General features: G+C 31.8%; 2 protein-coding genes across 6 annotated transcripts; one reads left to right on the forward strand and one right to left on the reverse strand.

Moving 5' to 3' along the window:
- Positions 1 to 2611: 2611 nt before the first annotated feature.
- LOC134694799 (uncharacterized) lies at positions 2612 to 8685 on the reverse strand. Of its 2 annotated transcripts, XM_063555860.1 has the most exons (3): positions 8619 to 8685; positions 7130 to 7174; positions 2612 to 5226 (listed from the first exon to the last, which is right to left on the reverse strand). In XM_063555860.1, the coding sequence occupies exons 1-3, from the start codon at positions 8622 to 8624 to the stop codon at positions 3634 to 3636; spliced, it is 1644 nt and encodes a 547-aa protein (XP_063411930.1). In that variant the 5' UTR covers positions 8625 to 8685; the 3' UTR covers positions 2612 to 3633. The 2 variants fall into 2 exon arrangements, with proteins under 2 accessions (XP_063411930.1, XP_063411931.1); XM_063555861.1 differs by lacking the exon at positions 7130 to 7174.
- A 17168-nt stretch (positions 8686 to 25853) lies between these two features.
- LOC134694651 (uncharacterized) lies at positions 25854 to 52108 on the forward strand. 4 transcript variants are annotated; one of them, XM_063555690.1, is made up of 2 exons: positions 25854 to 25956; positions 51421 to 52108. In XM_063555690.1, the coding sequence occupies exon 2, from the start codon at positions 51432 to 51434 to the stop codon at positions 51843 to 51845; it is 414 nt and encodes a 137-aa protein (XP_063411760.1). In that variant the 5' UTR covers positions 25854 to 25956; positions 51421 to 51431; the 3' UTR covers positions 51846 to 52108. The 4 variants fall into 4 exon arrangements, with proteins under 4 accessions (XP_063411760.1, XP_063411761.1, XP_063411764.1 ...); XM_063555691.1 differs by lacking the exon at positions 25854 to 25956 and adding an exon at positions 31330 to 31538; XM_063555694.1 differs by lacking the exon at positions 25854 to 25956 and adding an exon at positions 38577 to 38641.
- The last annotated feature ends 19981 nt before the right edge of the window (positions 52109 to 72089 follow it).

Genomic DNA, 72089 nt, shown 5'->3' on the forward strand with positions numbered 1-72089 from the left:
AAGTCACCCCTTATAATCTCATCTGTTACGTATACGTAAAAAAAAAGAGACTCTTGCCCTCGGCGGATATAAGACCTATAGGCTATTATAGCAATTATTTACGTCAGCGGTCATTACAGACAAATTATGTATTACAGTGCAACCAGTGGCGGATTAAGATTTTTTTTCACAATTGGGGGCTCATACATTGCATAAGAGGGGGCCTGAACCAGTCATGCTTCAGTGATTCACTAAATAAGCAACTTAGTTTTCCCCAGAAAAGTGTAGGTCGAGGCCCTGCACCTCTTAACCAGCCTCTTGCATCCTGAGTAAACAAATATTACATGTCTAAAATACAAACTAAGTAATCAGTTAGCTAAATAGGCTAATGATGAACTTTCGAATAGTTATCGTCTACCCAAAAGCATTTGATTCAACATTTTTATGATCAGAGTCAGTGTAAAACAATTGAAGGGGAATTGGATATTTTAGTATATCTATGTTTGTTTCTTCCTCAGAGTATTTAACTATATTTATGTTTGTCTCCTCCTCAGATTATTAACGTATATTCATATGCTTGACCTCCCCCCCCCCACCTCACTCCTTTGAAAATTTATTTAGAGGTCCAAAATGTGCATTTTATATGTAAAGGATGTCTTCAGTATATTTCACGCATTCAGCAACCAGACAGACACAATTATCCATAGAAGGATCACATAGTTCTGCTTGTTCTCGGGACGTGCACTTCGGGGAAGTAGTGAAGAATATAACCAGAAGAAGAGTGGCGGTATTAACTTTTACCAGCAAAGTGCTTTATATGAACTCTCGAATGACTTGAAATTAGTATTCCGTTTCCTAAACTAAATATATTTTTTCTCTTTCCTTCAACTACTCTATGTTATAATTTTAAACCAATACAAGAATGAGACAGGAGATACATGTACATACAATCAAAACTCAGTTTTAAGAAAAAGATAATTATATAGAAGACGATGTGATATGAGAGCCAATGAAATACACGTAACTCTCCGTTCATGTCATAGGTTACAAAAAGTAAACCATTATGGTCAAAGTGAGGCCTTCAACACGGATCTTTGGTTCACATCGAATAATAGGCTGTAAAGGGCCCTCATATGACTAGTGTAAAATTATTGAAACAGGAAAACAAACGGTTTAATCTATATGAAAGACGAGAAATGAGAAACACATTCATGTATGAACTACATCAACAATCAACAACCGCTGAAAAACAGGCTCCGGATTATAACCGCCATTTAATAAACGAGAGACGACGAATTTGCAAATGAAATCCACACATTGTGCAAACTGCTGAAAGGCACATAACTTGTATGGATGCATAACTGTATATGATTCAAGACTGTATCATGCACTGCATGTGTATATATCTAAGACCCCGTTTACACTGACAAAAAAGATCGATCTTAGCATCTAAAAAAGATCGATCTTTGGTCCAGTGTAAACTGGTAAGATCAATCTTCAATCAGACTTAAAAAGTCTACCTCCAGAGGTGGTTTTAAAAGGTTGATCTTATTTGAATCGATCTTGTTTTTGATGTAAACGCTTAGATCACTTGCGATTGATCTTTTTTCAGGTGTTTGTTGTATTTAGATAGGGAATTAAAGGTCAGACCGGTTCTTTTTATGTTGCAGTTTAAACGCACTGGATTAAATAAGATCGATTCAAATAAAGATCGATTCAAATAAAGATCGATTCAAATAAAGATCGATTCAATTTCGTAGCCAGTGTAAACGAAGTCTTAGACTGACAAAAAAGATCGATCGTTGCTAAGATCGATCTTTGGTCCAGTGTATCAAATGGGTAAGATCAATCTTTAATCGGACTTAAAAAATCTACCTCTAGAGGTGGTTTTAAAAAGATCGATCTAATTAAATCGATCTTTTTTTTTTGGTGTAAATGCTAAGATCGATCGCGATCGATCTTTTTTTCAGGTGAATATTATATTAAGATATGAAAAAAAAAGGTCAGACCGGTGCCCTATAGCCACTCACCCACGCTAAGTTTTCCGGGGGCGACCGAGACTGAATTGATATAACGAAACACTTTAATTTTCCAGCTACTACATTTTCTTTTTCGTTTTTTTATAATGCACTACATGGTAAACACAAAAAGTTGATCCGATTGTTCCTTTTTAAAAACGAGATGTGATCTTATATCAAGATCTTTATAGAAACTAAAATTTTAATATTTTTGAACTTCTGGTTTGGTTTTAGTTTTCTTTTGTATGTTTGGGGTTTTGTTCGTGGTAATTTGAGTTTTGATGTTATTTTTGCTGCTTTGATATTTTTAGGTGGATGGATTTGAGGAACTTCTGTAAACAATTTTCTATTTTCTTTGTAAGTGATGTAGTCTGAGACATTGTTTAAGGCACACCACTGTTGAAGATCACTGACACCTTTTCAGTCGTCTTAACCCGGTCGAAACAAATGGAAAAAAAATCATTAAGTAAACTTACCTCAACATATATCATAAATAATGTATATAATTATGCTTTATTCTGATAAAGTTTTATAGTTACAACAGTATATAAAAGAACATAGTCATAATATAACATACAAACTTATTTGAAGGTAAATATGTTGAGGTAGAGCAAAATGCAATAGCAACAAGCGCAACAGACACATTATAGAATAACACAAAAGCAAAAACAATAGTGCAATGATGAGGACTAAGACTTTGATCAATACAGATTATTTAATGTTGTTTCACACGATAAACGAGAAAGAGTTGATGAAATTGATTATCATAAACGCATTACTAGCAAAGAGAATAATCGCCATAACTACTTAAATTATGTGTACTATGCTTTATTAATTAATAAATGATTAAATGTTTTTCTTGACATTACTTTCCATAACAGATAAAGTAAGTGGTTTAAACAGACGAAAACAAAACTATGGTCAACAAAATAAAAACAAATATGGAGTTGATTATTCCCCTTTTTGCTTGACTACGAGGTCAAAAGTTAGTGAATCTAGTGTAATTCTTATACTAACAAAGTTTTTTAATTGACTTTAAAGATTTTATTTACCCAACCTAAGTCATATTCATGCGAAAATCCGTTTGATTTTCTATGGTATGTATGACATTTGAGGAGACCAGTTCGATGACTTGTTTGTCAAGTGTTTGTGAAAATTTACAACGACTGTCTTCTGAAAATCAAAATAAACGATCTATACTTATATATCAAAGGTGGATGTACCTTTTATTTTGTCACAAATCTAACACAATGTAATTTTGAGTATTAACTTTAAAATTTTGATTTCAAAGTACTAGGCAACATAGTTGTACTAAAATCTCATTAAGCGATTTGCGATATTGTGACACTGTGTAATTTATTAAGGAATAAAAATCCCAAAAAGTACCCTATCCCGAGGAAGATTCAAAACGGAAAGTCCCTAATCAAATGCCAAAATCAAAAGTTCAAAAACATCAAACGAATGGACAAAAAAAAGGTTTTGAAAATGGCTCTGCTTTAAAATATATACGTATAGGCTCTATACTTGAATAGGAAATGTATAAATTTCTAAAAGTTTGGTTCCGTTTTGAAGAAGCATAATTATACATGGTATATATAAATATATCACAAAGGCCTTTTCTTTTCTGTCGATAATATCAATAGTTCCTTCTGCAAATATTTCTTAATTCATGTCTTATTTCCGGTACTCTCCACGCATATATGAACGGATTGGTCAGTGCGTGTGCTAAGAATGGAATAGCCAGAATAGAATGTACCTGTTGTGATAATTGTTGTCCTGATATGACCTCTACCAAATAAAATATAACCATAGGCCCGGTCAGGATTAATGAATGGAGGGAAATGACAATACTAGTAGTGAATGCGCGCATCTCCCACGACTTCCGGTTTTTAGAAAACCAATTAGGTTTACCAATATCCGTTGAAATTCTATCATTGCTGACTTGTAAACCGTTGAAACCTGGTCTGACTTGATCTTTAATCTTTTTCGTAAAAGGGTTATTCTGGTCTTGACTGTTTGAACGACTTGTATTTTGTATATCGTTTGGAAAATTTATTTCAATGTTGTCTATGCACCTGGTTGCAGCTATCAAAAGATTTGGGCGTATTTTATTGTCGATGTTGGGTGTATTAGTCTTTGTACTAGGATAAGAATGCCTCTGACAAAGTTTTCTTTTTTTAAATGAATGTTCTTTACTTTTTGAAGTTGTGTTCATGTTTTCCTCTAAATATGCTAGCGACTTTTTCTTGGCATGCACTGTCATGTTATTTTTTTCATTAGAACTATGTACCTTTGTAAGATAATCGGCATTTTGTTGATCGGTTTTACTTTTCGATACCCTTCTATCGGTTCCATCGTGAGTAGGATCTTGATCGATACATATTTCGTTGTCAAACTGTGATTGAGAAAAAATTGTATTGTTTGTCTCCTCAGTCTTTCCGGTTTTGAATTCGAAATCTTCTCTTTTCTGTATAAATTCTTTGTGTGCATCGATGTCTGTGACTTTCGATCTAGAGTTGATAAACCAGATTGCATATGAAATGCTTTTAAATGTCTTGACTCTTCTGGTGTTAGTTTCTTTCTTATCCTCTTCAACAACAAATTCCTTCACCCGAGTTGTAGAATTTCTGGCTTTGAAGTAAATTTTCCAAAGCTTAAAGCTAGTGAGTATTGAAATATACATAACTAAAATTATAATTATAGCTATTGGTCCAAAAATTGTTCCAACAAAAATACCAACGTTATTGGCGTAGAGGGAATGACGATTACAGCTTAACAGGTTGCTGTTATGGGGAGTAAGCGTCATAGAACATAGTGTATACAGAAATACTAAAAGAACAGTTCCACCGATTACCTTGAATTTGTAATCATCAAACCGTATTCCATAGTTATACGATTTGACTGTTATGTATCTTTGTAGGCACAGTAGAAACATAAGACAATAACTAAGAACCATTCCAAAGCAACTTAAAAATATTTGAAAAATACACGCGCTTATGTGAATAGGAAGAAAATGGAAGATGCTGTCGAGAACAATCATAGTGACTGCAGAGCTGGTAAAGATGTCGCTGAAAAGTAAACCCAAAACAACCAGATGGTGAAATGTTTTCTTTAGAGCTTTCATGCAGACAGCAATGTATAATATGTTGATTATAACTACTCCTATTCCCATGGAGATCCATAACACCGTACCCCAACTAATCTCATCTGTGTTCTGCTCAACGGTCGTCTGAAATGGATAACACTTCCTAATTGCAAAATAAATATGTTAATGTGATTATACATGACTAATATTTGATGAGTCCAATGGTTGAGTTCAATATTGCTGACATATATATCGAGTTGGGCATGCGGGCAACAACTCACCGTTATGCTTGTGTCTGTTATATTTGTTTTTCGATTTTCTGAATTTAACACTCGATTTTGGATGTATACCAGACTATGCTATATTTGTCAAATATATTTTGCTTATGTTAGTGATAACTATTTATTTTCACTTTATAATCTTAATTTACACTTATTCTTTTAAAGAAGTTATATTTCTTGTTTTTTGTTATTTCTATGTTCTACAAACAATTGCCAGCTAAGAACTTTTTAAAGAGTTGTAGAATGCAGATTTGTACTAGTCAACGTTTTTGGCTTTGTTTTATCAATTATTAATCTGTTGGTTTCGTTTTTGCTGATTATGTATGCCAAATTTCATTTTTTTTTAATTTGTAACCGTTTTTGACTTTCTCATGGGAACTGTGTGACAAAAAATAAAATAATCCCCTGAAACTATTATAATTCATATTTTTTGTGTATTTTGTGTGGAACATTTTGTTTGAAAAATGCATGTTTTATAAACATGTATATTTTGTTTGTCTGCTTCAACATAATTATTCGTCTTTTATAATCTCTATGTTCTTGGCTTGAATGTCAAACAATTAAACCGGTGGAGACATTTTTGCATTCAAATATTAGGTTTAATTAGGGTTATTTGTATTAGGCCACTTGAGTGTGTCATTATCTGTTGATAGTTGTCTGGTGTCTTGTTTCAAAGTACAAAATTTTTATTATGTATTATAAATAGGGGTTGGAGTGTTCAACAATTTTAACATTTTTAAAAACTATCCAATAAAATTGAGAATGGAAATGGGGAATGTGTCAAAGAGACAACAACCCGAATGAATATTATACTGTAAAAATCTAAATAATACAAGTGAAAACAATTGTGTTTCTAATTGATGTTCCTAATAGAGATCGGTCATTTACAAACGTATCAACCGTATAGTATACGTTGACGTGTCAGCATCTGAAGATATATCAAAAAATATTATATGATTCCGAGCTTATTAATAAATTCATGCTTCATTTTAAAAAAAACTAATTGGAATCTCTTCGAAACAATCAAACATACATTTAATATAGATAGTGGTGGTTTTTTTTAGATAATAAGGGGTTCTATCAGCTACTTTTACATGCCCTTAAAAAGAAACCAATGTAGGAACGGTACACGAATATCGTACACGATCCTTGAATAATCTTGTTAAAAAAATATGTCAAGATCTTATGTGAATAAACACAAAAAAATCAAATGTACTACTTATATACATGTAAGGAACTTTGCATATTGTTCATTTTATCATAAAAGGTAATAGAAAAGTACTGAGTATCACTCTATTTGTCAAATACCAGTTTGGTTCTACGTTTTTACAAGTTCATACACAAACAAACGATTTTACCATTTGCACTCCTATCATACCTGTAAACTGTTCCAACAATCCGGAATAACTTTAAAGGTTTGGTTACATATTCCACAAAAACTCGATATTTCCTAATTGTGTTGTGAATTTCTGCATTAGAAATTAATTAGTCGCCCATTTGCATTTTTGAAAGTACATAGAATTAAAGCTCTGGATCACACACTGTTGTTTTTGGTATATCTGCAGATGCGGATACGTCAACTTATATGATACGGTTGATATTTTTGTATATGACCGACCGTTAATTGGAGGAATGTATTAAGGAGTAGAAGAAGAAGAATAAGAAGAATAAGAAGAAAACATGAAGGTATTTGAATATTTTAGTTTAAAAAATCATGCACTAAGTAATCAAATTAGTTCACACAAAAGAACTTCAAATAAACTCACGTTAGCCGTTCCCTTTTCTTCACTTGTATTATATGGTAGTGAGAACTAGAAAACAAATTAAATATAATGACATTAATATGAACTAGTAAAATACGTATCTAAATGAATGCGAAAGAAAGAAATAAAAACTATTTTGCACATTTCGTTATTGTACATATTGTCAAATCATCACAGTTAACAACAACTGTCATTTGATAAAGGACTATCTGTTTTGAATTTTCCTTGGAGTTAGGTATTTTTTTGTCATTTTACTTTTACACATGTTTAATGACTTATATTGAAGTATTCATTTATAACCAACCCTTCAGTTGGTTAGATATTTTAAGTTGTTTTCTTGATTCATTTTATTCCGCTTTTCAATTAGCAAATACAATTTATCATAACATATAATTACACGTGATTTTTTTTTCAGGTAAAATATAATGGCTGCATAATAAGTGAGTAAGTGAAGTGAACTACATCCTGTACATACTGTTACTTCATTATCACAATCAAATAATACTTAAATAGCGATTACAGGAAGGTGTAAAATTATTGACTTCATACAAAAATTAAATAGGTACGTGTATTATCACATGGTAATATTATATAGCGCTAATTAGTCTGATAATTGTACGATTAATTTATGTGGGATGTCGGTCATATTTGTCACGTTTTTGTAAATTGTACTTTATAGATTAATCCGTTGGTTTTAACTTTTCAGTTGTCAGCAAGTCTTAGAGTTATCTATCTTTACCCAGTATTTAGAGGATGAAAAGGATAATATCAAATAGACTTTTTTATTTTATTTATAAAAAGGAAGATGTGGTGTGATTTCCAATGAGACAACTCTTCACAAGAGACAAAAGTGGCACAGAAATTAACAACTAAAGGTCAGCGTACGGCCTTCAACAATGAGCAAATCCCATACCGCATAGTCAGCTATAAAAGGCCCCGAAATGACAATGTTAAACAATTCAAACGAAAACACTAACGGCCTCATTTATATAAAAGAAATGAAAGAAAAAATTATGTAACACATAAACAAACGAGAACGACCGTATTACAGGCTCCTGACCTTGGACAGGCACATATATCATAGTGTGGCGGGATTACCACCAATAAACTTAATTTTATTTCATTTTTTATTTTGCCACATCATAAAGCAACCAATCACAACCCTAATTGTTCATAGTTGAAAAGAATAAAGGAAATATTTTTGCAACGTGATGGGAAGTAATTATACACAGAAAGAAACATCTTTCTTAAATGATCTTAACTTGATTAATAGAGTATCCTAACTAACTCTTTGATCAGTTTTGGATTTTTTTTTATCCGAACGGTGATTCTGTAAACTTCAAGACAAATTGTTTCAGATGTAGATTTTGAAAGGCAAGGAAAGGCTAATATAATTCTAAAATATATTATTTTGGAAGTTTTATTTAAGTTTTGAAATTTTCAAAATTGTTCCTTGTTAGCTTATTGTTTGAAATATTAAATTTATACTTACATTCATCTTTTGGTGATTATGCAACGGTCATCTGCTATATGTAACTGCATGCAGCAATAATCTGTAATACGTTTGACAAAAAAATTAGCCAACATTGATATATGCACATATAAATAAATTTTCTTGTTACGTAACATTGAAATCAACTACGAAAAAAGTATCTCCAATAACTGATAAAATATGTTTCTAAGTCCATACATACCACTTGTTAAATATATATGTAACCATGTTAGGTTGGTCGGGAATAACATAAACACCTCTGCAGGATGAATGAATTCGTTTTATTGTGAAATAAGATATACATTTTGCCCCCGGGGGGCCTTTTATAGCTTGCTGTTCAATGTGAGCCAGGGCTCCGTGTTGAAGACCGTACTTTGACTATAATGGTTTACTTTTATAAATTTTGGATTGCGAGATGTCTCATAAGCACCCATACCTTATATCTATTATATATGAAATAACCTATTTATGAGGTACAAATGTCTTGAACCTATTATAATATAGTTGGTTCAAATATCTGATAATATGATTAAAAAATTTCCACAAATATGAATATAAATATATCAAGGCAACAGCACACAATAATTCAAATCAAAGTATATTTAAATTTTACAGTTTAATTTCCCACCAAAATGACCATATGACTAAATTAGCCTATTGTCACAAAGAATAGAATGTTTCACACTACAAACTAGTAAAAGCCAGAGAATACACATGAAATAACTTACATATCAAAACTTGCTGAGCCATGAATAGATCATAACACAATTAATGAACATAACCACTGAAGCCAGACTATAACTACTCAATACGTACTTTGAATAAAAAAGATATTACGCTCATCAGATATATAATATCACAATATCAAGTACAAAATTAAAATAATAAAATTAACACACCACCACGAATACTTCAATTCGGGAAACATAACATTCGTCCCTTGAATTGCTCCTTTAATTATTACCTATCTTTTGTAGACGAAACGCGCGTCTGGCGTATATACCTGGTATCTTATGATGAGTTATTTGCTCCTTTTATTTCATGCATATGGGGGGATTTGCTAAATTGTTGCAAATATAAAAACGACAAATTCGTATTAAAGATGTTAGGGCATTATTTGTGTGCAGCAACAATTTGAATTGTGTCGACTATTTAATATTCGCAGTAACAAATGAATGTGATAATATTTAAATTGACAGTTTTTAATCATATTCTGTTATTCTGATCGATGCATTTGTAGTTGCAATTCAATTTACCAAGCTTTGAACTAGAAAGTCCGTCTAGCAAATGTTAAGTGTATCATTTTGGTTGATGCAATTCACCACTCATTTTTGAAAACCATGGTCTTCCAATTCACCTCACATTTTAAGAAAAGGTTAAGCAGACATACACATAATATAAGTTGAAAACCACATACCTTTTTTAAAGTCTTCAACAAAACGCACTTCTATCAAATATGTTATATGTTCTACCTTTTATACAATTAGTTTGTCAAGTCCGAAAAATAAAACATTTTCATTGGTAAATATCTAACATTATCATATAATTCTCTAACTTATCACTTGTCTTATAATGATTACATGTGCTGTGACCTTTAGTGGCTAATTTCTATGTATTTGGTCTTTGAAACAAATTGGTATCATTTACAATCATGTATGGTAAATTACCACATCAAAACGTTTATATTTCCAAACTCGTTAACTCTGCTTGTTTATATAGGGAGATACGGTTGGAAACATACCTTATTCAGTATTTATCTGTCAGAATCCTGTGATTTTGTGGTTGTCAATGTTTTCTTTATACAATAATTTTGAATTTTATTTTGTACATAAATCAGGCTGTTTTCTAGAATGAATCGAAATTTTTGGTAATACTAGTCCGGCGGCTACAAGCCTATTTCAGACGAATTGTGCACATCCTGTTACAAGCATGAAATTTGGCATAGACCTTCCTCAACTATTACTCTTTTATTGCAGAAAGGGAGGCATTTGAAAAAAATGTCTCACTTCCGGTAAAATTCAAAATGGCGGACGTCATACTTAAATCAGCCCAATATTGAAGGCTAGCGTGTAAAAATGTGTTATTATCATGCTACTATCATAATATTTGGTACAGACCTTTGTTTTTTACTACTTTTGGATAAATTAAATAGATTAGATGTCTTCAGAAACCCCACTTCCGGTTAAAATCCAATATGGCTGACATTGTACTTAAATAAGCTTATTTTTTAGAGAGGGTAACTGAAATGTGTTTTAACATATTGCTACTATCATTACATTGTGTATGAACCTTTCTTTGGTGTATCGGATGGATACAATGCATAAGAAATATGTCTTTAAAACCATTCCTTCCGGTTATATCCAAAATGGCGGACAGAGAAATATCAATTTTTTATTCAAATTTTTTTTTTCTTTCAAAATGTAAAGAAATGATTTTATATTGTGCTGGTCATTAAACTTTTGGCTTTAAGTTATCCTCAAAACCACTTATTCTAGCATGTTGTAAATATTTAGATATAAAGTTGACACTTCCGGTTAAAAATATGACGTAAATTTCAAAGATGAGTCCTCAATCTATTTCTTCGATTTAGAGTTTTCGATAGATTGATTAAAACAAAATAAAATCACTATAGTACTAAAAATTATTTAAAATTATTACTTTTTGGCCAAGAATACATGTTTATTCACAGTCACCATGATATGCACACATGGCAGTGCACGGGATACCCGATTTTCCACATTAAAAATGACCGCGGAATCCTTCTTACATCCACAATGTATAAGCTTTTGACAAAATGATGAGGCCTCAAAAAGAGTTTTTCAAAAGTTATCCTCTTTGTCCCCGCCTGGAGTGGGTATCATAAGAGCCAATCCCAAGCTCGTCTCCCTAAACACCTGCCTAAGTATATTGCTTTATTTACATGCTGGAAAAGACTAGACCAAGTTGAGGGAATAGCCTTGAAAAGCCGTCCCTGTTGCGCAAATAGTTATTTTCTTGCTTCGTTAACCATGTTATACCCATCTGCTAAGTTTGTGCGATCTTACAGTAAAACCCCGATGATTTAGTCTGATTAATCATCATTCTTTTTGATAAAGTCACATCTTCAAATGCAATCAATGTCTCCCACATAGTCTTTTCCCCCCTTTCAAGCAAAGAGAGAACCATATCACAACAGGTAAAGACATGGATAACAATAAGTGTTTCAGATCACTCAGATCACTTATTGCCTAGTGCATTTGAAAGGCCATTGATAGATTTTAATCCAAAGTCTTTTGCCCTCCCAAACACAACGTCTACCCCTATGTCACGGAATAGCGAAACATAAGTGACAACATCATCATTAACGACTGTTCGAATCATGACTCGTTTAAGTGCGTGTTTCACTGCATCAGACACATGCACCATGATTTTAGTGTCTGCCTCTAAATGTGAACTTGGTGCTGAACTTGAAATACATTACGTGGTTGATAAGATAAAATATCCTGACCATTTTTTGCTATAACTACCATACGCATCCAAGACTTCATCCACTCGTATTTCAGTTTCAAGGTATTTTATTTAGGTAAGGACATAATACCCAATCAGCATACTCAGTAGGCTGCAATTCACAGTCGGAGAGCTGATTTCCAACATTTACAAAGACTGTGGTATTGTTTCTGACATCTTAATAAATTCTGCAAAAACATATTTTCTTGCCTTGTTAACCTAATCTGTTTCTTTTTTTTATCTTCCAACAAAACCACGTATCGTTTTCAATGACATTAAACATCAAATCCATATGGTGATGTTGGCTGGTCAATCATCATTCTAAATGCTATAGTCACATCTTCAAACTCCATTAATGTCACCAACGCAGTTCCTTTTCCAGCGAACGTGTTATCTTTTAATGCCTAGTGCATTTGAAAGGTCATTGATTGATATATATCTTATACTTTCCCCCTTCCAAATGCAAACCAAAGTTTGTCTGCCCTATGTCACGGAATAGCGAAACAGCAATGACATCAGTATCGACTGTTTGAGTCATGACTCAGTTAAGTCTATGTTTCACTGCATCAGACACATCTATCTTGATTATAGTGTCAGTCTCTTCGTGTAAACATGGTGCTAAACTTGAAGCATCATTTAATGGTGGATAACACTAAATATCCTGAGCATTTGTGGCTTCAACTACCTTATACTCAAAATTGTATTGAGCAAGCTCCTGTGAATGAAAACTTAAAAGTTATTTCTTACTGTCGTCATCTCTCAGAAAATTTTCCCATCTTTGAGGATGTTTTTAATCCTGGGTTCGTCTGTGTTTTCCCTTTCCCCTAAATGTTGCCCTTGCTTCTTTTAGCAGCTTTCAAACTACCAATATTTCGCTATTCCGTGACAAAGGGGCAGACGAACTATTGATTGTATTTGGGGAGGCAAAAATCTTTGGATTAATATCTATCAATGGCCTTTCAAATGCACTAGGCAATAAGTGATCACACACTTTTATTTCTGACCCATACCTTATGACGGGTTGTGATACTGTTCTCTCTTTGCTTGAAAAGAAAAAAAAAGACTGCGTGAGAGACATTAATGGTATTTGAAGATGTGACTTTAACATAAAGAATGATGATTGATCAGCCTAAATCACCGGGGTTGTACTGTAAGATCGCACAAACTTATCTGATCCAACATGATTAACGAACCAAGAAAGTCAATTTTTGCACAAAAAAGAAATCTCATTTTAAGTGAGGCTATTCCCACGACTTGTTCTAGTCTTTTCAAGCATGTAAAACGTGCAATATACTAATGCAGGTGTTTAGTGAGACGAGCTTTGGATTGACTCTTATGCTACCTAGTCTTGTCACTAATGGATTGCGAAGGGACAAAGAGGCTCCCTTTTAAAAAAAACTCTTTCTGAGACCTCTTCATTTTTTCAGAAGCTTGTACATTATGGATGTAAGAAAGGATGCCGCGGTTATTTTTAATGTGGAAAATCGGGTCTCCCGTGCACTGCCTTGTGTGCATGTGGTGGTGACTGTGAATAAGCATGTATTCTTGGCCAAATAGAAGTAGTTTTAAATATTTTTAGTACTATAGTGATTTTATTTTGTTTATATCAATCTATCCAAAACTCTACATCGAAGAAATAGATTGAGGACTCATCTTTGAAATTTACGTCATATTTTTATTGGAAGTGTCAACTTTATATCTTAGCATTTACAACATGCTAGAATAAGTGGTTTTGAGGATAACTTAAAGCCAAAAGTTTAATGACCAGCACAAAATAAAATCATTTTCTTTACATTTTGAAAAAAGTTGAAAATTTGAATAAAAAATTGATATTTCTCTGTCCGCCATTTTGGATACTTCCGGAAGTAAGGGTTTTTAAGACATATGTCTTATACATTGTCTCCACCAGAAGCACCAAAGAAAGGTTCATACACAATGTAATTATAGTAGCAATACGTTAAAACACATTTCAATTACCCTCCCTAAAAAATAAGCTTATTTAAGTACAATGTCCGCCATATTGGATTTTAACCGGAAGTGGGGTTTCTGAAGACATCTTATCTATTTAATTTATCCAAAAGTAGTAAAACACAAAGGTCTGTACCAAATATTATGCTAGTAGCATGGTAATAGGACATTTTTACACGGTAGCCTTTGATATTGGGCTGATTTAAGTATAACGTCCGCCATTTTGAATTTTCCCGGAAGTGAGACATTTTTTTCAAATGCCTCCCTATCTGAAATAAAAGAGTAATAGTTGAGGAAGGTCTATGCCAAATTTCATGCTTGTAACAGTATGTGCACAATTTTTCACAAAGCCGCCGGACTATACCGGAGACTTTTACAAATTGCTTTGCGTAATGCGTTAATGATAATTGTTGAAGGCCGTCAGATGAACTGTCCTGATGTGAAAGAAAGATTTCAACGACGGAATTGTATTTCATATAGTTTCACTGATTTATTACTATTAACAGATTAGAATTATTTTTTTAAATGCCCTAAATGCCAACGTATAACAAAGATTTCGTTTTAAGAAGGCATCAAAATGAAATCATACTTTTAAAAATTCTACACTGAGTAAATAAATAGTTCTCCAAAAATTAAGTCATCCTCACTATAAACCAAAGTTTAATCGACCATTTCCAACATAAGAAACCGCCTGTTCCAAGTCAAGAATATGACAGTGGTTATCGATTGGTTTTATGTATTTGAGCTTTTGATTTTGTCATTTGATTAGGACCCTTCAGAGCAAGGTATCTTTGTTATTTTACATTTGCATCACATTGATTTGTATCACATTGATATAAGATAGATTCATTTCCAAGAACATTAAAAAGAAAATAAGTTTATAAACTGCTTTCACGTACCACTAAAAATAATGTACTATAACAGGGAAAAAAGATAATACTTTGGGTTCTATGAGGTTTTATGTTGACCGCATTTTTCTCCTTGGACTAAAGGACACAATAGGTAAATACTCAATGTCATGTAAATAAACTCATCATAGATACCAGGATTGACATTTTGTAATTGCTCTAGACGCATGGTTCGTATACAAAAGACTCATCAGTAAGGCTTGAATAAAAGAAACGTTAAAATGGACAAATTAAGAAAGAAGTAGAAGGGCATTAAGGACCAAAACGTTCTTAAATTTGACCAAATTTTAGTACAGGCAAGGTAATCTATTCCTGAGGTAAAAAAAAACCTTAGTATTTAAAAAAATCAAAGTTTTGTATGACTGTTTCAATGATAATTCATGTCAAGACATTGAGTGCTGTCTACTACTAATAAAAATTCCACCAGCAGTTCCATCGATCCAGTGGTTGTTAAAACACTCATCAGGATAAGTCCAATGATATTGACATGGTCAGCGAGTGAACATAAAAAAAAATGTACAAATTATCGATAGCCTGTATCTTTGAAAAACGTAGTGATTTAATTTCTTCCAATTTTCAACTTCCCATTCCTCAGTAGAAACAGGAAAAAGAAACTCACTGGCGATATGTCCGACATGAGATCTTTAGACACCAGTATATTTTTCTGCTCTGTAAGTTTATCGTCTGTGTCATATTCCCGATTGTGATATTTTTACCTAGTGTAAAAAAAAGTCTGCGTTTCGTCTCCGAGGGTATCATCAGCTCAGTAATCAGCACTTCGGTGTTGACATGAGCGTCAATTTTATGGTCATTTTTATAAATTTCCAGTTACAAGGTTCTGAAATTTTCGAAAACCTACGGATTTTCTTATCCCAGGAATAGATTACCTTAGCCATATTTGGCACAACTTTTTGAAATTTTGGGTCCTCAATGCTCTTTAACTTTGTACTTGTTTGGCTTTACAACTATTTTGATCTAAGCGTCACTGGTGAGTCTTATGTAGACGAAACGCGCGTCTTACGTATTAAATTAAAATACAGGTACCTTTGATAACTATCTACATAAAATCAGATGTTTGTTGTGTCGATATGATCGGGCTTGCTCCTTTTGGAGTTAATATATGCAACAGTTAACCATCTATAAAAAGTAAAATCACAAAAATACTGAACTCAGAGGAAAATCAATTTGGAAAGTCCATAATCACATGGCAAAATCAAAAAACAAAACGCATCAAAAACGAATGGACAAGAACTGTCATATTCCTGACTTGGTACAGGCATTTTCAAATGTAGAAAATGGTGGATTAAACCTGGTTCCATAGCGCTAACCCTCCCACTTTAATAACAGTCTCATCAAATTCCGCTACATTTACATGATGCGTTAAATAAACACTCACAATTAATAAAATAGTCAAAATAAATTTCTGACTCTTTGATTTAAAAAGAAAACTAAAAATTGATAAAATCTCAGTAGTTAGTATTTCGGAACTGACATGAAAATATCGGTAATGATTTAAATGTCACTAAAACATTTTCTTTCATTCGCATATGATTAGAACGACTACATTGTACCAAAAAGCATTGAAAACAAAGGCTAAAAAGTGTTTTAGTTATATATATATTAATAATAAAGCATCAAAGATGATATTGAAGCCTTTTTTTAAATCTGGAACTTTATCAGTAAATTAATAATCCTAAATGAGAATTTTTAAATGTATATATACATGTACATATGTTTCTTAGCACATTTTATATAGCTTAATTATAAATGGCAGAGGTAATAACAGAAGTATTCATGATTCAGATCTAGGTCAACTTTGTACTTATTTCAGAAAATCTAATCCTTTGATATTTAAACGAGGTGCAAATAGCTTTTATAGTTATATATATATATATATATATATATCATGAATATTACAGTAGGGAAAAAGGAAATACATGAATAAATAATATTTTTGCCTATATACTACATTTGTAATATGCATTTTTCTATTAAGGTTTTCTAGTGCGTCTTCTTTTTTCATGTTGTAACATCGCTGTCTCAGGTAAGGGTCCATGTTGGCGCCAGATAAAACGTTCAAATCCGCTAAAACATTTTGCACCTGTCCTAAGTCCCAGAACAAATAATCTTACACAAAGCACATGAAATCATAACACAATTAGTATTCCATTTGTTCTAAAGTGCTTACATATGAGGTATCAGGTGTATTTGTTCGAATTGTTTATGTCCCGTCCTTTTTATCGGGTAATCAAGTTTTATCAATGACTGCCCGTCTTTATTCCCTCCTTAATGTCCATGCGTTCGTCCTTCCGTTGGTGCCATCATTGTAGCATTCTAGACATTTGATCGGGTTTGTTAATATGTGACTTCTGTTAAGGTGGTATGGGAGTCTAAAATAAAAATGATAGAATTTGTTCATACTTTGCCAAAACGTAGTAAATATTGATATATGTTCAAAAATATAATAAAAATGATAGGTCAGCGTGCATTTTCTCAAGTTGTGACAAAATGACACATTTTGTATGGATTATACAGGAAAATACACCATTTTGTGATTAGAAACTAAACCAAATGATGTGATCGGGTTTGATAATATGTGACTTCTGTTAACAGGTTTTTTATGTTTTATGTTCATTATTGTGTTTCAGTGTTATTGTGTCATTACTACTGTATGTTGGCTTTTGATCCTTTGTGTTTTGCCCTATTCCGTTGAAGCTAATGATTTCAATTTGTAATATTTGGTACACTGTAGCATTGTGTATTACTTTTATAATTTCGGGAATGGCATCGTCTTTTACAATATAGATTTTTGTACGGTTTGCACTGCTCATACTTGTATAGTAATAATGCGTAATATAACATGATTTCCTTTCCAATTGAAATCGACAAGAATTGCAGAGTATCTTTTGACACGAAAAGGGCTGAACGATTGTATCGTACCGCGGTTAAATTATCACTCTGTGATTGGGTTTACGTCGTCATGTGGTGACCTCTATGGAACCGAATTGGGTGAGTAAATTTTATAGGGGGTTCATGACGTCACGTCTACTGTTAATGGTAACGTCATGTATTTCTGTTGATGTGTTTCATTGTTTCTTTTTCAAAAATAAATTTGTTATACGGTTAACTACTGACCCTCTACGGCCTCAAACCCCTATGGATTTTTCTAACCCTCTATCCTCTATAGATCCGACTGCGGTCAATAACGAACCATATTATAACTTATAGAATTCCTTCAGTTAAAACAGTTTTGTTTGAATATTTTTAAAAAACAGGTATGCAAATTTTGACAACACACAATATACTAATCTACAGTTAGAACCAGAGATACCTACGACCAATTGGCGTGTGCTATTTTCCAAAGGAGTAGGTCCGGTAAGGACTCATTTTGTCTATTTCATTTGATTCAATTAGTAAATGTGAAAGATTTTAACTGATTTAGTCATTAAAAACGATCCGATTCAAGCTCAAATATGCAAAATCTCTCAAATATGCCAAAAAACGTCACTTTTCAGATGGTTTATGTCAAAAATGAAAGTGGTCGCATCCGTGTTCATCCACAATCTTTATATATTTTATGTATTGTTTTAAAATACAACTTACATTTCAATATTAAGGATGAACACGAATGCGGCCACTTTCGTTTTACACGGAAACCGTCTAAAATGTGACTAAAATGATAGAATTTTGAAGATTTCAGTAAGTTAGCATGACTTAATGGTGCTACAACCCGATATATGTCAATTGTATTGTCAAAAACAGCCCATTTTTATGTAGAAGAAGCATTCAACTGTCCGATAAATAACTCAAAGTTTACATTTTGACAATTTTGTAAAACTGTTATATTTTAGGGCCAAAAAGGGGTCTTACCGGACCTACTCCTTTCTTCACATCCTTCTATAATATCGATAATATAATTGCATGTTTCACACACAAAAAAACACATGCTAAACATTTTTTTCGGTTTTTCTTATTATGATAGAATTTTATGTTCAATAGAATAACTTATATATTGAATTTTGTAATACTTTTAATTTGTAAAAAGTAAAGTTCCAGCAAAACTACTCTGACCATTTATGTCACTGAGCAGTAAACCACGTGTGATAGTTCCTACGGCTTTTATGAAAACATGATCATTGACATCTAAGTCCAGAATTGCTGTTTTCGTCGCCACCGGAACTAAAATCTTTTGGCCTGATCCGTCCGTGTGAAGTGCTACTTTTCTTATTCCGTTTACAAACAAGCCGGACATAACGCTTGACCCAAAATCGCTTCGAATAGTCCATGAAAATAGATAGGTTCCAGTTACAGGAGCAATGAATAATCCTATGTCCTGCTGATATGCGTTTCCTCTATTAGTCAGCACTGTGTCAAAAACAATGGCGACATCGGCGTGCCCAACATAGTCTCTGGAACCACTAAGCATTGCATCGAAAGCAATGTGGAGGGACCGGGCCGACGGGTTTGTGTTTGTTATCAGTTGACCTTTTTGGGAGAAAAATAATGTACATGAATATAAAAGTCTATAATATTCGGGAATGAAGATCGAATCTAAAGTATGCCATACATTTGTTCTTGACAGGGTTTCGTAGTTTTGTCTGAGGAATTGAAATAACAATAGTCATGATAGTTATCAAAGGTATCCGGATTCTTATTGTATACGCCAGATTCGCGTTTCGTCTACATAAGACTCATCGATGACGCTCAGATCAAAACAGTTATAAAACCGAACAAGTACAAAGTAAACATATATATAGAGTGAGAAGGAGTGAAAGGTGTCATTGGCATATAGGTATTACACGGATATAACTGTCCCCCTTTCTTGCATTCCTCTAATTGTTTTATCAATGCTGATTGGTTACTCTGATATTTCCTTTACTTGAAATTTGTGTTTTACATTGTGTTGAAATTATATGACGGTCTGTAATGCTGACACTTAAGAATGTACAGATAAACTCATCATAGATACCAGGATTAAAATTTCATATTTACACCAGACGTGCGTTTCGTCTACAAAAGACTCATCATTGACGCTCGAGCCAAAAAATGTTTAAAGAACATTGAGGACCAAAAATATATAACGCAAACATTTGCGTTATAACGTTATAACGCAAACATTTGCGATATAACGCAAATATCTTGATTTCAATTATTCATTAAGTTTTGTATATATGTCTGTCTGTCATTTATTTCGGATGTGATTTACTAATAGATAAAAAAAAAACATACATACAAGGCCAAATCATTATAATAAATATGCAGAGAAATAATTGAATACTTGCAGTGCAATTATACATAAATTAAGACTGATTTGTGCATCAGAAAAGTATATAATTAAACAAGAAAAATAGATATAGTTTAGTATATAGTCATATCTAAATTTAAAGATAAAAAAATAATGTCATACAATTGTGTAACCTTCAAGTCAAATAGACAAAATGATCTTTATGCTTTTTTTTTTAAATCTCAGAATATGAATAAGATTCTTTGATAGAAAGTCATTGGATTTTCATTTCAATATAATGAAGTATTTTTAAGATGCTTGGGTAGCAATTTGAATAGAGAGAACATAATTTTATTAATAAAACATCTTCATTCTATACATTTATTGCCAACGGGTAGCTTGTTTGAATCCACCCTTCTTTAGACAGTTCTCAAACGAGAGCTTACTTTGGAAGTATATTTATATTCGGTTAAAGCTACATTTGTATTTTAGCAGGGTTGATATTTTTCTTAGGTACAATGTATAACCTCAATTTACTCAATTTTCTTTGTAATATATATACTAGTAGTAACATGGATATCGTTTTTGGGGACCTTTATAGTTTGTTGTTCAATGTGAGCCAATGCTCTGTGTTGAAGACCGTAATTCGGCTTATGATGGTTTACTTTTACGAATAGTGACTTAGATGGAGAGTTTTCTTATTGGCACTCATACCGCATCTTCTTATAATATTATGCTCATTATTAGTCATTGATATGATCTAACTATTCTAGCATTTTACTTTGCAATGACTACAAAGGTGATAAATTTTAACATATACAGTCTCCTCCATTAAAAACTACTGTTTCCTTTGAATCTTAAATAAGAAATAAGATAAAACAAATGTTTGCGTTATAACGCAAAGGTTTGCGTTATATCGCAGAAGTTTGCGTTAAACGCAAATGTTTGCGTTACAACGCAAACGTAGGAAGACAAAAAATGTGTGGCGCTAATACGCTTCCGTAGAAAAGCCTTAGTTTTTCATAAATTTAAAGTTTTGTTAACAGTAAATTTATAATCATGAACATATAACTGATAACTCAAGTCAACACAGAAGTGCTGACTACTGGGCTGGTGATACCCTCGTGGAAATAAATCTCCATTATCTTCATGTATCTGTGCAATTAACAAAACGACTAGGACCATGTTATTTATATTAGAAAAATACAGCTGTTCCAAGGAAAGAAGGTAAAGCGCCTCAAAACATTTTAATCGTTCCACTTTCTGTATCTGCATGTCCCTAGTCAGGAGTCTGCAATTTAGATATATCTTATTAAATAATACCTTCAATCTCAAAAAGCCTTCTTACGTTTATGATTGGCTGAGCACGAACACTCTAGTACTTTCTGTTCTAGTTCTTCAATTCTAGTTTTCGACCGCATAACTTCCTCATACAGGTCTGACATCATTACAACTTTTCTTTCCAGTTCCATCATTTTTCCTTTGTCGCTTTCATCCAGGTTTTCAGACAAACAACTACTGCTATAAAACAACAGAGTACATGTAAATGCACATAAACTGTGCATCTTCATAATTTAAAGAACCTTAAGTAAATAGTTAGTATGATTTGTCTGTTCTTATCTAAAATGTTCACAGGTTAAATATTGACACTAATATATGATAAGTATACAACGTGTTATAAAGTACATTCGAAAGTCCAAATACAAATGATATGTTTAGCAGTCACCACTTTTTCTAAACACTGTGCAGACTTTCATTGGTTAAAAAATCATTATCTACAATAATTCCAAACTTAAAGGTTGCACTTTGGAGTTCGTGTTGTTTATTCTTTAGTTTTTTATGTTGTGTCATGTGTACTAATGTTTTTCTGTTTGTCTTTTTCATTTTTAGCCATGGCGTTGTCAGTTTGTTTTAGATTTATGAGTTTGACTGTCATCTGGTATCTTTCGTCCCTCTTTTTGTAAATACAGCTGCTTCTCAAACCATGCCTCTTTTGGGAGATATATAGTAATCATAGATACATAACTTGAGATTGTTACATATACGAAAACATATTTTTTTCCGGTGAAAAACATATCATGAAGTAGGCAAAAAGTAAAGGTAAGGATAGTATAAAATATTAATATAAATTTAAACTCTCCAAAGGTCGGAGCAAATACAATTTCTGTTGAGAATATGCCGTACAGTCCTATATATAACTTTGAATAAAATAGTGGTGCATGTCAACTTTCTATTCCAGATTAGAATTTTACACGAAACTTCAGGGTAAAAGGGCAAAATTTTGGGCGGAGCGGCTCCGTATACATTGAAGACAGGAAGTGTAACCACATTCCTGTTTTTTTTTATATCTAGCTATTAACTAAATGTCTGCATAAATTAGAAAGATTTAGAGATCAGGATGCTCTCACCATTGCCCTGTGCCCTAAACTTTTGACAATTTTTTAAATGAAAAGTGACAATCTACGCCCTCCGTAGATATCGAAGAGGACATTATTCTGGGAAATCCTTCTAATACAATCTTTAAATACAGTCTATGATTTAGTTGACTTTTATGGACAATGAACGACCGGGTGGTCTCGATCTCATTTAAGCGGTTTCGTGTAGGTTTTCACTATTTATTTATTTTTTGGGCTTTCCATAAATGTATATATTTCTATTTATATTTCTAAATGTTTCTAGAGTTATAGGTTTTTGTTTTTGTTTTAAGAAATATCATATATAAAACTACATATTTGAAGTCGTTTTATTGATTAAAAAATTTATATTACATACAGACAAGCATGCAACTTATAGAAAAGGGTTTATATTCGAGGACAACGAGAATTTATGACAGCTTGAAGGGGTCATTAAAAGATTTCCTACGTATCTTTTCAGTCCTCTAAACTATGACAAACATGCTTTTAGCGTTTTTAAAGAGGCTCGCGGGTAAAAAAAATTTCAGCAACAAATTAAACATTTGTTTTTTTATTACAAATTTTATTTATTACACTATTAGTTATTCCTTTATGGTATGTTACAAAAATTAATCCCAAAAAACAATTCGGTTTGTCCACCGATCACTTTTAAAATGTTTATATTATTGAAAAAGCTCCAAATTATCTGCCTTTGGTGAAAAAAATGCCATCTTTTTTCAATTTCCCATACAGACAGAGTTATCGTCCTTTCCTCCTCAATGGGCCCAAGACCACAATTAATGACCCCGCTCACGAATATAGTTCCTTTTAATTAGACTGTATTTTTCCTTAATTTTTTTCCTTTCCATTCCTCACTCATTCCTTAAATCTTTTTGGGTGGAAATGAAAGAAGAGAGGTCAAATAAATTTTTGGATGTTGTATTTTGACTGATTTTGATATGGAATGAGTGATTAGGCCAAGTGCAAAAAGGTGATATTTACAGTTTTCGGAACATCTCTTGACTTGTCAATAGGGGTATGGATGTGTATTGGCTAAATTTGTAAAAGTGATTGCTTCAATCTTTCTGAATTTTGGATATATATTTGGACTAGGACAATACATTACACACACAAAAAATTCGACAAAAATGCATGGTGCAATTTTTTTAATGATGCAAAAGGTTATAAAGAAATGATAGAGGAATTAATTGAGGTCTGTGGCCAATGAGGAAAGGACAATAACTCTGGTGGGACTTGTTTCTAGCAAACGGCTTACGCCGTTAGCCGTCGGCAAACCGGCATGACACTTGTTTGTAAAAATATTTTGCACTGCGCATGCCCGGCTTACGCCGCTCGAGCCGGTTTGATTTGACCGGCTAAGCGGCGAAAAACATGGCCGACTGTTGTTAGAACCAAATTTGTGCATTTAAAACTATTATAAATCATCGCGAAGTAGCCAAAATGCGCTAAAACGGCATAAAACCTAACTAAACAAACTAACATGTGTATTTTTATACTGTACTAGAATTGCCGAGGTTTCAGGGAAGATAAATATTTGTTCATAATTGAGATTACTTTAATAAAATATTTCGTTTTTCGTAACTCATTGTAGTCACACTTTATAAATAAATTATTTATTGTTATTATTATTATCATATTTATCCTGTTGTTAATTGTTAATAATTTATCAACGTATATCAATGCTTTCTCGCTCTTGAGAACGTTTTTGTTAAAAGAAGGACGAAAGATACCAAATGGACAGTCAAACCCATAAATCTAAAACAAACTGACAACGCCATGGTTAAAATGAAACAGACAAACAGAAAAACAATAGTACACATGACACAACATAGAAAACTAAAGAAAAAACAACACGAACCCCACCAAAAAACTAGGGTTAAGTTGCGAACGTTTAATACAAATATCACAATTCAGTCTGTGAGAGATATAGTTGCAATTTTCCTTCTTCGTCGTCATCAAACAGCTGGAATAGGCCATTACCTATTATAGCTGGTAGTAATTGTCCTTGAGCAGCCATGTTAGATTTGCCGGTATATAAGCCGTTCCACTTGTTTCTCGCACAAATAGGCGTACGCCGTTCACATGACCGGCGCATGACCGGCTTACTAGAAACAAGTGCACCCAGAGTCTGTATGGGAGATTGATCTTTTTTAACACATCTATATTTTTTATTATTGTTTTCAAATAAGCTGTACATCATGAACTAAATAATTGTAAAATTTAAGCGATTTAAGTGATTAGGTCATTTATTTATTTTGATATTACCAATATTTCTCCTATTAGTTCAACAGAAAAAAAGGACATTAACAAAAATGTATGCTTCTTTCGGATGCAGATTTTGAGCTTAAATGTACGGTGACCCTATATTTTTATTTTATTTTTTCTATAAGGTATAGGATATAGTTAATTTATAGAAAATAAGGTCGAAATCCTATATCAGAAAAAAAAAAGATTTATACTCTCGAGCCTTCTTAAGTACATTTTTATATGATTTTCAAATTAATTTTGAATATCGAGCCGACTGCTAGCAGCCGGTTGGATATTGAATATATCGAATATCGAATCTGCTTCTAACTTCACATTCATGCATTTTAAAGTTGACTTTGCGGTATGGGATTTGCTCATTGTTGAAGGCCGTACGGTGACCTATAGTTGTTAATTTCTGTCATTTTGGTCTCTTGTGGAGAGTTGTCTCATTGGCAAGCATACCACATCTTTTTTATAAGACACTTGTAAAAAAGCAAAATTCAACTGGGACGGTATGCGTTTATCTAATGAAGTCAGTTTGAAATAACCTTTATTCTCTGAATTATAAAGTATCTTTTAACCTTTATGTCTCGAACTTCGATATATCCATCATTGCCACTTTGTGTTCTCGTACAATGCACCAGAACCGACCGAAGAAAACGTCACAGCTATAATTATCAACATTACTATTGAGCAAAATATAAAGATAAAAAAAATATGTGGGTATACTACGATACTATGAAAAACAAAACTGTTTTTCTGCATTCTTGTGCTTTTTTGTACATGTGTTTTGTTGACATAAGAATTATTAACATACTTCATTGTGGTTGCTGGTTACGTTATGATCTATTTTTTCTACCAGTATCAACGTATGTTTATTGCGTAATGACCTTAATGCCTTGCGTGGTATAACAATTAAAGTGCATAAGGAATGGATGCATTACATTGTAGTATAGATTATATAAATGCATGCCCTCATATATCATACATATTCCTATAGATTTGTTGAATAGCTTTCTACGTTTACATATTTCATTTTCAGCATCACTATCATGAAGGAATTTTTAACCGAAGAGGATTGATAACAGAAGGTAAAATTATAATTTTTTTTATTGAGAGAGGGCAATTTCATATTGATAGTAGTTTTGTATTCTTAGTTAAAGGGAGGCAGGCGATACCAGATATTCAAACTCTAAAAGTCGTATATAATTCAAACTGACAATGCCAACGAAAGACAAATAACAGTATGAAAAACACATTATAGAAAACTAAAGACTAAGCCAAATGAATCCCGCTTAAAACCGGGGTAAGCCCATGGTTCTTAGAAAGGGTAAGCAGATCCTGCTCCATCGGTGACATCTGTCATGGTGCATGCAGTATGTCTGGTCTGTTTAACACAAAGTATATAAATGTTAAAATATGTCCTTTTCCCGGTAGATATAAGGAATAACTAACAATATAATATCTGATTTGTGTACTTTTGGAGCTGTACTTTATTAAAATTCAAACAAAAAGAGGCCCATGAGAACGTCGTGAGTTACTCCTTCAGGAAAAAAATTGATTAATGAAAAAGTTGTCTAAAAGAAATGTCACAGAAGCAAACAAAACCTAGTATTATGTGTCATGATTCTGCAATATAATAATTTGTTTTGAATGATGCTATCGCTAGCATTGACTGAAGAACAAAATTATAAATTAATATATGGTAATAGTTTTGCACTTTTTATAACCATTAATGATTACCTAACATTACATCTAATTCTGGGATTCGGCACACCTCGGCAGGTATATATATAGGTGTACCGGAATCTGCCAATAATGGTAATTATGAACGGGAGACAATGTGATATATTATCATGAAGGCAAAAGGCAAAAGAAACAATTATATATATAAAAAAAGGACATGAGTCAACACCACAAGATCAAAAGAAATAATAACAAACAGCAGACAACATGACAAAAAAACAAAAAAAAATCAAAACTGGAGGAACTGCAATCACGCCAAATTCAGGCGTTCTTTACCGATCGGTGCACAATTAAAAAAACCATGTACAGTGGATATCACTTCTAACTTCTCACTAGAACTATAAGCATTACTGACTAAATCAGTTTCAACCGTAAAACTGTCAGCAGAACTGTCTAAAACTGTTTTAAGCCGTAGAACTGACTAAACATGTCAGGATTGTAGAACAGTTCTAACGTCACTGCAGCTAGGGCATCTTACTGTGATGAGAATTTTTAAATAAATATTATATTCTTTTGACTTATTTCAATGTAAACAAATTATAGTTCTATGGATAGAACTGACTAAATCAACTCTAGTCGTGGAACTGACCAGATTAGTTCTAATAGTAGAGCTGTTCTAGTCGTAGAACTAACCAAAGATTTGCTCAGTTTTAGGTAGAACTGACTAAACGAGTTCTAGGTTAGAACTGTTCTAGCGAGAACTGTCTGAAAGGTGTCAGGATGACAGTTCTACATACTGTCCCAGATTCTGACAGGTTTGATGCGAGGTTAGAAGTGATCTCCACTCTAAGAAAATATCATAAACTATTTTTTTTCAATTAACTTATCAAAAATTTAAGGGTGTATTGGGCGTTTGGTCAACTGTAAAAAATGAATGCTACGGTTGGCCGGCAACTGTAAAAAATGAATGCTCGCAAAAGAATTTAAATTGAAATGATAAATAAACACAAATTTGAAACCTTTATAAATAACTTTATATCTGAAGAGCTATACGATCAGTGGTGGATAGTTGTCTCATTTTCAATAATAACACATCTCCTTATTTTTATAAATAGTTTATCTTACTGTTAAATGATGATACGTTATACTAGCTATCTATTACATTTAAACGGTGACAGTTCATTCGATTTCTCAGTGGTAACCCATTACTTTAACAAAGAACGGTGACAGTTCATTCGATTTCTCAGTGGTAACCCATTACTTTAACAAAGATTAGGTCTATTTGATTGTAATTTGAAACTATGGACATTTTCATAGTGAGCTTAAATTGTAAAACCATGTTAAAGTTAAACAAATCAATCGTTAACGCTTAACACATTGAAATCACTTTACTTTGCCCATTTAAAGTTTCTTTCGAATTTTGTCTTAGTATCTGATGGAAAATAGCATACAATTATAAGCATTTGTGTGGTCAGAGCAGTAGCCCCACTAAAACTGATACATTTCAAAATTTTCTTTGTTTTGATTTAAACATATTTATTTACAGTGATTGGGAAACAAGTTTTGCAACTTATATAAATCCCTTCCCAATTTGCGGATGCGAGTGCTGCCTTGTAGCGGCATTAGCCTACTCTCTTTCGAAATCTACAAGGGTGTCTTTAACGTGCAAGAGATATGAATCTCTCTTAACACGGGTCAGCCATTTATCGTCCCGTTCCTACGGACTATCATCGTTTCCTCAAGACCATACTCGCAAATGGTGTCAAAGGAGAGCCGAAAATTGAGTTCTTGAAATTTTCATCCCAAATGGAAATCGAAACCGGAACCTTTGGGTTAGTAGTCCGATGCACTAACCACTACACCACGGCTCTTTGATTTAGTTTAATGATGCTATTTATAATAAAACATAGAACCCGTATGTAACTAATCTATAACTGTCAATTATTGTACATCTATGTAGAATGTTTTATCTATGGAAAAATTAGCAACTCTACTACTTTATAGCGGAAGAAATTTTGTGAAAATAAATGGACAAAGATGCAAGATATATTTTTTTTCGAAATAAGGAAAAGCTGCATGTTTCAAGTATTAGAAAGCAAGCTCTTTTTATTGCGATACTCACATAGACTAATTTTTCTTAATATATATGAAAAATCAGGCAATTATTACGGAATTTACAATGTAAACAAAAGAATTTACTGTATATAAAACATATCCAACTTCTTTTGAAAATTCTAAGGGATCACATGATTTAAATAAAAATAGACGGTTTCTGGTGTACTACACAAGCATTCAGCGGGAAAAATAAGTTGCAAACTTTTATCTCTCTTTTCAACTGAACACTTCAATAGTTGCAATGTTTTTATCCGCGTATTTAACGTTAATGAGAAGACTTTCAATTTCATCACAAACGTGTGGTTAATAGTTAAAACATTTACAGAAAATTCATTATAAAAAACGAGAAAATAGTGGCATTATATTGCAACAGATTTTTGGAAAATAAGTTTACTCTGTTGTTTCGCATTTCATATCAAATATAGAGCCGATGCGGGTTTATTTTTCTCTTTCCATTATGCACTACGAAATAACTCTTCCAATAACTGTGTTATCATGTATAGCCAATGTTATTTCATTGCCGTTTGACCAAAGACATTAAAATACATGAAAAAATAAATGCAATACAAATTTTATGACCACTAGCTGATTATTGCTGTTGAATGAATTTTGAAACAAAATGGTAAGTTTTGTAAAATTTTGCTTCGAGGGACGTCTCTAACCAACATGAATTGTTATTTCTATATATTCAAGGGTGGCCTTGTTCTTTAATCTTTATTTCTCTATGTAATTACATGTATATATTATGACAAAATCTGTAAACATTGCGGTTCTAGACCATCTTCGGGCATTTATAGTGTCATGCTCTGTGTAGAAATAGGTCATAATTATATATAGAACCTCAGAGTTCACAATAGGACCTGTGGAACTGTGAATATAAGTAAAAATTAACAGACTTTACTTTATACTCCGACTTTCGGAAAATTCACTTGACGAAAAATTGAAAAATATTCAAATGCTAGACTTGCTACTATATGCTAGATACGTTTCATATTTTCTCATGGACGGTCCCAGGATTTCGGAAGGGGTGTTATTCCCGTAAAAGTAATAAATACTAACTTTTTTCTATTGAAAAATAATATCAATCACTGAAAACAAGATATTTTCAAAAAGCAGTTGGCGGTTAACTAGGGGAAGAACGCCCTCTTTGTCCTATTCTGGATCCGCCTATGGTCCTAGTAAAAATACTATCACACGTTTTCCGCTATACACGTATTATGTTTGTGTAGCATTCTACCAAAAGAGACCCATTTGAATGTACCATCCCATGAAACCAAGCCACATTCTGTATGTATGTGTCAGTCCCAAGACAATGAGCCTGTAATTCAGTGGTTGTCATATGTTGCTGTGTTAAATACATGTATTTGTTTTTCGTTCATTTTCTGTACAAAAATTTAGGCCGTTAGTTTCTTATTTGGATTGTTTTTTATTTGTCATTGCTGGCCTTTTATAGCTTTTATATGCAAAATAGGCTTTGCTCATTGTTGACGGACATACGGTAATGTACAGTTGTTAATTGATGTGTATTCCTCTATCTATTTCACTTGACTGGGCTGGGTTTAACCGGTTCGCTTATGATACACCAGTCCATCTATAGATATGTGTTTTATGATAGATTCATTAAAGAAGTGTCCAGTCATTCTTCTGTAAATTCCTTTAATGACACTGATAGGTAATTAAAAATCATAAATAATTATAACGGCAATTATCCTTATCACACACATCTTATAATAGACTGTCCTTGTGCAAATTAAAAGTAAGCGCCGCCCGATCAGTTGAAATAACATAAGTAATAAATATGATGGAATTTGATGCGACTGTCATACAAGTGATGGTTGAGCTAGCTATAAAACCAGGTTCATTCCAGAGGCAAAGTAAGGGGGGTGGGAGTTGGGTTGGGGTGGGGTAGGGGGCCCCTCTTGAAACAAATGATTACTAGTATATCGAGAATCACTAAATCGGGACTGAAACGGTTCCCCTCAAGATCCGCCACTGAATCCACCATTTTCTACATACGAAAATGTCTGTAAAGTCAGGAATATGACAGTTGTTATTCATTCGTTTTCGATTAGGGAATTTCCTATTTGTATTTTCCTCGGAGTTCAGCATTTTTGTGATTTTACTTTTGTCTCTTGTTAAGAGTTGTCTCATTGGCAACCATACCACATCTTTATTATATAACAAACAGAAAAACGTTAGGTGTAATATTGGCATTCAAATTGAATTTGTTAAATAGCGATATCATCAGTGTTGTCTGCATAACTGTACTTTTTTATGATTAGGTCTTTTATAATGTATTATGATATATATCAATATTTCAATAGGTGACAATTACAGACATTTTTATCTACTCTATCCCTAAATATATTTAAAGCTGCGAAAATTACTGTATCCTCATTCCGACCAAACCCATAACATTAAGTTAAACGATTTGCTGTGGAACATAACGGTTCATGCAAGAATTAATCCAAAATATAATTTGATAAAACCGTCAATTTAATCTGTTGTCACATCACTGGTGATCATTTGATATTTAAACATCATCAATACCTTACAGAAACAATTTCTTCCCTGATCAAACACAAAACCAATCGCAGATTATCCCCAAATCAATAGATTTATGGCTTTTTCTGACACGTGGCTTTTTAATTTTGCCACAAACTGGCGCGGAGTGGGAGTTCGGAAGTAACTTTATAACGAGCATCAATGAGTTCCGAGTAGAGTAGATTGAAAAATTATAGTAGGTTCACTGTGGGAAGGAGTTCAACTTTATAAAAAAAAGGCGCAATTATAAAGATATCAAAACGGATATCTCAATTGTTCATACATATCACTCAAGCCGTATAATTTGTCTGTGATACGAAAAACTAAGGTAAGTTATAATTTTTGTGCCTCACTTCAAAGTTTTTATCAAACATTTTGTTAAATTGTTGATTTTATAAGCCTATCTTTGATACGATTTGTGGTTTATACTCGTTTTTTCCTTTGGTGTCAAAGATAAAACTTAAACTGTTAGCGTGTTTAAAATCGAATGTTGTTAATGTGAAAGCTTAGAGTTATCTTTTGGAAAGATATATCATACAAGTATAGAATAAGAAGATAATTAAAAGGGAAAAACATAGATATAGAAATTTAAAAGTACTTAGTTCAAGTCGAATCTTCATTCTACGGTGTTGAAATGCTTACATACTAAGTATATAAAACGATTTGAAACAAAATACATTGTTGTAAGTATAAAAATCCATTGTCGACCAAAGCATTTCGATGCCGTCTGTGAAAACTTGAAAGGAATATAACAATAATATCAAATCTGAATTAAAGAGTAAACCAAATAAAAAGAGGCAATATAAAGTTTGATGTTTATAGGATATTACAAACATGCTATTAAATATATGCAGAAGATACAAATTGGACAATAAAATAGTCGAAGCAAATTACACAATACCATGATCAAAAAGGCAGACGACAAAAAAGATAAACGTCTACAAATCACTTCTCACAAAAACTTATAAATAAAATTGAGAATGGAAATGGGGAATAAGACTGCGTTTAAATAGCTTTCGAAGGTACCAGGATTATAATTTAGTACGCCAGACGCGCGTTTCGTCTACAAGACTCATCAGTGACGCTCATATCAAAATATGTATAAAGCCAAACAAGTACAAAGTTGAAGAGCATTGAGGATAAAGACATATCCAAAAACGGGGGTGATAAGCGTAGCTTTGGACGGGTGGTTGATCCAAACGTATGCTTACCACTGATGCTAACTTGAAAGTGTTTACATTTCAAAATGTGATTTTTTACAAAAAAGGGACTACTGTTGAAGATGACGGTAAGCGACATAGGCTTTATAGAGTCTATAGTTTTATCAAATTATTTGTATTTTCGTTAACTTCTTAATTCAAGGGACAATCGCTACGAGTTGTGAAAAAAATAGAATATTGTTTCCTTTGTTTCCATCATTAATATCAGTTGAATAATGAAATGATTATTCATAATTCGCTTTTTAGCAGCCAATATTGATCAATTTTGTCAATAAGTTAACAAAGTTTAACATCTTTGATGAATTATTTACTTGCAAGTGAATGATTCAACCTCATTCAATCCGTGTTTGTGTGACCTTTATTTCGACACAATAGCTAGATAGTGTCTCCGTAAGCATAAGTCGTATTCAGCCGTTAAAAGGGGGAAATGAACATTGAAAGTAAAAGAAAGGCGAACCTTTACGTTGACTGATTCGATCAATAATAAATCATTTTTGTACTGATTAAAACGGTAACTTATTTATTTCTCAACCTATCAAACAGTCAAACAGACCTAGAAAAACCAAATTGCACGAATTCGCTATCTATTTATTTTGATGGTTATGTTCATAAAGGGTTATATGATCATTGACAGTCTCAGAAGGTCATTGCAAGAGTGAAATAGATGGCGTGTAGAATAAAATACTGATATAATTTATCGAGTACATGCATTGTTAACTGTTTATTTCAAACATATTGTAATTTGGATTTACGTTTTAGTATGTTATATATAATAAATCAAATAAGAGTCAAATCGGTGAATATGAATTTGACAGCCAATGTCCCTTTAATTATCAAAACGATTTATTAAAAGATATTTAGAGAAGCTAGATCATTCGGTGTCAAAGGCCAATTCGATATCATATAAAAATAACTGTCCTTGATTTTTAAGAGCTAGGTAAGGAGGTTCTTACATATAATATAACATGAAGTTTTGCTTTCTCTGCAAAGGTATATGCACATTAGCCTTCTTTTCTACACAACGATACAGCGATTATTTTACTGAACCGTTATAAACGGCGGTCCATCCTATTTAATTAAATTTAAACGATTGACTGGTTAGTTTTAATAGCAACCACAGGGACAAAAAAAACCCGATACGTTAGTGTATTAAACATAAAACAAAATATATAAAGTTTGAACTTACAAAGAAAATATAGTTCAAAAGTAAATACAGAGATGACGAACGGATTAGAATGGAAATCAAACGATTCTCCACAACAGTTAATTCATATCATGCCTTATATAATTTTCATAAATGTAGTATCTTATATCTACATGTATCTTTCCTTGTCGTAAACATAACACAAAGAGACAAAATAAGTTAATAGGCATTTAAACCATTAAAACACATGTAATACGAGATCCTTCATGTTGGAATTTTTAAGATGTAATAATTTTGCCGTTGAGATAACTCGCCAACAGAAGCCCAAATTTAATTATAATTCACCGTAAAAGTAGCAAGCTATCAAATGCTCCGAAATGACAAATATTAAACAACTCAAACGTGAAAACTAACGGCTTGGTCTACGTACAAAATAAAAAACGAAAAACGATCTTTATATTCAGAAGCAACAGGAGACCACTAAATAACAGACTCTAAACTCGAAACAGGCATTTCATTATTTACCTTATAAATTGGAACAAGTTGTTATGCTCATTGTTATACATAGACTTTTGATGTTCGCCAGTTAACTGAAATTCAACAATTTTGGTTTGTTTCTACATTTACCTACGAGCATCACTGAAGAGACATATTTTGTCGCAATGCGTATCTGGTGGGAGAAAATTGGTACCGTTAATTTTATTACTACCACTGGGTCGATGCCTCTGCTGGTGGACCAGCCCAGTAGTCAGTACTTTGGTACTGGCATAAAAATACGGATTTTTTGTGTTATTAAAATTTGCAGTTACAAAACATTAGAAATTATTATCAATTATGGAATATATCTCCCTCAGGCGAAGCTCTGATTCCTTTCACAGATTTGGCTATACCTTTTGGACCTTTTGGATTATAGCTCTTAATTTTTTATATAAGCTTTGGATTTCAAATAGTTTGGCCACGAGCATCACTGAAGAGACATATATTGTCGAAATGCGCATCTAGCTGGTGCAAGAACATTGGTACCGTTAATTTATTTACTTAGCACAGCTGTTTCGAATATCAAAATCAAATACAGAACATTTAAAAATGAAATGAAATTCCTCTCCAATATCGATATAGTTACATAATCCTTTTCTTTTTCTCTTGCAATTTTTTGTCATCTAAGCAGTCTCATTAGTTTATTTGTGATTTACCTTTTTTTTAACTACACCATTAAAGTAATATTAATTGTGTAGCTAGACCTTATAAATCATATTTAAATAAGAGTTTTCTTTATAAGTACTACAGTTTACGTCTTTTGGTGATTCTTGTTCATTTAGTGTGCCATGAAAAAGTAAGGAAATTTGTTTGATTGCCATTAAACCAACTTTCCATCAGAATTTAATTGCCCTAGATCTTTTACTAATTATAGGTAACCGTACATGTCCTCAACAATTTTTTTGGGGTGGGGGGTCACACAGTATATGTATGGATTAAACTCGTGTTTGTTCGATTTTTTTTTTTTTGCAATTTAGATAGTCACAAACTAACTATAAACTTTAGTATCTTACATGGGTTGTAAAGGAAATGAACACTTAAGTCTTATTCCAACATTTTCAAATTCGATTACAGGATTGCTATATTATAATATTTTTAAGAGCTAGATATAGAGGCCTAAGAACATAACGTAATAATTTGTATAACATGAAGTTTTACAGTTTTTGCAAATGCATATGAAAATTCAAAAACGCTTATTTGAATGAACCGTTATAAAGCCGTCCATCCTATTCGATTAAATTTAAACGATTGACTGGTTAGTTTTAATAACAACCACAATGACAAAAATAAATAAATATATACTTCAAAAGTAAATATATAGAGATGACGAATGGATTAAAATGGATATGAAACGATTCTTCACAATAGTTAATTCATAACATGCTTCTCTACGATGTCGATAGAGTTATAAAGTAAACATTTTCTATTTTCTTTTGTAACTTTTCGTCATCTACATTAACCAGTCCCATTAGGTTGTTTGTGGTTTACTGTTTTTAACTACATAATGAAAGTAATAAAATTTTAAATAATATTCAAATTAGTGTTTTCATTATGTGTACTATAGTTGATTACTTTTGGTGATTCTGTCACATTAAGTGTGCCATGTAAAAGCTAGGAGATGTGGTATGTTGCCAATGAGGCAACTATTCACCAGAAATTTAAATACCCTAGATGTTTTACTAATAATAGGTAACCGTACATGTCCTCAACAATGCAGGGGTCACAGAGTATATGATTAAACTCGTGTTTGGTCAATTTGTTTGTATGAGCAATTGAAATAGTCATAAACTAGATATAAAAAAGAAGATGTGGTATGATTGCCAATATTTGGTATCTTATATGAGTTGTGAATGAAACGAGATCTTAAGTCTTATTCCATTCTTATCAAACTCAATTTTTTTTCTCCTTTATAAATGAAGCCAAAAATAACAATTGCTTTTCTTCCTAATGTTTGTAAATCTAGAAATGATCTGAAATGAAGACCAATGGTAGTAAATTAAATCAACCACAAAATCATATGGATGACAACACTAACACATATCGACTTTGTGAATGACTTCATCATTGGAGTACTTTTATGAATGAACTTGATACTAAGGAGTCAGTCAATGTATATTATGATTGAAAGTTTTCTGCTTATCAACTCTAAATTAGTTTTGACTCACAAACAGTAAACATAACTCATTTTCCTGTAAAAGTGAAATATTTATTATCATGTTACCTTATTTTCTGTGTTTTATTGAACTTTCTTTTATTTCCGTACGCACACGATAGCTGCGTATAAGATAATAAAATAGCTGCGTTTTATGTCCGAGCATAAGCACAGTGTCGAAGGTCAGTAACATATTCAGAGACTTACATGATATTGGAAATTATATGGTTTGTAGTAGAACTAAAAGGAAATATCGCGATTTGAAGAACATTATGTCAGTTTGAAACCGAAAAAAAACATAGTCCGAAAAGGATTTGATGTACTTTTAGAAATTATTGCGTTCTATTATTATTGCGATTCGTCAATTTGGACATAAATTCGATTTTATTTGTTGCAATATTGAGAATTAATTCATTTAAAAAAATAAAAATGCGAGTTTAAATTATTACATTTAATTCTGTAATATTTTTCTCAATACTAGTAATAAAAACATCGCAATAATTTCTGATTTTTCAGTTTTCTTATCTAATGATCTTTTGATTGTAAGTGGAAGTATTATGGAATAGTGAACAGATAGAATAATTTTATAAATTGACTGAATTGTCTGTATATTTTGGACAATACTGAGACCAATGTTCCGTCATCCTCAGTAGAGATCTGTCGTTTAATATTTATCCATTCATGTGACAAGTACCATTTGCAGACAAAGCAATGTTTCATCTGACTGCTATTCTAAATCAAACGAACGTATAAGGTTCACATCCTTGCTTCCTTAGAGAATTCAATGGCTTGATTTTCTGATATCTAAAGTTTTTAGAAATTACTATAAAATCTCTTATCTGATATTTTAGCACATTTGTTCACGTATTTTTGTCAATTTTTCTTCTATTTCTCATATCAAATTTTCAAATTTCCATCTGATTTCATTTGCAGTGATTCCTGATTAAACTCTATCGTAATACAAGACATAACTTGGTTTGCAACAACTTTATTGTTTTATGTTAACCTTGGGCAAACTCATCTTGTTGTATAGATATTATTAAATAATCCTTGCTTCACTGTTTCTATCCATTTTCTTAAACGTTTAAGAATTATTTAATTAAGGAAGTTTGTCATAATTTGATTGAGAAAATTACAGGAGGAAAATCATTGAATTTGTGACGTAAAACATTAATTAAAAAAATGTATTAGACCGTATTAAAAACTGAATTCAAGAATTAAATATTGTTCAAGATGCCTATTATTGACACAGAAAATCGCGCACATGTATATAATTAGAGAAGTAACTCTAAAATTGAAAACGAAAGCTGGTGAATTAAAAAGCATTGTTTTATATACAAGTTTGGAATATGTAAGTTGTTTTTTAAAGAACACGATGGAAGAAAATTTTTACTGGATATATATCTAATTTATTTTTACATAGCACACGATTGTATTTTAATTGATATCACTCATATCACGTTTATGTCTTGGATCAGTCGAAGCTAACTAAGTTTTCGATATCATATAAAATCTTAAAACCATAGTATAAATAATTTCTTACTGCCATTGGAAGCACAAGGACTCTCATATATTTTGCTATGAGTACTTTTTTTAAACCCTTCAGTTCATCTCATGAGGTTGGCCAAGTTTCACAGTTTATTTATGATGCACACAATGTTATACAGAACATTTCTGGCAATTTTCAGAGTGTTCCAATTTTTGGTACCAAATTTTTAATTGGCAATTTGGTTGGAAAAGTTTAACCATACTAAATCCCTCTAGAAAATATTATCTAAAATACAACTTTCCTTGTAATTGATGCAGTAACCCCAAAAATGAGTAAAAGTATTTGAGTTACGATTTTGACCAATGAGGCAATATGAAGAAGACAAATTCAGAAATTTAAAAACCATATTGCAAAGACCAAAAAACGTCACTTGCTTTCATTTGGTATACACTTGAAAGAAACACCAATTCTAAAATGAATTTAAGTGTAAACTTCATGGAATTTTTAGTCGAGTTCATAGAAAATAAGAGAATCGTATAATGTTATGACGAAGGTTTTTTTATATGATTTTTACCAGTAAAAGTGGAAAATGCTTTAATGAGGGGAAATTGTAACTTGACGAGATTTTTTATAAACCAATTTGTTTGACATTCGACTCATCAGGTGTTCACAAGATTGGAGATTTGCTGAATAAACATTTCAGTTCAATACTGAAATTGTACCTGTTATTCAAATAGCTGGTGATGTACGCGTTGAAATTGGAATCGGTGTCAAAGAAACTAAAAACCCGCCCATGTAAAGGTAAAAGATTAATTAAGAGAGAAATAAACCGTAATACCTATAAAACAGGCTTGTTACACAAGCAAGAAGATTCGAACAGAAAGAATAGGTATGTTAAAGCTGTAAATGATTTTGTACACATTATTCGTTTCCGACAAAAATGTAGTCTCGTCTGAATTGTAAAATTAACTTTTTTTTAGATCAAATAAATGTAAAACAAAATAACTAAAAACAAAACGTTACTAATCCATTTAACTGATATAATTCAAGTTTTCATTTTTCATAGATGTTGATTTTTTTATGTTGAAATGAGTAGGTCCGGTAAAGACCGAATTTGGCCTCAAATTTCAGTTTCATCTGACGAAAGCTTTTAGACACTTTTTAAATACTTAAATGTCTATTTCAGTTGATTCAATTAGTTTGTGTGAAAGATTGTAACTGAATAAGTCATTAAAAACGCTCCGATGCAACCTTATATATGAAAAATCTATCAAATATGCCAAAATATGTCATTTTTCAAATGTTTTTTGTCAAAATTGAAAGTGGCCGCATCCGTGTTCATCCTCACCCTTTATATATGATATTATCATCAAATAAAACTTACCTTTCACTATTAAGAATGAACACAAATGCGGCCACTTTCACCCGTCTAGAATGTAGCTAAAATGCTAAAATTATGATGAGTTCAGTAATTTTTATGGCTCCATGATGCTAATACCCGATATATGTTCATTGTATTGTCAAAATCAGTCCATATTTATGTAGCAGAAGCATTCAACTTTCCAATAAAGAACTAAAAGTGTCCATTTTAACAATTTTGTTATATTTTGGGACCTCAAAGGAGTCTTACTGGACCTACTCCTTTATTGAAACGTCAACTTTGTTGATTTCCAATTGTAATTTAGCACGCAGTATGTATTCTGGTACAACTGTTTAGTTGACTAGCTAGACTAGCTGATTTAAAACAAACGCTTCCATTTGACTCAAAATAAAGTATGAGTTTTGTTTCAAAACGTCAATAAAAGCATCATATTGAAAAAACTTTAGCGTCAAATAGCCAGTTCGGTTCAATTTTGTAAAAGATAAGCAACAAAAAACAAACTTTGCTTATATATAATATTTTTTTCTAGGAAAACAATAATAATTCACATTTTATGTGTCCTTATGCATGCATCCTTTAATTTAACCTTCTGATCAGTAAGAGACAGGTTTCGCATTTGTTGACAGGGTTCATCTGACCTTGACTTCATTACATTGATCATTGATAGTGCTGTACAACCCTTTTTTCTTAGACTCTAAAAAAATTAGTTATGGTATTTAACACACTAAACAGGTGATATGTTGCAGCATGTACTTTAAAGTCATATGAAACCTCAAATTAAAAAAAAATAATGCATATGTTTTTTTATAAATCAACGGATAGTTGTCATTATTAAACTTATATGTACTTTTTTCTGAAGAAATTTTTTAATTTGTTCATATTTAGAAGAAGATGACTTTGTTTAAATCGCTTCCATCCAGGAAGCAATTCTCCGACATGTTTTCCGTCTGTAAATTGACATCAGTTTGACCCATCTCGTACAAATCTGGTGATCGCAATACCAATGGATGTCCTTAAAATAAACTATTATATGAAGGTTCATGTCAAACCATGCTCTTTTTTTTTGTTGACAAACATGTGACAATCGTTAAACTTCGGCTTCAAAACACGAAGTTTAATTACCTACCATATTTTCACAACAATACTGACCGATTGAAAAAAAAATGACGATTATACGAAATTTATGCGAAAAAAAATGATAAAATCGTGCACAGAAGACTAAGTTTAAGATGTTATTATGCATTGGTTCAAGAATTGGAATAATATTATTTTTCACCGGTCACTCGTTTATTATGACTTCAATTGCTGTTCATTTTTTTAACCGTTTTTGATTATGTTTTTGTTAGCGACTTAGGTTTTTTTATCGTTTGCTTTCTTAGAGTTTAAATTGATACAAATAAAGACTCATTTCCGTGACTACGGCATTCCTTGAAAAAAAACCGCTTTTGTTACACAAGGACCTCGTGAAGTTGGAGTTTAAAAATTACAAATGTCTCTGTTTTTGCCGTGGTCTAGTTGAGGTTTATGAGTTATTCACTTTTAAATGACAAATATATTACTCTTATTTTTAGAAAGTACGTGTAAATACATTGTCCATTGTCATGGAAAGATGATAACTTATAAACTGCAAAATTAGTATATAAATATGTTTATATTTTATGCGTATCATTTTACAAAGTTTTCCAATTTCAAATTGTGACCATATTTTAGAGTTCTCCATACTTTGTTAATCATTTCTTTGAATGTTCTAAATTAAATACTGTGCAATATACTGCAATTTTAACTGGCATCCTCTAATAATTTAAATGGATACACATTTTATTGCTCCTGCTTTTGCGAGAAACAAACGGTGTTAAATGGCCACAGAAACTTGGATGGATTGATGGTACAGAATTCAAATTGTACATTTACACTTCGGCTAAGAATATCATATAACTATCGGGAAGATCGCAAAAGAGAGATTGATTTTTTTCAAAAAAAACATATTACTACAAGAAAAAATTGGATATATGCAAAAAAATATGTTAAAAGAGGTATTTATATATGAATACTTGAAGAAAAATCCTTCGAGCGCAGGTAGAGATTTTTTTCCCCTTTCACTCTGATTGTCTTTCAATCTTAAATCAATTTGGTTGCAATATAGTTTCATATGATATATAAAATAGATAATAAGAAAACGTGTTATGATTGCCAGTGAAACAATTTCCACCAAAGACCAGATGACTTAGAAATTCATTAAGATGTTTACAACAATTGGGCGTAATTTTGAACATATGGCCAAATTTGAAATGGCTTATAAAGAAAACAGAGATTTCTGGATTTAACTCAACAAGGAATGTCCAAACACATACATTTGAAGGACAGTATAAATACGCAGACACGTTTGTACATTTGTTTACCTATCGAACAAAAAGTAACCCAAAAAGAAAATTAGTCAATGTCATCTGAGGTCGCCTGAAATAGTTGGGAACATTAGTTTCCTCTTACTATATTAAGTTATCGAAAGGGAGCTAAGAATAATATGCCATTAATCATGCCTGTACCGTAACGGTGACATATTAAATAATGACACCCTTGGGGGCTAGTGAAAGAAAATATCACTCTATAAATTTCTAATATGTTTCTAAAAATGAATCGAAACAACAGTTATGAAAGAATCTGGGTAAATTGCGTCACTAGAAGAAACATTTATAGGAAGGACATTCATTGTCAACTGGAAAAAATTCCGTAGAAAGTAATTCTGTATATTGACATCTGATTGTATGTCCTTAAAATTGTTTATATTTTTGGAAATTGTAGCTTCTATCATCTGATTTTTGGACTTTCCGTCTAGAATTTTGTATTTTTGTTATAATACTTTTAACATTCATATACTCATGAATTGATTTTGCTAGCGATGAACTTAGGGGCTACATTTTGTTAAGTATTTGAAAAAATACTCGTTTTAAGTTTTCAAATCAATCACCAAGAGACTGGACAGAGGTTTTTCTACCGCATTATAAATTAAAGACGCCGGTGCGTTTAACCCGAGACTTATGGTTCAAATTATCCTACAATATCTAACAATATACCATTACTAACAGAAAAAGTCTGATTTTGGATACAGTTTTACATTTCATAGAAAATACAAAGCGCATCAGAAACTTCAAGCCAAGACTAATATGTAATTGTGATTGCCAAACAATGTTCACATCTTGTATTGTTCCATACATTTCCAGATATGATTATATAACATTTCCCAACCTGAACATTTGAAGATGCTATGTTCGTGATATGATGATGCTAGAAAAGTTATTTGTTCGTATATATTAGATTTATTTTTAAATTATCAACACACGTGGTTTTTTATCTTACTTATTTCAAACAGTATCTATGTAAAATAAGGACGCACAGCTTGCTTCCGCATATAAAACATCAAATAGGGGTTTGTATGCTGTTTTGAATTACAGACAATTTTTACAGCTATAACAGATCTATAAATAGTCAACTGTAACCGTTTCTCTATAGATGCCTTGTGCGTGATGATGCTAGGAAAGTTCTTTTACATCATCGTTATTTAAATTTTCATTTAAAAATATCAACAAGCATTTTTTATCTGATATATTTTAAACAGTATCTTTATAAAATGAGGACGTAAAGCTCGCTTTTTGCCCTAAGGGAAAAAGACAATGTTATAAATAATTGTATACGAAGTTACATAGACTTATTTGTGATCAATATTAGTTTAAGAGAAATAAACTCGGAGTCAGTAAATAGGTTTTACATGTAATTAATAGTTTTTTTGTACATACGTTTCGTGTTTTTATCGTCCATAAGAAACGGTTTGACGTCACAGAAAAGAAATTATCATTTGCCATCAATTATATTAAAGTAAAACCAAAACATTCTTCGAATAATTAAACCAAAATATGACATTTGTTCTCGAGCGTTGACTGAAAAGTTTGGCTATGATATATATATATATGGCTATTTACTAGTTTTTGGCGGGGTTCGTGTTGTTAATTCCTTAGTTTGCTATGTTGTGTCATGTGTACTATTGTTTGTCTGTTTTTTCTTTTCATTTTTAGCCATGGCGTTGTCAGTCAGTTGTTTTTTTTTCGATTTATGAGTTTGACTGTCCCTCTGTTATCTTTCGTCCTTCTTCTTTAACAAGGCTTTGTACATCAACAAGGCAAGGCTCTTGATTATTCTTGCAATCGTTAAGAATTTTTGCATTTTCGTCGCCATACTTTAGTTTAATAACATTGTTCATTGAGTAGAATTATGATCGTACTAATCCAATAGTCTTTGTCTTTCTACAAATTGATTTCGAAGTGAAAATTCAATCTACCTTTAACATAATTTAACACCCACTTCAATGAAGCAATGGTCATATCCAGGAAGCAAACATTTCAGTTTTTGATAACCAAAGTTTTAAGTAGGTTGATTTAAGTTGGTGGACTTTAACCCCTATAGCATTACTTCTAACATGTAACAATTAAACATTATAACATTAAACTAGTTTCAGAATTTTGGTCACCACGAGATACTGTATCAATAACTCATATCCTTCAAGAGTGTCATTTAAAGTATTGACTTACGAAATATCAAGGTTTATATTTTTGAAGATTTAAAAAAAAAAACACACGATGTAATGTTTTTTTTTTTTTAAATCAATCACCAAGGGAACTGGACAGAGTTTGATTTCCGCTTTATGAAATAAAGACGTCAGTGCGTTAAACCCGAGACTAATGGTTCAAATTATCTTACAATATCTAACAATGAAACATTACTAACAGAAAAAGTCTGATTTTGAATACAGTTTTACATTTCATAGAAAATACAAAGCGCACAAAAACATCGAACCGAGACTTATATGTAATTCTCAATTCCAAACAATATTCACAGTCTTTACAGCTCAATACATGGTCAGTTGTAGTTGTATAATGTTTCCCAACCTGTACCTGTGCATTTATATTTGTGTAACAATTTAACATTATACAATTAAACTAGCTTCAGAATTTGAGTCACCACGAGATACTGTATTAATAATCCATATCCTACAAGTTCTTCATTCTTATTCACTATATAATACGGTTTCTTGTTTTTATTGCTTTATTTTTTTCATCTTGTATCTATTTTTTTTCCTTTTGTTTGGTTTCCTTTAATTTTCATTTGTATATATAAACATCCTGTTTTATTTTCACTTAGAATCAAATCAAGAATGAAACATTTGGTCTTGCTGAGTACTCAAATTGCACAAGTGTTATCCTCAATAACGTAAATCATTGTTGAATCTATATCCTCATTAGTATCATGTATTATGTACGCTAATAAAACTATTTGAATCGTTAACTGATTCAAAACAATCTACCAATATTTACAAATATAATCAAACGAAGTAATAGAATTAGAACATTTCATTTATTCATATGATAAACACGTTCTCTTAAATCGAGACTCAATTTGGCAAGCTGTAAGAATTCATCAACTTTATTTTTTCAAGAAATGACCAACATAGATATAGATATATATTGTTTAATGAAAATGACAAAAATATTTATTTTTCAAAATAAACATATCTCTACGCTAACAACACGATAGTTGAAACTGGCAGAACCGAAAGGTTTATGGCGTATGTAAAATCTTATTTTGGAATAAACATGTTAAACTAACTCTCCGTTACTTGTCCTACATGTTGTTAACAATATCTTCACACACTTACACCAACTGTCAAGAGCTCATTGGGAATAATCTGCATATTGACAATTCTGATTTTACTCTTGCTCCTGATGAATAATTACTGAAAGCCAGTGTAAAAAAGTGTTAAAATGTTTACCAAGACTGCAGAAAAAACATTACACCATTCCTACTAATATTGGATATTCGTCATGTAAGCTCCCTTGTGAAATCATTATACACAGACATTTGATCTTGTAATCAAAATGACATGATGTTTTGTCACTTACAACATAGATATCATTACACGAAATCCCGGGAAACCTGTTCTACTCAAATCGCAAAGGAGACCATCGTCACCGTAACAACCATTGAAGTTATTTATCGTAAAATCGCCACCTTATAATCTCAAACATATTACTGATATAACAAAATTGTTTTGGCAGTTGTTTATAACATATATATTTTAATCTGACTAAAATGCATAACTTTTTGTATATGCCACAAAGTATTTCCTTGATTTTGACATCACCGAATGAGAAATAAGTTCGAATTGTTTTAACCATTAGTATCGACACGGATGGAATATGTGGAGAAAAATATGTCGGTATCCACCCAAGTATCGATAAGGGTGCTTGTTACTCAGTCTTTATTATTTTCTGAATAAAACTCATAGTATATATAAGTGTTTTGTAGACTTTTGTGGGTTTTGTTTGTCGTTTTTCATTTTCTACTCGTATTTTGGTGTCGACATTAGAGTTTGAATTTCCTTTGATTTCTTCCCCTATTAAAATAAGTGTTTATAAAGTTAAATGTATTACTTTGTAATAGTTTAAGAATATACATTTACTTAGTTATATACCGTCGTTTGTGGTGAAATAGAAGTTAAACAAGAACGAAACATATTTATGTTCCGTTCTTTGTAATCCCTTTTTTGACATAAAATGAAGGAGTACTATTTTTAATCATCATCATACTAGTTGGTATTTATAGTGGTTCTTTCTGTGAAAAATCTCCATGATACATTTTTTGACAGGAAAAATAGAAAAACAGAAGACTGATTAGACCAACATAACCATGATTAATTCAAATAATATATTGCAATATTGTTTTAATCAGTTATCAAAGGTACCAGGATTATAATTTAGTACGTCAAACGCGACAAGTCCGAAATACCACTTTTAAAAACCGTATTGTAAGAAAAGATCTCAAAATTGTTCATCTTCTGTTACAGTTTTGTGGTTGTAACTTTTAAATCTATGACAGAAACTCAGACTGGTTTAAATATCTGAAGTTTCTTAAAAAATCTTTATTGAATAGGATTTAAGCAAGTTGAAAAATAAACTAAAAAGATTTGGAAATATTGCAAGGACACATTCTGGAACTATTTTTGTTGAAGACAAACTAAGAATGATATTTTGCTGCATTTTTTTACTTATATTTTATAACAGACACCATTTACACACAACAACTAGCGAAGAAAAGGGCGTGGCTCTATATGAACTATCGTTAAAACACGCGTGAATGGTTATGTCTCTCCTGCTTTGTGGTTCCGTATACTTAATAAAACATGTGTTAAGTGTCCAGTTCAATATCGTACACTCTAGATGTTTGATAGTTGATTGACCTCATAATACATGATATGATATTATATTAGATGAATTGGCTTGGTCAATGAGGTCAGCAAAGATTCTAACTGAAAAGAAGAATTAAAACATTTTTAATACCAATGTTAGATGACATTTATATTTACCATTTTTTATGTGATTAAAATATTCATTTTTGAAAGAAAAAAATGTATGATTGTCATTTAACCCCAATGTTCTTCAACTTGTTATTCGAACGTCATTGACGAGTCTATTGTAAACGAAACGCACGTCTAACATACAAATATGAAAGCATGATGTCTTTGGTTGAGAATTTTATTTTATATCATTCAACCCATTGCTCTTCAACTTCATACTTTATTAGTCTTTTAAACTTTGTTATTTGAAAGTCATTGATGAGCCTTTTGTAAACGAAACGCACGTCTGACATACAAAATTAAAAAACTGATGTCTTTGATTCAGATTTTTACCTTTTGCCCTTGTAAATTTAGCTTCGTTACCTGCAGGTTAACATACTTAAGTTTTTTCTAATGTAATAATGTACCGGAATTCATACAATTTCTTCGACAAAATTTAATAGATGAAATCATGTTTTATTCGATAATTACATTTAGCCACCAATAAAATATCATATGTATCGGTATTCATTTAGATTGTTATACATGATACCATATCCTCAGACGTACACTTTAATAAAGCTAGCACCAAACAGATAATTATCCACATGTTGATTTAATTAAAACGTGATTCTATGGATCACAAGTAAACACACAATGTCACCAAGTCTATCATTAAAGAGGAACGTCTCATGCATTTTTAATTTAATGACATATGGATTAGAATATAATATTCATGAATTGTTTTAATTCATGTTTTACAATGCTCTTGACGGTCTCATCCATCAAATCAACACACCTCTATTATTTTAGATTGTTGCTTTTTATAATATATAACGTTAACATAATTTAATTTATAAAATCTTTGCTTGGTTTTTTAAATGCTTTCACGTGAAATGTCGCATTCCTTTACAGTTTTCTATAGCCATCAATAGACTTACTGATGCGCATTCCTGACAAACGTGCATTAACAGAAACTAATAAATTTATTTAAGATGAAAGCCTCTGAAATAATGAAATGAACCATGTCATAAAGATCATAACGTCACATTTTACTTTCAACATATTTTATGATAAAGGTGACTCAACAATGGTTCAAACGCACCTTACTCACGATTCCTTACAAATATATAAGATTAATTTTGAGAGACAGATTTTTTTTTAAAATGCGTATAACATTGGTAACCTTGTTTTTAGTCTTTTGTATACAAATCACGCGTCTTACATATAAAAATTTAGATACTAAAAAATACATTTTGATTTTGTAACCGGTCACCGGGTCGATGCAACTACTAGTGGAGGTTAACTCATTCAAGAGTGTTACAAGTCTAGTTGTCTAACTTTAACGTTGACATGATTTAACAATGATATGGTAAAAACTGTAAAATTAAATGATTTAAAAAACTAAAAACTGTGTCAAAATATTAACGATTTTCTCCCCTAGAAATAGATTACCTTGGTTTTATTCGGCAAACCCTTTTGGAATACGGGTTATCGCTATTCAACTTTGTAAATAATTCGATCTTTTCCTTTTTGTGTGTGTGTGTTACTGACGAGTCTGTATACGACAAATGTGTGTGCCGTACAAAATTAAAATCCTGGTATCATCTATTAATACCGCTGCTGATTGCTGATGACCGATTCGTTTTTGAAGACAGCAAGGTTATTTCCCGTCCGGTCTTATATGCGACAATTTACTGTTATGTGTTGTTCGTAAACTAGTTTGACACATCGGAGGGTACAATCTATATAGATTGATTAAAAATGGCCAGTCTGTTAAACACGAATGTTTAGAAATAAATGATTTTCGGTGCTTTTAAAATTGATAATAAACATTTTTTTCAAGTAGTTATGTAACATACAAGCGTCTAGTGCACTTAGCCAAAGTTCTTGTTTGTTTGATTTGTTTTTATTCTGGTGTTCATCATACATAAGTCTTTGATTTCGGAAAGATCCATAGTTAGATGACCTGATCCTTTCTAACCTTTTTTGGTATACATTTAAACATGTTCACAAAATATGTAGGCAATCACAGGTTATATAAATGCATTAAGCAAAATGGTAACCATTGATATAAATAAAATTGCAGACAAAAAAACAAATGAAACCCTATTACCTATGCTTAAGTGTTAACGAAACAAACACTGTAAATATGCATGTGTACATCAATTGTTTATTCTGTATGTGATTTGTTGATTTTTTTTCTGGTACTGTTTGAGTAACTATTTTTGTTGCTACTTTATTAAGGACAAATATTGTACGTGAAAACTATATATTTGAAACAATTTGCTCTGTTCAGTTTTGTTTCAAATGTCCCCAATCATAACTATCCTTCCCAACAAAAGATATATGTGATAACTGTTAAGTAATAACAATAGAGTAGAAAATGGAACCGTGAATTGTTTTCGCACGTTGCTAATACAACACAAATAAGAACGACATTTTATTAACATATATTTCATCAATTCTTTTATTTCTGCTTCAAAGACATATATTAGGTAAATAACAACCTGTTACGTTTGTTGGGTTTTTTTCATTAAAAAGAATGACCGCGTGTTCGTGCCTTATCTACCCACAATGGTTATTCGAAGTATTGGAAAATAAGGTGTAGGTGTCTGACAGTAAGTCCAGACACTCTATATAATCATATGAAGTTGACTAAACTGAAGTCATTGTGTTCTGTTGTACTTGAGAAAAGTGTGTCGAAAAGTTAAAATCTACATTCAACATATAGGAATATGAATTTAAAAATGGAGAGAACACAAAATTAAAATTTTAACGTTAAAGAGCATCAAAGCGACAAAGGTAACAACAAAAAGGTTTTACTGTCTTACAGCATCGTTGCTTAAAAAAGGTAATCATAGTTTTTGTATTATTACACAATTGTATTAGCTTAAATCGTAGACACATCATGTATTCTTATTTTTGTTTTTATATCAAATGAAGATATTCTAATTGACGTAAATAAAGCAACCTTTTTATAAGTTTACGGACTTTATTTCTATTTTTCTAAATACATTAAATTATGTTTAGACTTCACATTTTTTCATATACCCTGTTTGCATAATTTTTACAATACCTAAACAAGCCTTAAAGTGTAAGTTTATTGTTCATCTTTAGAAAATCTATAAATAATATTGGGAATTATCTCTCTTTGTAGAAGTATTGCATTTTTATTATATACAACCTGATCTTTAAGAAATTCTACTGGACATTTTATAAAATAACATAAATAATATCTAAATACTGTTGGACATATCTCAATAGGAATATCAATGATATAATATACCAAGATAAAAGATATAATCATAGAACATGTAACAAGATTCATAAAGTACATTTTACTCTTACTGATTAATTCTCATAAAACAGTTTAATTACAGATAACATAGGATCGATAACATCTTGTTAGAGAAAAAATAAATGTAAAGATGCATTGTACGAATGCGCCGTTTTTTATTAGGACGATAAGCATTGGTAAAAACTGATTGTAGCGCAAATTATGTGGTCTTTGTCCTTCAAATATATATTTTTAGAGTTTAACAGTTATTGATATTAAAGATTTTTATGACACCGTTTTTGTGAATCAGTTGCGTGATGGGCGGGTTTTTCTGGTTGATATAGATTGACTTATTTATGGTTGGACATACAACTTACATTTTTTTTCAGTTTGAAATCATTTATGAAAATTTACTTTATGAATTGCTCAAACTGTGTTTTATGGAATACCGCGTTACTGTTTCAATAGTATTTGCTAAAATTGAGTACAGGGGCCGATAATGAACCGTATGCACACATATTTTTTTTTATTAGCAAAACGAAAAATAATTCAAAGCAAGTTATAATCCTGAATTGGTACAGCTTATGTAGAACATAAAGTTATTTGAGCACCTTTGACCACATAAAGAATTGAAATGGACAAGTAAAGTACTTATTCTGTTGTTTAATTTGTGCTGGCCTTTTTTTACTCTGTTATAAAGATTTTATAAAGTACATGCGGAGGTTTTTTGTGTTAATGCGATACACCTGTCGTTATTAAACTAATCGAGATAAAGCAAAGATTTTTAGTGCGAAAAATAAATAAATTAACGCCTTCATATTAAATTGGCAATATATCTGTAACATGATTAGAAACCCCGACCAATATTATTGTATCTCGATGTTATGTCCCCACCGTAAGTCTTTTTAAATGTGTTTTTTTTAACTCGCACTATTAAGATGTTAAAATAGATGGTATATATAATTGTTTATTTTTGAAGACCAATTTGTTCAATGTAAATCGTTTTAAGCAAGTGACTTGAAATAAATATTGACGTCAACTTTGAATATACTTTAATAATAATAAATTAAAAAGGGGGCGACACGTTATTGATATTCAAGTTTCGTAATACAAAAAGAGAAATTATCAAAAATATTTTCGACCTCGAATGACACCTGGCTGCGACTACCAAAACATTAGATGTCAAGGTAGAGACATATATAGAACAACGATCAACACCTGTTTAATAGCCTAACATAGTAAATTTGAATCATTGCGTTAACCACTTTTCCTAGGATATATGTTATTCCTTATAGTATATTGTTCTACTGATTTAACACTACCACAAATTGTGCTTTTGTCGCATCTTGCAGATTATCTGCACCATGTGTTGCAATTGTTATTTGTCTTTCTTCAGATTTTACGTGGACACATATATAGAATATTTTTTTGTATAGACCATTTGTTGTAAATTAAAAACATATATTATGAATTATGAAAAGTAAAATAACATTTGTGAATTTGTAAATGTGTAATCATAAGTTCTAAGTCGTCCTATATGGTTTTATGTTGTAATGCATTTTTTTAATTTTTGATAATTTTGTTTGCATCAAATATGTATTATATTATATTTTTATTTTTCAACAGGTATAAACTAAATGGAGTTAACAACACTAGGATGTTTACTTACTATCACACATTGTGCACTCACTCTAGCCTTGCCACTTGACTATCGTCGGATAGAAAATATACCGATCGGCAAGTTCGCAGATATTATAGAAAATATTAGAAACATAGAATCAAAACAGGCGTCCAAACCATCAGACATATCGCACCGGAAAATTGAGGATGAAAGTACATATTTTGGTCTGTTTTTGCCACTTGACGATTCAATAAATCAGAAGTCATCGTTGCCTGACCTAGAACGTGTAGAAAAAAGACAAGGAGACTGGGATCTTGACTATGGACTCGGAGGCGGCAGATGGGGAAAGAGGTCATATGTTTTAGGATCCAGTAATATGAGAGTCGTTCGTGATGTGGATCATGTGGACCCAATGAATCCAGAGGATTAAACTACATGTTGGCAATTTTAGAAAAAAATATATTCAACATTACATTGAAGGATTTTACAAGTTACTATAATTCTTGAACGTTTATTGGAATTTACAGAATATGCAATATTTAGATGAACAATTTTATCTGTAAATGTATATTTTTGACATATAGCTAAATATTTTCTTAGCAGATATTTGTGCTTTTTATTCCAGAGATTGATAGCAGCAGTATTTTCATGTCAAAGACTTCTATTCTATACTGCATAAAATTGGATATTTTTTTTCTTGTTTGTTTAGTGTCTTTGGTACAAGAATACATCTTTAAGCTGTATATTCACCGTATACATCATAAACATGCACTGTGAGAACTGTATACTAGGACTTTTAACCATAAGAAGCTTTGTTTGAATATTATTAGTTACATAGTGTGCTAGTGACCTAATATGGTATTCATGGGATCAGTAAATTTCATATGGGATGAGAGCGAGGCTAGAATCCCCATATGGAATTTACTGACCCCATATATACCATGTAAGGTCACTAGAACACTATGAAACAAATTTATCTTACTGACTATCTTAACGTGTGACCTATCAAAATGAGCAAGTCTTCAATACTGTTAGCATTTAGAAACTACTTCCATTGATACCAACACTAACAGCTAGTTAGGTTTAAATGTGTTTTATGAATTTACTTCTATCTTAATCATCAATTTTCGTCGTCTGTTGAAACCTTTACGATTTTTTCTCAGTACCGTTTTGTTTTTATAAAGGGACGTAACACCACTACTAACCGTGCATGAAATAAACCCCGCCTTCCTACTCCATCAAAAGGAACATAAAGCGACGCAACACCTCTTCTTATCGTGTATGAGATAAGCCCCGCCTCCCTACTAACCTAATATGAAATATACACGGTCTCCTAGAGGGCGATTTTAACCAATTACATTCCAAGGAATGTATAGGAGGTAAGGTAAAATACCATATTATGTTTGTGTGTTGGATAACGTAGAATGACATTAAAGGTCTCTTGTAAGAAATAAACAAATGAAAATGGGTGCACATTACTCGCCTTTAGGGAGTATTATGAGATACAAAGTGTGTTATTGACCTCATATGATTTACACGGTACTGTATCATCAAGTCAATATATATAAAACTGGTACACGCTGTCCTGAAATTTCTCCTGAAGTTTGTCCTTTGTGAAAAGTTAACGCATGTATCATACAAGTATTGTTAAGTAGGAATAATTAATCATTCAGTCTCATTATCCAAGCACACATAGCGTTTGTGTAAACTTTTTCGATTTTAGTTTCGTTGTTTGCCAGGTGAATATCTCGTAAACAAGCTATACTTTTTACATACTAACAAATTAAAATATTTTGTAATTCTTTAACAAAAGAAATTTATTTGGCTACAATTTCATTCAAAATATTTACAATATCTCATGCGCATGATATAATGATTACATCATATTTGTTCAGGTTCCTCCAAACTTAAGTAATTTGTCATGCAAAAATTAAAGTCATTCCTTACAAGAACTTATTAATGTTTTAACTAGACCAAGTTAGGTCCGTGTTCACTACAACCCGATCTGTAGACAAATTGAAACATCTATAAAATAAGAGAAATTGGACAGTTAGTAGAGACTTGCCGAACCCAAAACATGATATAATGTAAACAAATTCGTACGAAAGAATTAGATAAATGATCGATATAGTAAAATAATAGGTTAAATCAAAAACAATAGACTGCATGCAACAATCACTGCTTGTGTTGACACACATATATATATATATATATAAAGAATATAGCTGTGTAACTAGTCTGATCGCAGAGCTCCTCCGTAACCAGCTGTTACAGCTATATAACCTACAAAAACCAGCTGGAAAGCATAAACTTATCGACGCATATGTGACAAAGGCATAAACAAAAAAATAAAGCACTTATCTGCTACTTTCATTATAGTTGACAGCGCGCTACAGCTAACAAACAAATGATGTTTTACCTGACTTAAATATCAACCAGTGAATATCAAAAGGGATGACAGCAAAAACTTCATTAACAGCAAAAAATAACATGACTTTAAGCAATGCAAAAAAATACAAGTATCTGCATGATGAAAACTAAACACTCTATATAATAACATAACATTACACAATATTAAGTTATGTTTTAATCTAGTGAAAACAAAATCAATGTAAGTGAGCAAAACTCTTGCATCTTATGAGATATAGAATTTGATGAAACAAGACACTTCTTACTGAAGATAAATTGCATTATACAGAAAAAGGTACAATATTTACTTATTTCACATATTTTAAAACAGATTGAGTGTCCTGACATTTTGCTCAAGTATATTTCTTTCTAACGATTGTTACTTTTCATAGATGAGTGTGGAAGATAAACGTGCAAAACAATTGTTTTTTTTTTTCCTTTTTAAATAAGAGTAAATTGTCAATGATATTCTAATTCAGAAGTTATAAAATTTCAATAAAATTTCGCAATTTAATCAACATTATTGTCATACCAGTTGTTCCTAAGAGAAGAAGAAATACACCGAAATCTAACTTATAGGTACCATTCACTTTTATATTGCTCCATGCCGCTAGCCAAGGATTATGATCAACTTCCAACCTTGGCGGATTGAAATAGAATTTTGGAGACAAGAGTTATGATTTGCATTGGTTGCAGTCGTAACTGGCTGCATCCAATCAAAAAGCACATATAACAAGATTACGTGAAAATGTAGAAAATGTAGGTTAACAATTGCTAGTGCTGATTGTGCAACGAGTCTTTACACCTCAACACATACGACAATATTTAGTGACAGTTTATATGTTTTAAATCAACTAATAGAAATTTACTTAATAGTTTTTTGCTAGCACAAATGTTGAAATTTAAACGTATAAATTCGATTCCTGCTTCACCAAGTAGACTCTAGTTGCTACTGTGTCACCTCCACACCCAAGAGAGTTCAAGTGATACCATTGGTCAAGAATTCGAATACTGTATTCGGAATGGACATGACTTTAATCAACCGATAGTTGGAGCAACATTTTTATCACAAATGTTGGCTTAATCTGCCAAGGCTTGAGAGGAGGGAAGTAGATCCTAACCCTTGACTAGCGAAGAAGTTGATTTCACTTCTGCTTATTATTTAGCCAAGCAGTTTTCTATCCATGGCTCTTATTTTCATTTTTTTTTTGTGAGTAAAAAATGATTTAGACGCAAAAAAGTATTATCTTCATTGACACGAGTAAATCAGAGTATCATAAACTTTGGAAGCAATATCGCTTTTTTTCTACTTTGGATGATTTATAAATTCTTCAGAAAAAAACACGATGAAACGAATCAATAAAAAATACAAAAAGTCATGCAATATGATTACCATACATGCAATATGTTTATCATACAAAGTCATGCAATATGACTACCAATGAGACAATTATCAACAAAACAGCAAAGTTACTGAGGTCAACACCTATGGTCATCGTATGGGCTTAATATGGAGAGAAAAAAAATCCCTATAGTGAAACATAAAGTACCAGGGATGATAAAATACAAACAGTTCAAAAAGGAAAAAAAAACGACTGGATTGACGGTGACTATTGTTTGAAACATTTGGGATAGAGAGAAACTAACCACAACAAATAGAGTACAGGCTCCTGGCTTCAAACAGGGAATTAAGGAATGTGCCGGAAGTTAACCTATTTGATAGTGTTTTACCATCCAATAAATGTAGGCAGCGTTAAATGAACATTACAATAAACTGATACAACTCATGTTTGATACAGTTTAACTCATATTATGTTTTAAGCACACACAAACTGACGAAAAGACATCAGACACAAGATACACATGTGCGAATATTCTCTGTTTCTTAAAGATTGTTCAAGGTCCAATTTCAATTAACGATTATTATTGAACGTTTCACTGTAAAGTATTCAAAAGCGAAACATTGTACAACTCTAAATTTCAGTGACAATACCCAAAATATTACATTTAAATATCAATAAATGGTTAACTATGAAGGTGACTTTTGAAAATTAAAGTTCCATTGGAAAAGGTAAAACTAAAGCCGTTTTCGTTGACTGTTTGAAATGTCTACAAAAAATAGGTCGTCTTTACTCCCAGTGTTATATAGGTCAATTGACGAGACTTTATGTTGTATTTTTCAAATATATGATATGTAATTAAACAGAAAGATCATCATTATGGTGTAGCACGAGATGTGCTATTTACCTGTATATATTCATATCAGAGTTATATTCCTAATCTTGGAAGTCCGTGTCGATTATTAATTAGATGTTTATTGGACTGGTCATATTGAGCTTATTAAATTTTGATGTACTTTAAAGCATGTTAAAATGATCATGATGGATAGACAGCTAATGTTACTTTTGAGGTACGATTTATCAACAAGTCAAACGGCAAAGGGATGTCGACAAATAAATATTTCAGAAAGATTATTGCCTGTCTTAGTTGGCAACTATTAGTACATCAATGATACACTTACAGCTAATGTAGATCTTAACTGTTAGGAGTTATGTACAAACTCATCGAAGATATCGGACTCTCAACCAAGCTTCCTCCCAGGTTTAATTGAATTATTAATCGTTTCCTGCACTATCAATCAAACGTTTACTTTATAAAACCGTAAACACATATATATATATATATAGAACCCCGAAAGAGAAAACAACGGATGAAAACTTAAAGAAAATACCGTTTGTTAGTACACATGACCCGTATTTACCAAACGTTTTTAATACAATTTAATCAAACCTTCCGATCCTACACGAAAGTGAAACTATGAAAATATTGATACTGGAAAGAAATTTAATCTACAGCCGAAGAAAAGCTGCAAACTTAAAGAAACACTTACCCAGAGCTCGGTTCTAGTTATTAGTGACTTTGAAATAAAGTCTTGTGGAGATACAAGTTGCGGTGTTTGCGGTCAAGATACAATATATTTAGAAACGGGTAAAATGAAATCATTTAAAGATGGCAACACATTTCATGTGAACGCCAATATGACTTGTAAGACAACAAACTTATTTACTGCGTCACATGTCCTGGTTGTCACGAAAATTATATTGGACAGACCGGGAATAGCATCTGTGAACGGGTGCGAGTTCACAAAGAACAAATAAAACATCCACAATACAGTGACAATCTTGACACTTCTGGTAAAAGTATTTTCAAATAATGCCTATATTTAAATGTAGACGGGATGGAACGTTATTTCATAACAACGTTCCGATCGAAATTAAATCCAGAGAATTTTTGATAACGAACAATGACGGAACGTCATAACCTCCTTAAAGACGTCGCCAATAGCGACACTACATCAGTTATTCTAAAGAGTCCCAATCGAAGGATGAAATCGATAGAATGGAAATTTTTTACTTGTTTACTGTTTTATTTAATGAATATACAATCATGGAAAAAAGTATTGCAACACCAAATTGAAATAGAAATTTAAAAAACACTCTTAATTTTTTTGTGATATAATTTGTTAAAATAGAACTAGTTAACATTATTTAAATATAATCTCAGTTTGATCAATAATTATCGACTCGATAAGTTCGTATCTGTACATGTAGGTACTGTACCTGTAAACAGGAAAACAGGTGTTTTATCCTCATTGTTTTCAACACTTTAAATAACCAAGTTTGTAAAGTTATGTAAATGACACCTTTTAATTGGTCCTCCACAACTCTTAACCGCAGCAAGATGGCAGATTATCAGCATGAGAGAAGCAGGAATTAGTTTAAACATATTTATTTACAGTGGATTGGGAAACAAGTTTTGCAACTTATATTAATCCCTCTCCATTTTGCGGGTGCGAGTGCTGCCTTGTAGCGGCATTAGCCTTCTCTTTTTCGAAATCTACAAGGGTGTCTTTAACGTGCAAGAGATATGGCTCTCTCTTAACACGGCTCAGCCATTTATCGTCCCCTTTCGACAGACTATCATCGTTTCCTCAAGACCATACTCGCAAATGGTGTCATGGGAGAACCGAAAATTGAATTCCTGAAATGTTCATCCCAAACGGGAATCGAACCAGGAACCCTAGTGTTAGTAATCCGGTCACTAATCATTACACTACGGCTCTCTATAGAAAAAGCAGGAATGTCACTGTGACAACCACACGTATTGTTGGTCATCACCATTCCACTATTAGTCGTTTTGAGAATAAAAATCAGGCAATAAACGATGTTAAAGACTATATGAGATAAAACAGACCCCCTATGCCATCTGCTAGGGAAAATAAAGCATAATGAAGCTTGGTCAGAAAGAAACCCATTGCATACAATACAATCCTAAAAAGAGAGTGGTGGGCATACAGGAGTCTTTTAACAAAATATTGTTCGAGATCGACACATTGCTACTGGTTATCGTGCGATAAGATCATTTCGGGGACCTTTGCATACTAACAGACACACAGTTTTCCATATCCAATGTAGTGCAGAGCTCGCCAAAGTTGGAAATAAGCTTCGTGGAGAAAGATCTATTGTTTCAATTGAATTCGGTATATCTTCCTTGGCCCGATCGTAGACCGGATTTGAACCATATCGAGCATATATGGGACACTATTGGACGTAATATGGGGGAAAGGACACCCCAGTCCAAACACGTGATGAAATAAACAATGCCCTTTATCAGAAATGGTTGCTGCTACCTTAGTAACCTTAGATTTATGGCAGGAATCAGAAGACGTGACGTGGCGGTACTTTAACCGTTTGAATGGAGGCAGCACACAATGCACTAGTTCTTTGGCGTATAACGATCAACCATGATGTAAACAATCATCTTAAGATTAAATTTAAAATGTCTGACATTGTAAAGTTCGACTACTGTAGTGACAGCAAAAGTTGTAAAATGCAGATTTTTGTCACACACACACATAAACAAACATACATGCCTGTACTTGATATAGCTGATGTATAAATGTGCTGTTTGTTTTCTTCCGTGATTCTTCAGTAATTCAGAATTGTTAGATTGATTGATTGTTTGTTGTTCTGTTGTTTTATTTCTACTTTTAAGCATCGCATTTATGCTATTGCGTGGCCATTTCTTATTAGTGGTAGAAGCTGGAGTGCCCGGAGAAAACCACTGACCTTCGATGGGAAACTGACAATCCTAGTTAATCAAAAGTGAAGTCCACGGCACCATCGAGTGGGGTTCGAACTTTCAACCTCAAGGTTGACTGGCTAGTGATTACAGTAGTAACTACATTTTTTTTTTATAAAATTGTATTCAAATATGTACAATGAAACATTCACCAGACAATACCAAGTGTCACAAACAGACAGTTACATATAGTAAGTTACATTAAAATAGAAATTCAATGCAAGTTCAGATACTAGTATGTTTATAATTAATATAAAATTCTGCATGGTTATCTGTTACTTTGATAACGGGAATGTTCAATAAAAAAAAAGTTATAATTAAAATTTTCTTTTCTCTGATTAAAAAGATAAAAATAGTGAGAGATGTATTTTTCAAATAATGTTTAAAAATAATCTACTAAATCATGTAAATTTAGTTTAGCTTGAGGATTCACTCAAAATTATATTTCTTCTTTTATAGATATCACATCTTGCTATACTCATAATAAAATTAGAGAAATAAAAAGTAAACCCGTTACTTCTCTTCAAAAATCACATAAACATCGCTTGGCCAAAATCAGGCGAATTAACAAAGTTATCATTAACGCTACACAAACAATTTAATAAAAAAATCCTTTCAAAAATCAGTAAATTATGACAAATTGACACAACTAAGAAACATGTGTTCTTAATCTTCTCTAGATCGTGAACACAATGGACAAGTATCATTATCAGACATGTTACATTTTAAAAGTTTAACTTTAGTAAACAAAGTTCTATGAAGTACTTGAAAATTAAGTTCCCTGCATTCACCAGGCAAGATATATAAGTTTTTAAAAAATATAACATTTTCATGATTTTGAAAGTTCTAATTCTGGATACTTTTCTATCCAATAAGATTCTGATACATGCGATTTTCTAACAATTTGTAATAAGAAATTATAAAAAGTTCGAATACTTTGTGGCATATGAACTTCTTTCTCTTCAACAGAAAAGGAAAAAACAATCTGAAGTTATTTCAAAATTCTTTGAAACTGGATTTATATTTTCATTGATTTAATATACCCATTCAGGAGGTATGATAACAAGCACATTTTTATTTATTTGCAGACATCATCATATTTTTGATCATAGTTTAATGCGTTTCCCTCGGTTTGAGTTTGTTACCCCGATTTTTTTTCCATGGATTTATGAGTTTGAACAACGGTATACTATTGTTGCCTTTATTTAGATCAGCGTCTTTTTCAAATAAAATTTCATGGATTGAAATAAATTTTAGAAAACCAGGACATTACTCAATACGTTAAATGTTAACTTTTGTTATACCTGCAAAAATGAAAGGTTTATAATTTTGTAATTTACCTTCTTTTGTAATACTAGCTTTAGAGTTGAAAAATAATGGTATCTCATAAATATTGTTTTTTCATTCAAATCAAAGGCAATATAGGTATTCATTTTGTTCCATGCAAGCAACATTTCTCGTACGAAAAATGTCGACACCTGTATCTTGGCATTAAATAAGGTCATGTTTTCCTAGATTGTTTGTAGCATATTTACACGATATCCATTGGATGTTTGATGTGTACGGTTAGATAATTTAGTCTTGGATGTATTAGTTGTGAGAGGCTTTGAACTAGCTGCGAGTACTCCCAGATATGTAATTTTGGTCTCTTATGGAATGTTTTCTCGTTGACAATCGTACCACATCTTTTTTTTTTATATTCAATGATAGCTCCTTAATCATTACATTTTAGTACGCATGCATCGCCCTATGAAACATTTTGTTCCTAATTGTAAGTTTTGATATTTCGGTAAAACGTTTGTTCTGAGGGCATACATTGATTCAATAATATCTGTGTTATTGAAGAATCTCTGATTAAAGTCAGCATTATAAGAAATGATGAATTGCATTTAGGGACAAAAGTGCTGACTACTAAGCCAGTAATGCCTTGGGGTCCAAACGCCCACCATAATTCGACCTAGATACAAGGTTCATAGTTTGGTGCGACATATGCACTTTTCGCACGCAATTGGCATGTACACTTATAGTGATAACTACAACAATATAAAAAAAGAAGACGAAGAATGATTGCCAATGATACAATTATTCATAAGATACCAAATGACATAGACAATAACAACTAAAGATCACTGTACGGTCTTCAACAATGAGTGAAGCCCAAACTGCATAGTCAGCTACAAAAGTTCCAAAAATGGAAATTGGAAACATTTCAAACGAGAAAACCAACGGCACAATTTATCTACAAAATAATGAATGACAAACAAATATGTTACACAGCAAAAAAAGACAACCACTGCATTACTGGTTCCTTACTTGTGACAGACACATACAAAATGTGACGTGGTTAAACTAATTTGACCTTTTCCTCCAAATGACTACTGATGGTAGGATGAATACCAAAATTGATGACAAACGCGATGATTTTAACTTTCCTATAGTCAACTTATTTATTATCTATAACTGTTGGTGTAAATGTCCCTTGGTTTTGTGAGTCTTTGTTAACTCCTTGGTTTTGATTGTAATTGTCTTGAAGGCGCCAACCTCCCTAACCTGGTGCAATGGTGTAACAGTATAACACAAGAACAAACTATACAAACTAAATTATATTTACAACCACTGCGTTGATGCCAATGCTGTTGAAGGTTTCCTTCTTAAGTAATCATCAGTCCAATTTTCAGCTCTTCTGTGTTGTCATGAATTATCATTGCCTATTGATATGGTCATTATTATAAAGTAGCTGCTAACAATTATATTGGTCTTAATATTTTGTACACCCAAACAAAATCGTAGCTGTATTAATCAAACACAATATTTGCAACAAGTGAGACACATCCGTAATTTTCATGTTAAGAGTTTAAAAACATGTCAAGTTTGTCATATTGGAAACTATGGATACGAAAGTATAACTATGACGACGGCAGAAAATAAGTTGCAAAATGTGCGTATGTCGTAATTATGTTGTGTTTTTTCCTTTTCCTTTTTTTTTATGCCTTTTCCTTAATTAATTGAGAATCATTTTTCCTTAATAGAACATAATTAATGAGGCAGGGGGATACATGACAAAAACATTTTCCCCGTTTTAGATATCATTAATTGAACAGCAAGAAGAATATTCTTTTCAGGCTTTTACAACAGTGGCCGATGGTGGTTTTGACACGTTGCCTATTTTTTCTGTTGACTAAGGGTAAATTATCTTCTTAAGCCCTTCCATGATTTTAATTACTAGTAAACAAAATGATTAATTCGAGCTAGCAGATGGGCTTAAAAGTAAATCAAAGGAGCGATAAAAACAAATCAACGCGTATATTGAGAAGCTGTTAATACATTATGATCATATTTCAGGAAGGAAAAATCAGGTGTATATATTTTATTTTTTGTATCTATATTTCGAAAGCAGTTGGAAATATTAATCTCACAATTAGAAATGTTTAAAACAGAATAATACAATAAATGATACTTTAAAATATACACCAAATATAAATGCTCTGAGTTTTAATGCTCTGTGTATATGTTCTCCTATTTATTTGTATTGTAGTCCTGTAATATTATGTTGTCATCTCAATGTTATATTTAACTTTGCCATTAAAGTGCGAGCTTTGGCATGCCACAAAACCAGGTTCAACCCACCACTTTTATTCCCCTTTAAAAGTGTCCTGTACCAAGTCAGGAAGATGGCCATTGTTATATTACTGTTCGTTTATGTGTGTGTTTCATTTTAACGTTGAGTCGTTTGTGTTTTCTCTTATTTTTGAGATATTGAGATAAGACGTAGCACGGTACTTGTCTATCCCAAATTCATGTATTTGGTTTCCATGTTATATTTGTTATTCTCGTGGTGTTTTGTCTGATGCTTGGTCCGTTTCTGTGTGTGTTACGTTTCGGTGTTATGTCGTTGTTCTCCTCTTATATTTAATGCGTTTCCCTCGGTTTTAGTTTGTTACGCCGATTTTGTTTTTTGTCCATGGATTTATGAGTTTTGAACAGCGGTATACTACTGTTGCCTTTATTTTAAACAAAATTATTCTTTCCATATCATACACTCAATTGGTGATACTGATATGTGATTAACATTCAACAAGATGGTCTGCATTTTTCAGACACAATGCTCAAAATGTTTGCCTTTAGGTTAAAATTTCTTAGTAGACTATTAAATTCGGATTATTTTGCTCTGTGGAAAAATGTCTGTATATACTTTTTTTCGAAAATATTAATCTTAGTAAAGAAATTTTACTTAGTGAATTGAAACAGTCGTCTTATTCAAAGCTTTCATTTTTCGTGGGAGAAATGTTGCTTGCATTGAGCAAAATGAAGCCTTATGTTGCCTTTGAAGCGAATGAAAATAATATTCATGAGATACCATTATTTTTCAACTCTAGTGTTACAAAAGAAGGTAAATTACTAAATTATAAACCTTTCATTTTTGCAAGTATAACGAAAGTTAAACATTTAACGTATGAAGTAATTCCTGGGTTTCTGACATTTATAGCAATCCATATATCCAATTTATAGCATCTCTCACTATTTTTATTCTTTAAATCAGAGAAAAGAACATTTCTTAATAGAAAAAATATTTTATATTGGACAATCCCCTTATCAAAGTAACAGAAAACCATGCAGAAATATTATATTAATTATAAACATACTTGAATCTGAACTTACAATGAATTTCTATATGTTTGTAACTGACTGTACGTGTATATGAAAGTGTCTGTTGTGACACCAGGTACTGTCTGGTGAATGTTTCATTGTACATATTTCAACAAAATTGTATCAAGAGAAAAATGTGTCGTGGGTTGATATACTAAAGGTCTTGAGTTCGAATCCAAGCATATACACTGGATTTTTTTTCTACGTAGATTTTGATAGATAGTCTTTTCCGTATTAGTTATAAGGTGGATTCGATATTCCCGCTAATATGTTGCAGAACAAAGGAAAGCATGCAAAACAAAGAAATTCAAACTGGGGTGCTCTGGTAGGGGTGATCAGGCTCAGATCACCCCTGTTATAACAAAGAAGATGGGATATAATAGAATTTCAAACCAAATAGTATTGATTTTTAACTTGTGATTCGCCATGAAATTACCATATCACAAACTTATACAATGTTGACGCTGCAGTCGAAAACAGAAGTCTCAAAGGACTTACTATTTCGACTTTGGAATGGCGATACAACAAGGATCATTATCATTTCCGTTTGAAACTTTATATCTTAGATTTTTAACTTTATAAATTTGAAACATAAGAAATGACAAATGAAACAAAATCTAATGCCTGGCAATGCAAATAAATCCTAATCTATTGTAAAAAGAAAAGAAGGTCAGTTAAAAACACTTTTAATTGAAAATCCTTGATTAATGAGTTTTTCATTGTAAGAAATAAGCTACCGTAATATAATAGAATAAAACAGCTTACTAGTATTAAATAAAACAAGAATATAAGTTCATGAAGATGTTTAAAAAAAAAAAGGAAATTGTTGTCTTTTACATATATTAAATGATATACAATATACATGTATCTTCTACCATCTGGTCTGGTGTTGCTTTTGTTGTGTGATCTAACCGTTTGTTTGATGTAAAAGTGTAGTTCTTCATTCATAGTTATACCATTATCATTCAAAGAAGCATCCAATCTATGTATTTTTCAAGAAGTCCTCGAAAATGTATTTTAGAAAACATCGGGAAATAATTACCAAACTCATATTCGGTTCCTAAATCTGATTTGTGTTAGGTCATGTAGAAGTTCATTGACAATGCGTTGTTAGAAATGCAATTGCACAATGCCTATAGATGCACAGTTAATAGGTTACATATAATTATATGTGTGAAAAGAATCCAGTAGCACTTAAATGTAAATTGAAGACGTGTCAGTAGCATACAGTATCGCAATAGTACGTTATAAAAGGTAAAATAACAAAAATACCAAACTCCACGGAAAATTGTCATTTTCCTCATCGTTGAAGGCCGCACGATGACCTATTTTGGGTCATTTTGGTCACTTGTGGACAGTTGTCTCATTGGCAATCATACCACAACTTCTTTTTTTATATATGTATCATTATATTGCATTAACTTCTAGTTGATTGCTTTATATTGAATTAATATGATCGTTATTGAATATAAATGTATATGTATTACCTGTATTGCTCAATATCATTTTAGTATCGTATTTACGAAATTAATGTTTTGGAATTATATGGCTTTACACTCAGTTCTTTTATGCATCCGTTGAGTGACACTGATAGGTGATTAGCAATCAACAATAATGTTAACGGCAATCATCCGTATTAGACACATCTTCAATAAGACTATCATGGTACAAAATTAAACGTAAGCTCAGTAGAAGTAACATTGGTGATATGTCTCGCTTTATGTAATTGTGATAGTATAATGCAATTTTAAGATTAAAAGGACAATACGTCAACAAGAATTCTATACAAAACAATCAAAGTCTATGAACCATTACTGAAGGTGTAAGGGTTACTAATCTCCTTGGGAATGAGATATGTAAATGCTAATATAACTGCATACCAAATATTATTGACTTTGAACTTGTGATTCCCCCTGAAATCACTTTATCACAAACTTATACACTATTGACTCCGCCGTCGAAAACGGAAGTGTCATAGGACTTACTATTTCGACTTTGGTATGGAGGGACAACAAGGAACATGTTTATTTTTATTTGAAACATTACAATTTAGATAAATAAACTCATCATAGATACCAGGACTAAATTTTGTATACAGCCAGACGCGCGTTTCGTCTACAAAAGATTCATCAGTGACGCTCGAATCCAAAAAAGTTAAAAAAGCTAAATAATCTACGAAGTTGAAGAGCAAACCTTTTTAAACAATTCAAACGAATAGCAAATAATATAAGCAGATAAATATTTTTTTTTTCACATGAAAAACGGACATGATCGTTAAGTATTCTTTTTTAAATCGTAAATTTCGCTCCTTTATTTATGACTGTAGCTTACACCATCAAAACTGAAAATAAAATAATTGTTTTTAAAAAGATAACTAGAATAAATTCAAATATTTTGTTAAATCATTAAAACTAAAATTTGAAGATTATCAATGAATGCTACGAATGAGTAGTAACAGTTATTGCCCTTTGCATAGAAGATCTGTATTTAATCAGGACGATGTACCAGTTTAATTTTATCAAAACACAAAACATTCATATGAATCATTATATTGTATTAACTTATAATTAGTTGCTTTGTATTGAACTAGTATGATCTTTATTGCATATAAATGTATGAATAAACTGTAATGCTCAATATAATTTTAGTATCGTATTTAAAAAATTCATGTTTTGGAATTATATGGCTTTAAAATGTAGCCAGACACAAGGACAACTCGTTAAGTACTATAAACCGTCAGAAATTAGATTTGTTTCAAATATTGCGCTTAATTAGCAAATTTTTTATTTGTTTATTGAAATCTTTGTATCTGAAAAATCTCTCACTTGGATTTTTTTTTTATGAAATTTCTATTTTAGAAAAGCTAGCATAAATTATTCCTGTTCAATTTTTTTTATTTTTGAACCTATCTTACAACACAATAAACGTATTTTTTACAATAAAAGAGGGACAAAAGATACCAAAGGGACAGTCAAACTCATAAATCTAAAACAAACTGACAACGCCATGGCTAAAAATGAAAAAGACAATCAGAAAAACAATAGTACACATGAAACAACATAGAAAACTAAAGAATAAACAACACGAAGGCCACTTAAAACTAGGGGTGATCTCAGGTGCTCCGGAAGGGTAAGCAGATCCTGCTCCACATGTGGCACCCGTCGTGTTGCTTATGTGATTAAAAATCCGGTAAATAGTCTTATTCAGTAGGTCACATTCATGAAAGGGAAGGGGATTGTAGTTACGACGTAAGGAACATATCCGATATCATTTGTGAAACGGTTATTCCATAACGGTCAACCAACTCTGTTGTGTCTACGGTTATATTTGAAAGTGAGTTAATTACAAGTAGGTTAATAAGAAACAGTTTTAACCTTGATCTGTTTCTAACTGTTAGTGTTTGGTATGTTGACTAGAAGTTACAAAAGTGCAGGATGGTTAAGCGTTGTTAGTCTTTGATCAATTTATTAGAACTTACAAAAGTGCACGATGATGAAGCATTTCATGAATGTAAGTGCAATGATGCGATTGTATTGTCCACTTAATCTTTAATCATACATGTATAATACCCTTATTGTTTATAAGCCTGATATAGACAGAAACACATGATACAAGTGAGAGTTAAACTACAGAGATCATATATACTTTGAACGGATCACAAAAGGTCATTGTTTTAGATACACCCATGATGGCGTTATCCCGATAGTGTGTGTCTTATTTCTTCCACGATATAAGGGTTCATGCAACGGATAAATTTAAATAGACCAGGAGGAGTTTTTCATCAATGCAACTTTATGATAGGAACAAACATAAAACATTTTCGGATATCCAATTCTATGTAATGACACTTGGCATGGCTGTAAACTAAATTTCAAATATTTTTAGAAGAATTAAAGTCTCAAACATAACAAACTGTCTATGGAATTGCAGTTGGAAGACGTCTGTTAAAAATGATAGAGGGACAATTGATATACCTCTCTTAATTTGTCAGATGTATGTTAAAAAAAAATAGAAAAGAAAAGAAAGGAGGGACGAAAGGTACCAGAGGGACAAACTCATAAATTGACAATAAACTGACAACACCATGGTTAAAAATGAAAAGGACAAACAGACAAACAATAGTGCACATCAAACAACACAGAAAACTAAAGAATGAACAACACGAACCACACCAAAAAACCAGGGGTGATCTCAGGTGCTCCGGAAGGGTATGCAGATCCTGCTCAACATGTGTCACCCGTTGTTTGCAGATATCTTCATGGAGGAAAAAGGACAATATAAATACACTTGCAATCAAAAATTAGAATTGAAAGAATAACAGAAATACTTTTAGACGATGTATTTGTACAAAAAAGGCAAAACACAAAAATTCAAAAAGGAAAGTCCTTAATTACATTGCAAATTCAAAAGTTTAAACCCATTAAACGAATGGATAACAACTGTCATATTCTTGATTTGGTTAAAGTATTTTCTTATAATTTGTCATGAATTTCACCGCAATAATTTCTAGAATTTGGGTTTTTGGTTATCAACAGCGTGCACTGCTATTTGTAAAAACTAAATACTATAAGTGTCATATTGCTACTGACTCAACTGCTGAGCTAGAAAACATATTGTCACACACTAACAAAATAAACACACAAACACTCAAGTAGCCATTGGATGTGTATTTTTATGAGTGATTTGCGTTATAGAAAATTGACTTGTTAGAGAGGGCATAGCTCGCATGTTGATGAGGTAGCTCACAATCGGTTTTGTGTTAGGTTCGTGTTGCTAAGTCCTGTGTTTTTTATGTTATGTTTTGTTGGTGTTTTTTTTCATTTTGTTCCATTTTTACCATGGCGTTGTCAATTTGTTTTCAAATTCTGAGATTCGCAGTGATTTTGGTATTTTTCGCCTCTCATTGACACTTATACCTTTTTCTTTTCTTTAAAATCCGAGTATACAATGACGTTATAATTTGTTTTTAGAAGAACAGGTTTCACCACATATTTTGTTTTTAATTTATTTTTGACACCTGACATCATCGAAATTGGCTCACCCAATTCACGCTGTATGTCGACATATGGGACTATTGTACTAACGGGACTGGAAACCGTTACACCAATCGGTGTAATGATATCTACATCACAGTCGTTAAAACAAGACTTTACCTGTGCTATTTATCGATACGCCATATTGTGTTGACAGTGACAGCGTGCCTTTATCTAATACTTTCGGTAATTTGTTTTTATTATTTTATAATTATTTGAAATGATAATCCTTAATATAATTAGTTATCAAAGGTACAAGGATTATAATAAACATGACTACTATAATGAATAAAGATATCTAGATCTTTTAAAATTTTTATTAAACACCAAATCCCGCCGTAAATGTAAAAATTAACATAAAAAGATTTTAATGTTCAAAATGAAATTAGCGTGGGACGATGTGGAAAAATGTATATGATTCATAAAATTTCTTATAACTTTTGAATTAAAAGAGATAAGTTCTGTTTGTTGTAAAATCACATATGTAGGTTATAGTTTTCCTATTTCTATTGTCAGTTTTTTAAGTAAAAAATGTAAAACAAAATCTCTTTTTCATTACAACCGGAACCCACATGCACATATTCAAATAAATTATACTGTTTCTATAACATTGCCTAATACTTTTTATGAGTACAGTATTCTATTATATTCAGGGTTAATTTTGCTTCAGGTGGCATTAGCATATGACTTTGTGAAAATATGTACACGAGGTTCAACAATTAAAACTACAAAAGAAGGCCCGACCGTGCTCAGCCATATTGAAATTTTGGTGTAAACAAGACAAAAGTTCAAAATAATGTGGCACTAACTATATTGTCATAAACCCGGGTGACTTTATTATATGAATGAATTATGAACTGAAATTGACAACATTGTTTTTATTGCACACTTATTGTCAGGGTTTTTTATGATCGGTTAACCTTTGACACGTTGTTTTCTTAACGGTCAAGTAATTCAGGTGGTAAAGTGCCTGCATTTCGACTATATCTGGTTTATTTTCAACAGTAATATGTTATCTTCTTATTGATAATTTCCCGTAAACAATATCTATTTTTTGCATTTAACCTAATTTATTTAATAATTATTCTTTATTTCAAATCCCCCAATGTTAACAGTTTTCTATCGCCTGACTTGTTTGCCAAAATCTTTTGTTAACATTATCGAATGCTAATTTACTACGTTTCGCTATAAGCTGTCAATCAAAAAGAAAAATCATTAATCTGCTATCGGGGCGATGAGATCTCAACAAATCGATCAGTTTCCAGTCCCTTTAGTAAAATAGTCCCATACAAAAGATTGCCACCATTAACAGATTAAGAAACGAGAAGAGTTTAAAACACAAACAGCTCCATGCTGTTATTCATAAGAGAAAAAATTAAACTCCAACCCTAACACTAACGAAAGTGACTTGAGATAAGATGTTTGTATTGAAACATTTTCATGACACCTTTACCCTATCAGGGAAATAATATCTAAAGGGCTTACGTTTCCTATCATAATTTTCTTAAAAGACGTTTGCTTCTATTTGATAGCTATTGAGATAAAAGTTCCAAATGGTAAAGTTGAAATAAACCATTCGAAAATTTTACGAACGCCATCCCAAGTTTGTTGATCGTTATGGGTTAACATAGACGATAACAGATATATCGCAATTGTAACAATATCGTCCTCCTTTTTCTCAAATATAACACACCAAATTAGACTTATCACCAGGTGCATACCTATAAAATCAAATTTGGCTCAAATTATGTACGAATGGTGAAACCAAAGCTTTAGATTTATGAACAAAATAATTAAAATCACGGAAGTACTGACTTTTTTGGTATTCGTAATATTGGGATATTGCATTGACCCATCATTATTAGCGACCGTGTGGTCCTTATAAAAAGTGATGACATTTTATCACTCCTCGTTCACCTAAAACAATATATGATATTTCCTGGACTCAATTAGATAGTGAGATTCTTCGAGACAATATTACACAAAAGCCCATTCTACGTTAAGTGTCGGTGATATTTAATATTAGTAAAGGTCTTCCTCCGCTGAATCGTGTTAAACATAAATCAGTTGGATGTTCCGCTTTGTCTTCACGAGCAGCTCAAATTAAAACTTCATATCAAATTGAAACTAACATAGTTCTAAAGGACATGATTTAGTGGTAAAAATAAAATTGATCAGGATAGAAAACGTTTAATGTTTTCCCTTGTGCCAGAATCTTGTCAAAGCTTTGTAATCAGACCCTCGAGAGATCTAACACTAATCTAGCTGTATATAAACAACAGATTACTACAATTTACTTACAATTAAGGAAGATAGATACATCAAGGTAGGTTTTAACTGTCTTTCACAGTCGTTAATCTTAATTTTAAAATGTTTAAAAATATGTAGACTAATGTCATTATTCATGTTGTTCTAAAAAGAGGAGACACTAGTTATCTTAATTTCAGTAAATAGAGTTTCATTCATAAAGAGTCTTTGACAGTCAAAATAAAAAATGTTAAAATTCTAATTACAAAATGTATTTTACCTAAGCTAAATACTTATGAATTTTCATTTTTCTTTAAACGAACACTCAAACAACGTTTAAAAGTCAACGTTGTTATTTTACGGTGCGTATCGTTGTATATGAGGTTATTTACACGACAACCCCATGTGAGATCTTGTCTGTCTAATTTATCCATGTAGGGTTAATGGTGCTTAATCAAACTGATGTTATTGTACTTATTTTGCTGAAATGTATTTTCGTTAATCGTTTACATATTTATACTCCTTCTTTCTTAATGAGTTCTTTTATTTCTGTCTTTTGAGTAATTTATAACTCCTTATCAAAACTGGGGTTCTTTAATCAGTTCTTAGTTCCTTTCAAACAAAGTTATACAAATATATACTACGATAACTTTGTCTAACTTTCATTGGTCCTCTACTTTTCGTGTTTCTTTTCCCTCAGAATTAAATTCGAAGTAAAGTAGGTTTAACGACAAACGATCTCATAGTGACCTTCATATAATTGATTTATAGTTTGTATTATTTGTTAATTCTAATTAAATCATGCTGTTCCCTTAATTTGAAATTTTAACTTTTTTGTCCGTTTGCTTTCTTTACGCAACATCTTTAATATAATGAAATTTTATGCGACTATCATAAAAGTGAGAGGTTTAGCTAGCTATAAAACTAGGTTTTATCCACCCTTTTTTACATAAGAAAGCGCTTGTACCAAGTCAGGAATGTGAAAGTTGTTATCCATGCTGTTGATGTGTTTGAGCTATAAATCTGTCATTTGATTACGAACTTTGATTTTGAAATTCATCGGAGTTTCGCAATTTTGTTTTTTTACCTTTTTTATTTTTCAATTTTAATTGGCCGATGGACTAGTTTCCAGTATATATTTGCTGTGCATTGACCTTACTATTCTAACTAAGTTTTTTTTCTTTGTGTATGTGTTA

Source organism: Mytilus trossulus, chromosome 13 (genome assembly GCF_036588685.1).
Source record: "Mytilus trossulus isolate FHL-02 chromosome 13, PNRI_Mtr1.1.1.hap1, whole genome shotgun sequence".
Classification (NCBI taxonomy): Eukaryota; Metazoa; Mollusca; class Bivalvia; order Mytilida; family Mytilidae; genus Mytilus; species Mytilus trossulus.

Bases quoted from the DNA above. Each gene is read 5' to 3' on its own strand.
- LOC134694799 (XM_063555860.1), bottom strand. The intron at 5,227-7,129 runs GTGAGTTTATTT...TATCCATTTCAG, and splicing joins AAGAAAAGGGAACGGCTAAC to ACGACCGTTGAGCAGAACAC.
- LOC134694651 (XM_063555690.1), top strand. From the start codon at position 51,432: ATGGAGTTAACAACACTAGGATGTTTACTTACTATCACACATTGTGCA.